This window comes from Pimephales promelas, chromosome 16 (assembly GCF_988280905.1).
Source record: "Pimephales promelas chromosome 16, fPimPro1.hap1.1, whole genome shotgun sequence".
NCBI lineage: Eukaryota > Metazoa > Chordata > Actinopteri > Cypriniformes > Leuciscidae > Pimephales > Pimephales promelas.
The window spans coordinates 4,312,151-4,384,239 of NC_142784.1; the positions used below are offsets into that span (position 1 = coordinate 4,312,151).

General features: G+C 40.0%; 2 protein-coding genes across 4 annotated transcripts; both read right to left on the reverse strand.

Annotated features, from left to right (window-relative positions):
- Positions 1–14,560: 14,560 nt before the first annotated feature.
- On the reverse strand, positions 14,561–45,253 carry LOC148971942 (uncharacterized). 2 transcript variants are annotated; one of them, XM_089120915.1, is made up of 4 exons: positions 43,216–45,253; positions 42,847–43,002; positions 18,807–19,039; positions 14,561–18,553 (listed from the first exon to the last, which is right to left on the reverse strand). In XM_089120915.1, the coding sequence occupies exons 3-4, from the start codon at positions 18,889–18,891 to the stop codon at positions 17,760–17,762; spliced, it is 879 nt and encodes a 292-aa protein (XP_088977041.1). In that variant the 5' UTR covers positions 18,892–19,039; positions 42,847–43,002; positions 43,216–45,253; the 3' UTR covers positions 14,561–17,759. The 2 variants fall into 2 exon arrangements, with proteins under 2 accessions (XP_088977041.1, XP_088977040.1); XM_089120914.1 differs by lacking the exons at positions 42,847–43,002; positions 43,216–45,253 and adding an exon at positions 38,507–38,756.
- Positions 45,254–57,244: 11,991 nt separating this feature from the next.
- Positions 57,245–67,342, reverse strand: LOC148971943 (uncharacterized). Of its 2 annotated transcripts, none has more exons than XM_089120909.1 (4): positions 60,005–67,342; positions 59,609–59,739; positions 58,948–59,163; positions 57,245–58,479 (listed from the first exon to the last, which is right to left on the reverse strand). In XM_089120909.1, exon 1 carries the CDS (start codon positions 66,841–66,843, stop codon positions 64,474–64,476), a length of 2,370 nt encoding a protein of 789 aa, XP_088977035.1. In that variant the 5' UTR covers positions 66,844–67,342; the 3' UTR covers positions 57,245–58,479; positions 58,948–59,163; positions 59,609–59,739; positions 60,005–64,473. The 2 variants fall into 2 exon arrangements, with proteins under 2 accessions (XP_088977035.1, XP_088977036.1); XM_089120910.1 differs by having other exon boundaries at positions 60,005–64,466.
- Between the last annotated feature and the right edge of the window lie 4,747 nt (positions 67,343–72,089).

The following is a 72,089-nucleotide window of genomic DNA, read 5'->3' on the forward strand; positions in this document are numbered from 1 at the left end:
AGGCTCTAGACCCTTCCAGTGCTGAGATATCGAAACTCAAACTTTCGACCCGAAAAAAAAACCGACAGTGTTACCCCTTACGTTTTTTTTTTGGGGCGAAAAATTAAGTATCCCTAATCTTCTCAAAACTCTGGATTCTGATAGAGGGCCATGAGACATAGACCTGAGTGCAACAATGGAGGCTCTAGATCCTTCCAGAGCTGAGATATCGAAAATCAAAATTTCGACCAGAAAAAAAAACGACAGTGTTACCCCTTACGTTTTTTTTTTGGGCGAAAAATTAAGTATCCCCAATCTTCTCAAAACTCTGGATTCTGATAGAGGGCCATGAGACATTGACCTGAGTGCAACAATGGAGGCTCTAGACCCTTCCAGAGCTGAGATATTGAAAATCAAAATTTCGACCAGAAAAAAAAAAAAACGACAGTGTCACCCCTTACGTTTTTTTTTTTGGGCGAAAAATTAAGTATCCCTAATCTTCTCAAAACTCTGGATTCTGATAAAGGGCCATGAGACATAGACCTGAGTGCAACAATGGAGGCTCTAGATCCTTCCAGAGCTGAGATATCGAAAATCAAAATTTCGACCAGAAAAAAAAACGACAGTGTTACCCCTTACGTTTTTTTTTTTTGGGCGAAAAATTAAGTATCCCCAATCTTCTCAAAACTCTGGATTCTGATAGAGGGCCATGAGACTTAGACCTGAGTGCAACAATGGAGGCTCTAGACCCTTCCAGAGCTGAGATATCGAAAATCAAAATTTTGACCAGAAAAAAAAACGACAGTGTTACTCCTTACGTTTTTTTTTTTTTTTTGGGCGAAAAATTAAGTATCCCCAATCTTCTCAAAACTCTGGATTCTGATAGAGGGCCATGAGACTTAGACCTGAGTGCAACAATGGAGGCTCTAGACCCTTCCAGAGCTGAGATATCGAAAATCAAAATTTCGACCAGAAAAAAAAAACGACAGTGTTACGCCTTACGTTTTTTTTTTTGGGCGAAAAATTAAGTATCCCTAATCTTCTCAAAACTCTGGATTCTGATAGAGGGCCATGAGACATAGAACTGAGTGCAACAATGGAGGCTCTAGACCCTTCCAGTGCTGAGATATCGAAACTCAAACTTTCGACCCGAAAAAAAAACGACAGTGTTACCCCTTACGTTTTTTTTTTTTGGGCGAAAAATTAAGTATCCCTAATCTTCTCAAAACTCTGGATTCTGATAAAGGGCCATGAGACATAGACCTGAGTGCAACAATGGAGGCTCTAGATCCTTCCAGAGCTGAGATATCGAAAATCAAAATTTCGACCAGAAAAAAAAACGACAGTGTTACCCCTTACGTTTTTTTTTTTTTGGGCGAAAAATTAAGTATCCCCAATCTTCTCAAAACTCTGGATTCTGATAGAGGGCCATGAGACTTAGACCTGAGTGCAACAATGGAGGCTCTAGACCCTTCCAGAGCTGAGATATCGAAAATCAAAATTTTGACCAGAAAAAAAAACGACAGTGTTACTCCTTACGTTTTTTTTTTTTTGGGCGAAAAATTAAGTATCCCCAATCTTCTCAAAACTCTGGATTCTGATAGAGGGCCATGAGACTTAGACCTGAGTGCAACAATGGAGGCTCTAGACCCTTCCAGAGCTGAGATATCGAAAATCAAAATTTCGACCAGAAAAAAAAAACGACAGTGTTACGCCTTACGTTTTTTTTTTTGGGCGAAAAATTAAGTATCCCTAATCTTCTCAAAACTCTGGATTCTGATAGAGGGCCATGAGACTTAGACCTGAGTGCAACAATGGAGGCTCTAGACCCTTCCAGAGCTGAGATATCGAAATTCAAAATTTCGACCAGAAAAAAAACGACAGTGTTACCCCTTACGTTTTTTTTTTTGGGCGAAAAATTAAGTATCCCCAATCGTCTCAAAAATCTGGATTCTGATAGAGGGCCATGAGACTTAGACCTGAGTGCAACAATGGAGGCTCTAGACCCTTCCAGAGCTGAGATATCGAAATTCAAAATTTCGACCAGAAAAAAAACCGACAGTGTTACCCCTTACGTTTTTTTTTTTTGGGCGAAAAATTAAGTATCCCTAATCTTCTCAAAACTCTGGATTCTGATAGAGGGCCATGAGACTTAGACCTGAGTGCAACAATGGAGGCTCTAGACCCTTCCAGAGCTGAGATATCGAAATTCAAAATTTCGACCAGAAAAAAAACGACAGTGTTACCCCTTACGTTTTTTTTTTTGGGCGAAAAATTAAGTATCCCCAATCGTCTCAAAACTCTGGATTCTGATAGAGGGCCATGAGACTTAGACCTGAGTGCAACAATGGAGGCTCTAGACCCTTCCAGAGCTGAGATATCGAAATTCAAAATTTCGACCAGAAAAAAAACCGACAGTGTTACCCCTTACGTTTTTTTTTTGGGGCGAAAAATTAAGTATCCCCAATCTTCTCAAAACTCTGGATTCTGATAGAGGGCCATGAGACATAGACCTGAGTGCAACAATGGAGGCTCTAGACCCTTCCAGAGCTGAGATATCGAAAATCAAAATTTCGACCAGAAAAAAAAACGACAGTGTCACCCCTTACGTTTTTTTTTTGGGGTGAAAAATTAAGTATCCCCAATCTTCTCAAAACTCTGGATTCTGATAGAGGGCCATGAGACTTAGACCTGAGTGCAACAATGGAGGCTCTAGACCCTTCCAGAGCTGAGATATCGAAAATCAAAATTTCGACCAGAAAAAAAAAACGACAGTGTTGCCCCTTACGTTTTTTTTTTTTGGGGCGAAAAATTAAGTATCCCCAATCTTCTCAAAATTCTGGATTCTGATAGAGGGCCATGAGACATAGACCTGAGTGCAACAATGGAGGCTCTAGACCCTTCCAGTGCTGAGATATCGAAACTCAAACTTTCGACCCGAAAAAAAAACCGACAGTGTTACCCCTTACGTTTTTTTTTTGGGGCGAAAAATTAAGTATCCCTAATCTTCTCAAAACTCTGGATTCTGATAGAGGGCCATGAGACATAGACCTGAGTGCAACAATGGAGGCTCTAGATCCTTCCAGAGCTGAGATATCGAAAATCAAAATTTCGACCAGAAAAAAAAACGACAGTGTTACCCCTTACGTTTTTTTTTTGGGCGAAAAATTAAGTATCCCCAATCTTCTCAAAACTCTGGATTCTGATAGAGGGCCATGAGACATTGACCTGAGTGCAACAATGGAGGCTCTAGACCCTTCCAGAGCTGAGATATTGAAAATCAAAATTTCGACCAGAAAAAAAAAAAACGACAGTGTCACCCCTTACGTTTTTTTTTTTGGGCGAAAAATTAAGTATCCCTAATCTTCTCAAAACTCTGGATTCTGATAGAGGGCCATGAGACATAGACCTGAGTGCAACAATGGAGGCTCTAGACCCTTCCAGAGCTGAGATATCGAAAATCAAAATTTCGACCAGAAAAAAAAAACGACAGTGTTACCCCTTACGTTTTTTTTTGGGGGGCGAAAAATTAAGTATCCCCAATCTACTCAAAATTCTGGATTCTGATAGAGGGCCATGAGACATAGACCTGATTGCAACAATGGAGGCTCTAGACCCTTCCAGTGCTGAGATATCGAAACTCAAACTTTCGACCCGAAAAAAAAACGACAGTGTTACCCCTTACGTTTTTTTTTTTGGGCGAAAAATTAAGTATCCCTAATCTTCTCAAAACTCTGGATTCTGATAAAGGGCCATGAGACATAGACCTGAGTCCAACAATGGAGGCTCTAGATCCTTCCAGAGCTGAGATATCGAAAATCAAAATTTCGACCAGAAAAAAAAACGACAGTGTTACCCCTTAGGTTTTTTTTTTTTTGGGCGAAAAATTAAGTATCCCCAATCTTCTCAAAACTCTGGATTCTGATAGAGGGCCATGAGACTTAGACCTGAGTGCAACAATGGAGGCTCTAGACCCTTCCAGAGCTGAGATATCGAAAATCAAAATTTCGACCAGAAAAAAAAAACGACAGTGTTACCCCTTACGTTTTTTTTTTTTGGCGAAAAATTAAGTATCCCTAATCTTCTCAAAACTCTGGATTCTGATAGAGGGCCATGAGACTTAGACCTGAGTGCAACAATGGAGGCTCTAGACCCTTCCAGAGCTGAGATATCGAAATTCAAAATTTCGACCAGAAAAAAAAACGACAGTGTTACCCCTTACGTTTTTTTTTTTTTGGGCGAAAAATTAAGTATCCCCAATCGTCTCAAAACTCTGGATTCTGATAGAGGGCCATGAGACTTAGACCTGAGTGCAACAATGGAGGCTCTAGACCCTTCCAGAGCTGAGACATCGAAATTCAAAATTTCGACCAGAAAAAAAAACGACAGTGTTACCCCTTACGTTTTTTTTTTGGGGCGAAAAATTAAGTATCCCCAATCTTCTCAAAACTCTGGATTCTGATAGAGGGCCATGAGACTTAGACTTGAGTGCAACAATGGAGGCTCTAGACCCTTCCAGAGCTGAGATATCGAAAATCAAAATTTCGACCAGAAAAAAAAATGACAGTGTTACCCCTTATGTTTTTTTTTTTGGGGTGAAAAATTAAGTATCCCCAATCTTCTCAAAACTCTGGATTCTGATAGAGGGCCATGAGACATAGACCTGAGTGCAACAATGGAGGCTCTAGACCCTTCCAGAGCTGAGATATTGAAAATCAAAATTTCGACCAGAAAAAAAAAAAAAAAAACGACAGTGTCACCCCTTACGTTTTTTTTTTGGGCTAAAAATTTAGTATCCCTAATCTTCTCAAAACTCTGGATTCTGATAGAGGGCCATGAGACATAGACCTGAGTGCAACAATGGAGGCTCTAGACCCTTCCAGTGCTGAGATATCGAAACTCAAACTTTCGACCCGAAAAAAAAACGACAGTGTTACCCCTTACGTTTTTTTTTTTTGGGCGAAAAATTAAGTATCCCTAATCTTCTCAAAACTCTGGATTCTGATAAAGGGCCATGAGACATAGACCTGAGTGTAACAATGGAGGCTCTAGATCCTTCCAGAGCTGAGATATCGAAAATCAAAATTTCGACCAGAAAAAAAAACGACAGTGTTACCCCTTACATTTTTTTTTTTTGGGCGAAAAATTAAGTATCCCCAATCTTCTCAAAACTCTGGATTCTGATAGAGGGCCATGAGACTTAGACCTGAGTGCAACAATGGAGGCTCTAGACCCTTCCAGAGCTGAGATATCGAAAATCAAAATTTCGACCAGAAAAAAAAACGACAGTGTTACCCCTTACGGTTTTTTTTTTGGGCGAAAAATTAAGTATCCCCAATCTTCTCAAAACTCTGGATTCTGATAGAGGGCCATGAGACTTAGACCTGAGTGCAACAATGGAGGCTCTAGACCCTTCCCGAGCTGAGATATCGAAATTCAAAATTTCGACCAGAAAAAAAAACGACAGTGTTACCCCTTACGTTTTTTTTTGGGGGGCGAAAAATTAAGTATCCCCAATCTTCTCAAAACTCTGGATTCTGATAGAGGGCCATGAGACATAGACCTGAGTGCAACAATGGAGGCTCTAGACCCTTCCAGAGCTGAGATATCGAAAATCAAAATTTCGACCAGAAAAAAAAACGACAGTGTTACCCCTTACGTTTTTTTTTTGGGGTGAAAAATTAAGTATCCCCAATCTTCTCAAAACTCTGGATTCTGATAGAGGGCCATGAGACTTAGACCTGAGTGCAAAAATGGAGGCTCTAGACCCTTCCAGAGCTGAGATATCGAAAATCAAAATTTCGACCAGAAAAAAAAAAACAACAGTGTTACCCCTTAAGTTTTTTTTTTGTGCGAAAAATTAAGTATCCCCAATCTTCTCAAAACTCTGGATTCTGATAAAGGGCCATGAGACTTAGACCTGAGTGCAACAATGGAGGCTCTAGATCCTTCCAGAGCTGAGATATCGAAACTCAAAAATTCGACCAGAAAAAAAAACGACAGTGTTACCCCTTACGTTTTTTTTTTGGGCGAAAAATTAAGTATCCCCAATCTTCTCAAAACTCTGGATTCTGATAGAGGGCCATGAGACATAGACCTGTGTGCAACAATGGAGGCTCTAGACCCTTCCAGAGCTGAGATATCGAAATTCAAAATTTTGACCCAAAAAAAAAACCGACAGTGTTACCCCTTACGTTTTTTTTTTTTTTGGGCGAAAAATTAATTATCCCCAATCTTCTCAAAACTCTGGATTCTGATAGAGGGCCGTGAGCCTTAGACCTGAGTGCAAAAATGGAGGCTCTAGACCCTTCCAGAGCTGAGATATCGAAACTCAAAATTTCGACCCGAAAAAAAAAACGACAGTGGTACCCCTTTCGGGTTTTTTTTGGGCGAAAAATGAAGTTTCTCCAATCTTCTCAAAACTCTGGATTCTGATAGAGGGCCATGAGACTTAAACCTGGGTGCAAAAATGGAGGCTCTAGACCCTTCCAGAGCTGAGATATCGAAAATCAAAATTTCGTCCCGTAAAAAAAACGACAGTGTTACCCCTTACGGTTTTTTTTTTTTGGGGGGCGAAAAATTAAGTATCCCTAATCTTCTCAAAACTCTGGATTCTGATAGAGGGCCATGAGACTTAGACCTGAGTGCAACAATGGAGGCTCTAGACCCTTCCAGAGCTGAGATATCGAAATTCAAAATTTCGACCAGAAAAAAAAACAAGTATCAGAAAAATTAAGTATCCCCAATCTTCTCAAAACTCTGGATTCTGATAGAGTCACTGGCAATTCTAGGGGGTGGCCTGGGGTGGCCAGGGCCACCCCTGAAAGCTCATTGGCCACCCCTGTGGCCACCCCAGATCTGATAGGTAGTTGGTCAAGTTCGTCAACACAAGAAACAAGAGAAATGCTGTCAATCAATGGTGACAACTGATCAACCGATTTAGGTCCAGTTTTACCTTTTTTAATAACACAGTAATAGTCATACTGAGGCTCTGAGAGCTGATTTCTGCTCAGCGGACGTTTGGCCATGCAGGTCAGGTTACTAATGAGATGCGCGCGCTGGCTGCTGCTCCGTGAAACAGGTGGACAGTCTTACAACAGCAACAAATACAACGATAAAAACGCGGGAATCCGTAGATTGAGAGGTATGGTAATTTAATGTTTAGTTATATCGTAGTTCCCTGTGAATGTGTAGGAAAACTGAAAAAGTCGAACTACACTGTACTAGGTAGATTAGCATCCTGAGAGAGTGCAGAAGGTAAACAGGACGCGTGCAGCTCTTAAAGGGGCCACACCTTATTTCCACTCATACATCACCATGAAATATAAAATGCTATTTTCTGGAAGACAGATGGTGGTTTTTGCAGATGTGTGTGTTCAATTATAGCTAATGTTATATTTTTCGCCAACCAGTGTGTGAAACGCCAACGTTTCAATTTATACTTTCATCAAGGCCTTGGACACAATACTGTCTGGGCTGAAAAACACTTTTTGTACATTTTCATACATCACAAGGCATCCTAATGAAATTATTCAGTCAGGCCATTCTCTGTGTTACCTGTGTTTGCTTTACTTATTTAAGTCCCCTCTTGTGGTTAAATAAAAACACTCCTGGCAAAGAACAAACTAAGAAATTCAAATTCCAGTATCTCTAACAAATTATATCTAAGCTAAATAATAACATAAACTAAACATGTAAAGAACAACAAATATTTTGTTTTTTTCCTCACAAACTTAGTTTTTTCTTTTGCTTTTACAGATACACTTTTGAATAAAGTCCTATCTTTAAGCATGTTGGTTTGTCCTGTTGGATTTCTGTGTTTTCATGTAACCACAAGATGGTGCCTCAATTAGTAAAGCAAACTCAGGTAACAATACAGGTGACACAGATGATGAGCTGACGACTGATACATGTTATTGTATAGGATTAGTTAAAAGCAGTTCAATTTTGCTAATCTAATCTAACTTGTGAAGTGACAAGGACTTAAATCCACTACAAGAAAATAGTTCTTAGAAAATATTTACCCTATCCTGACCATAATTACTGATTAAAAATAGACATGTTAAAATAACTAGAGATACTTGAGAACTGTCTGTGATTGGTGGTTACGACTGTTTTTAACAGGATAGACACTTTTATTTGACAGTTATGAGAAAGGAAATCATGGGAGAGAGAGAGGATGTGACATGCAGCAAAGGACCGGGATTTGATCCATGGTCGGCTGCGTACAAATACGCATTTAACTTCGCTATGCCATGGCCACCCCACTCTAGCTTTGTGTCCCATCTTGGCCATCCCCCAAAAAATGTCCTGGATGAGCCACTGCTCTCCACTGGAGTGTGTTAACGCAAACGTGTAAGTTTCACGTTTGAGGGGGTTAAACTAAACCGTGACATCTACACATTTTCCAAAGTGGACCAACATGATTATTTCACGTCTTGTCGTGATACAGGTTGGGCACTGAAGTTACAGGAGTTTCTTCCCGCAACTGAACTAGGTTGAGTATTTAAAAGGTTATGGTTAACACGGTTAAAGTGGTTTAACATCGATGTAATACGTTGTTTTAGCGTACCTTTTGCTTAAACGAGGAGCTGCGGGACGCCCAAAAAAATAGACATTTTACTCATTAGGCTGCTTCATTAAAAATGTGACATTTAGACATTTTCTTCGGCGTGGATCCAGGCAAAAGAATCCTTTTCACCTTGAAAATAATAATTTATTTATTTATTATTATTTATTTTTTTTTTTTTTTTTGCATTTTAAATAATTGAACATTTATGATGGACAGATGCACTTTTATGATGGACAGATGCACTTTTATGATGGATAGATGCACTTTTATGATGGACAGATGCACTTTTATGATGGACAGATGCACTTGATGGACAGATGAACATTTATGATGGACAGATGCACTTTTATGATGGACAGATGCACTTTTATGATGGATAGATGCACTTTTATGATGGACAGATGCACTTTTATGATGGATAGATGCACTTTTATGATGGACAGATGCACTTTTATGATGGATAGATGCACTTTTATGATGGACAGATGAACATTTATGATGGACAGATGAACATTTATGATGGACAGATGCACTTTTATGATGGATAGATGCACTTTTATGATGGACAGATGCACTTTTATGATTGACAGATGCACTTTTACGATGGACAGATGCACTTTTATGATGGATAGATGCACTTTTATGATGGACAGATGCACTTTTATGATGGACAGATGCACTTGATGGACAGATGAACATTTATGATGGACAGATGCACTTTTATGATGGACAGATGCACTTTTATGATGGATAGATGCACTTTTATGATGGACAGATGGACTTTTATGATGGATAGATGCACTTTTATGATGGACAGATGCACTTTTATGATGGACAGGTGCACTTTTATGATGGATAGATGCACTTTTGTGATGGATAGATGCACTTTTATGATGGATAGATGCACTTTTATGATGGACAGATGGACTTTTATGATGGACAGATGGACTTTTATGATGGATAGATGCACTTTTATGATGGACAGGTGCACTTTTATAATGGATAGATGCACTTTTGTGATGGATAGATGCACTTTTATGATGGATAGAGGCACTTTTATGATGGACAGATGGACTTTTATGATGGACAGATGGACTTTTATGGTGGACAGATGCACTTTTATGATGGATAGATGCACTTTTATGATGGATAGATGCACTTTTATGATGGACAGATGCACTTTTATGATGGATAGATGCACTTTTATGATGGACAGATGCACTTTTATGATGGACAGATCATCTGTCCAAAATATTACGCTCTCTTCCTGCTTGGAAAGTCTTCTGAGGAAAATGTGAACTCACCGTCACTGTCCAGGACGAACTGAAGAGCCTCCGCGCCAGTGTTGCGTGCCATCTTCCAAAAGCGCAAAAAAGTGAATGAAAATATTGATGAAACTTGCTGCTTTTAACGCATTTGCGTGGGGGCGTTTACCTATGTAGAATATGGCCTCCAACACATTATCTTATGAATAGCGCGCTCTGCGAGAGGGTGTAAACTCACTAATGATAATAAGCTGAGACAGGAGAAACTGTACTCCTCTTTAGTTTCATACAGATTACATTGCAGGAGAATGTTTGTTTTAAATGTGAATTGTTTTATTTAAAAGTAGACATTTAAAGCATTATTTAGATGTATGTTTCATGTTTGTGAGAAGTATTAGCTGGCTGACATGTGGCATTACTATGGCCTGCTTGTGGCCCAGATCTGGCAAACAGGAGTTGGCCACCCAAGGGCCGTCATTCATTGCTGCATGTGGGCCAGATCCGCATCCCTCAAGTGCCAGATGTGGGCCGGATCTGGGCCGAAACAATGTTGCTATGTGGGCAAGACACCAGGATTGCAATTCCCATGATTTAGTAATGTACTGCAGAGTTACAGACATGACAGTGTCTGCTGTTCTACTTGTCCAAAATCTGTTGTGCAGCTGTAAAATGGTTTCTCTCCGAGATGCTGCATTATAAGGTCTCTGTTGTTGTCATTGTAGATTCGTGGAATCTCAGTGTACATGAAAAAGTTTCGATTTGGAAGCTGGTATTTTGGGTTGAAGTGATGAAGCAGCTGCTGGAATCCACATTTTTGAACAGTATAAATGGGGACTTAATCCATGCATATGAATTTCAGCAACAGGTCGGTTTAGCTTTGTTGCCTCAGGTGAGTTTTTGTCATATTTCTGCTGTAGCTGAAAAGCTTCTGTAACTGTTGGCTGTTTTAGAGTTTGCTGGGATTTCATGATCTTCCTCAGCCTGCAGCTGTAAAAGGAACATATGATATAAGTCTGTCTGACCAAATGCAACATTAGGTCATTGACACCAGCTAAAATATAACGTTTCTGTAAATAACAAACCTCAGATTTTATAATAAATCTAGATAAGATTACAAAATGTTCTAATACATTTAAAATTAAAAGTTTTATCTGTTAACAATTTAATGCACAATGAATAAACATGAAAGATCAAGTGTTTGTATTAAATAACATTCAAAAACATTAATGTTGATACATAAATAGTTCATGTAAGTTGATGTTAGATAATGCATTATATTAGCATGATGTTAGCTTAATGTCATTGAATGGTACTATATTGTAAAGCGTTGCCTAACTATACAGGAGAAGATAAAACCTTTTTTATTTGAATGCACTTTTATTTAATCAAAGTCAAACTGTATTCATATTTATTTCTTTTTTTTATTTTAAACCTGCTGGTTATCCAGCCAAGAATAAGCCTAGAACTGCTTTTTTGACTTTTTTGACAGATGTTTTGCATACAGGTCATTTAAAAAACCTCTGGTGTGTCATTAAAAAAAAACCTTCATGTCCTCCGTTTTTTTTTTTTTACCCTAATAAAATGTATAGGAGTATTAAATAGTTAATAAAGAAGGTTAATTCTAACACTCAGTATTTTTGAGTTAGCTGCACCACGTAGGCTAACATTATGCTAACGATTTACTATACGGCTAACATTGTTTATTTCAATCCGACATTCAAATAAAAAAGGTATATAACTCAAAACAGAGGCTCTAAATTTGAAATTAATTTGAAACGTACCTGCTTGAACTCTTTCATCAGATCCGGGTGTTGGTCTTTAAGGTGTTTAATTAGGTTTGATGTGTTTCCTGCTTTTGAGAGAAAACTTCGATGACATCGTTTGCAAATTGGTTTTTGATGATATATGATGTTCCCCTCGTCATCAGCCGCCAATCCGAAATGTTTCCACACATGACTCTTCCCTCCTTTCTTATCAATAAGCGATTTTTTTTTAGTACCGACTTGGTACCGAAGTACCATTTTGACAACACTATTGTAGACCCAACCAAGTCTTTACTTCAAAACATGAAACAATTTCAGAATTCTGGCCCTCTCTCTGGATATAAAATAAATATTGATAAAACAGAAATACTATTTTATATAATTATAATTCCCCTGTACATATTAAAAATACGTATTTGTTAAAATGGCATACAAAATCATTTAAATATTTAGGTATCCATTTGACGAATTTTGATCCATTAACTGTAAAAATCAGAGAAGATTTAGCCAAATGGAATCGAATTCCCTCTTTTAGTTTTAACTAAAGGATTGAAGCAATTAAAATGTACATATTACCAAAAATATATTTACTTCTTCCAATGTCTACCTGTAGAAATTACCAGAAAACATTTCACAGAATGGGATAAATGCTTTCACGTTTTATTTGACAAGGGAAAAAGTCCAGAGTACGCTTTAAAACATTCCAGCTTCCATAGGATAAAAGGAGGGTGGGCTCTTCCCTCATTAAAAGATTATTATACAGCAGTTCAAATTAGGACAGTGGTATATTGGTGTGATCCACATTATAATGCTCCTTGGAAGGATATGGAAAGTTATACTACAAAGAATATTCCTGTAAAAAACGATATTAGCAGATAATAATTTATGACAACATATAGATAAATTAGCAGATCCATGGACAAAGCTTACTTTAAATGTTTGGGCAACTGTGATAAAAATGTGTTGGAATACACTTCCTTTTTTAAAATGGATTGCTTGACTCAGACTTCACTCCAAATCAGTCTGATAACAGGTTTTAAATTGTGGACAAATAAGGGAAATAACTTCTTTTAGCACAACATCCTTCATTGACCACAAACACAACATTCAACACACAAACATTAAAACATAAAAACACCAGGTGGTAAATACATAAAAAAGGAAGGACCAAGTACAGTACATGACCAGGTTGCTTCTGTATTTTGTACAGATAAATTTACTGTTTGTTTAGCATAGTGATTGCTGCAGGTAAAAAAATGTTTTTAAATCTAGTGGTCCTGTAGCCAGGGACTCTTAGCCTCCATCCAGAGGTAAGATACAAAAATTCCCCATTCAAAGGATGTAGGCTATCTTTTTTAATAGCCATGGCTAACCGCTGCAGCTGTTTAGCATACAGGGATGTGGGGTGCAGCTGGAGCTCCCCTATCAACTTACTTGCACATTTTACTATTTGGTTTAGGCTGTTCTTGTGCTTGACCGAGACACAAACAAACCCTACCACTAGGAAAAAAGATATGATAGTTTCTATAAAAGCACGATAAAATAGTGTCATCATAGTCTTATCTATGTTAAAATGGTACAATTTTCTTAAACAGTATAAACGCTGTTGTCCTTTTTTACAAACAGCCTCATAGTTCTCCTGGAAATTTAAATTGTCTCTAGATATCTATAGGATTGTACTTGATCCACTAACTGACCATTTATAGTGGTGGCCTCATATCCTTGAGTTTTTCCAAAATGGATATACATATCCTTTGTTTTGGATATGGTCAGTTGAAGGTGCGACACCTCGCACCATTGGACAAAGTCTTCAATTATTGGTCCATGACCTCTATCATTTTCATGGAGTATGACTTACTATGACAGAGTCGTCCGCATATTTGATTATGGTCCTATTTACATATTTACTCTGATACGTGTTTGTATATAAAATGAACAAAAGGGGTGAAAGTACACACCCCTGTGGTACACCTGTGGAAGAGCAAAGCTGACCAGTCAGAGCTCCATTCACCTTTACTCTTTCTGTCCTGTTCGTTAAAAAATCAAAAATCCAACCCATGAGACTAGGACCAAAATCAAATTGTTCAATGAGACAGTTGCCTAAAATATGCGGTTGAATTGTGTTAAAAGCAGATGAAAAATCAATGAAAAGAATTTGTGCATGTGACCCACTTCCTTCAAGATGTTTGAGGAGCAAATGTAGCAGAGTGAGAATGGCATCTTCTATACCCCCCGCGTTTTCCCCGCTTCCTCTTTTTTCTCTGCCATGTCAAGGATCCGGACCTGTAATCCATTCGTACACAGTCTGGCAAGTGTAAGATTATATCTGATAAACTAGGCGGGTTCCCAGTGTTAAGATAAAGCACATTGGTCTCTGCTGTACTGTGTTCTTCCTCGGGTATCTGCCTGCTTTGAATCCCGGGCAAGCAGCAGACATGATAGAATCCCAATCACAACCAGGTAGAAAAGTTCCATTTTTAGGTTAAAGACCTTCAGTTGGAGGCTAGCCGCTCAATAGGAAATCTCAGACAGACTTTATACAAAACTTTAGACAAACAGAACTTGACACGCTTAATGACGCTTAAAACAAACAAATCGGATGCCAACTCTCTCACTGCCAGTCGCACGCCGACGCATGCGCCAATCTTTCGTTCTTCCCGTCAGTCTTGTTTAAGTTCTGGCTTGAAAACCAATCGCAAGACTCCCTAGACACATTTACTTAATATGTTTCACTATGAAGGTAAAATGATGACAAAAAAAAAAAATCGCATGCGCAGGGTAAGATTTGTGAAAGAGTACATAAGATAGCAAGCGTAAAATAAATTTGCATGCGCAAAGGAAGATTTGTAAAGGTGTAAATCGCCCTTCAAGTTTTAGAAAAAAATATTTGCAGCATTTAACTGTTATTAGTAAGTGCAATTCATGTATTTTGAAGCTGCAGCTTCATGCTGATGCAAAATGAATAAGATCTGTTTTCTTCAGATTTTCATTTTTCCGCGCTTACACTTTTGGCACGGTTTTTGCACACAACTGCGGCCAACAGTATTGCAAGCCTGTGAACAGCAATCTGCAAGTGAAAACACCAGAGGCAGGAACTGCAAAACAGATGAATTGCGTAAAATCAATCTTTTGTGTAAAACAATTAACTGTTGCAAATGTCTGAATGACTTGTGCATGGTGCAAAAAAGTTCCAGAAATTTCATTTTCATTTATTTTCTATTCTCTCTTTTCATGGTAATGCAACACGAAATACCACAAGAACAATTTAACAAATCAAACCAACACAAAGTACATTCCATGACAAAGAAAAGAACAGGAGTAGGATGAAGAAAAAAATCTTATAAGCTCCTACCCCATTCCTATAAACAAGATTCACAAATTAGATGACCTCACCAACATAAAATGACAAACAACAGAAAACTTAAAGAAAAATATATATATATATACACATGCACATACATATACGACAAGCCCAAACCAGATATAATCTACCTTCAATTATAACACATTTTTCTCTCTTTGTCTATTATTATTATAATTAATATTATTATTATTATCTATTAATACTAATTCTGCTTACATGATACTAGATAAACAAAAACCAACAAGGATAAAATAATGACAGATCCAACAGCCAAAATAGCAACGAAAGCATAATTATTGTAATAATTCTATTAGTTTTCACATTCTTCTTTATAGACTTTAAGTATCTTTTGATTATAATTATTTTTAAATTGTAAGATATTTGAACAACATTTTAGATCATTTTCTAGAAGATTCCATCTTTTCACACCGGAGACTGAAACACACATTTGTTTGAGGGTATTTCCAGCAAAAGGTTGTTTGAAATCATTATTTCGTCTGCTTGTCTCACTGTTTAAAGTGAAAAGGGTTTGCAGTCCACATGGTAACAGGCAGTGTTTAGCTTTGTGAACAACTAACAAAGTTTGTAAAGAAACCAAGTCCTTCAATTTAAGTAGCCCTGACTCTAGAAACAGTCCTGTAGTGTGTTCTCTGGGAGCAACTCCATGAATTATTCTCAAAGCCCTTTTTTGCAAAATAAACAAGGGCGCTAAATTTGTAAAATAAGAATTCCCCCAAATCTCCAAACAATACATTAAATATGGCAAAATAAAAGAACAATACAGAATTCTCATTGCCTTACAATTTAACATAAACTTTACTTTACTCATAACGGCAATGTTTCTACAAATTTTATTTCTTACATAAGCTATGTGTGACTTCCATTTAAGTTTTTCATCAATGAGTACTCCTAAAAACCTAAATTCTGACACTCTCAGACTCTCAATAATTATTCCATTAAAACTCAGACTAACATTGTCAAAACATTTTTTAATATGTTAATAGCATAAATTTTGTTTTACTTAAATTTAATGACAGTCTATTTTTATTAAACCATTTCTGAAGTAGGACCAATTCTTGTTCAATAGTTTTCACTAATACGTTTAAGTTTTTCCCTGATGCAAAAAAATTTGTATCGTCTGCAAAAAGAACAAAACGTAAAATCTTTGATTCCTCACAGAGATCATTAATATATAAAGAAAATAATTTAGGCCCCAGCACAGAGCCTTGAGTATAACCCGATTAATAAATAACCCGATCTGTACAGTTGCGTCTCTCTTTTTCCTGCGCTTCCAGTTTTGGCACGATTCTCTCACTAACTGAGTTTCGTAAGTGCGAAGAGGAGGGTGGGTCCATCATGTAGCAAATCAGATTAGCGTCTCGCTGAAACTCGATTTACTCTGATCTGATTGGTTCAATAAACACGCCAGAACACATCTTTATCTTTATTTGGCTCATGAATTCTCATTTTTGAAATGGTTCTTTTAATGCACACATGTTAAATAAATAAATAAATCATGATTGCTTATTAGGCTGTGCAGCATTACTGATTATGTAAGCCAATACTGAATTTAGAGCTGGTGTGTTAAGAAAGAAAAAGCATGCATCCTGCTCATCATTCTCCTGTTCTTCATTAATCTTGATGCTGCTGAATGAACTGATCAGGGGGATTCCCGAATTATTATTAATATTTTACTAAAATGAATTTATAGTAATATTTTCCCTTTCACATGTATTTTAAGAGCATCTCTAAATTATGCACCATTTATCACCTGCAGTTCCATCGTATAACCCCTAGATTGCTGTATAGCCCTACATAAATATATGGATAGGATAAGATAAGATATACTTTAATAAACCGATGTCTCTCACGTATGCTGTGTATTCCCTGGTGGCTGGGTTTTGATTCAGGCATAATTAATTACTTTTTGTCAAAGTTATTTTAGTATCAGTTTTTCATTACAGTCAAATCTGGACACAGAGAGAACATTTGGTTATTCATACTAGCTACATATAATAGCTTGAGTCACATGGAAGTAATCAGAATATATGTTGACAGTGCAAGACAATATTTCAAAATATATAATTGAATATTAAATACCATGAACAGAGACATTATGTGAAAATACTGCATCGGAATGGTATTATCAAATAAAGAATGGCTATCAAATGTTTTGATTTTAAAGATTAGCATCAGCTCAGTGGTGTAACAGATAATATAATGTATAAAATTTAAATCCATTTACACCAAGCTCAAAATTCAATATCAATGTCAGTCAGTCTAATGGTGCACAGCTTATTAAGCAATCATGATTTATTTATTTACTTATTTATTTAACATGTGTGCATTAAAAAAGTACCATTTCGGCAATGAGAATTTCTGAGCCAAATAAAGATAAAGATGTGTTCTGGTGACTGGCGTGTTTATTGAACCGATCAGATCAGAGTAAATCGAGTTTCAGCGAGAAGCTAATCTGATTTGCTACATGATGGTGGACCCGCCCTCCTCTTCACGCTTGCGAAACTCAGTCAGTGAGAGAATGGTGCCAAAACCGGAAGCGCCGAAAAATGAAAGTCTGAAGAACACAGATCTTATTCATTTTGTGTCAGCATGAAGCTGCAGCTTCAAAATACATGAATTGCACTTACGAATAACAGTTAAATAATGCAAATATTTCTGTCTTACACTTGAAGGGCGATTCACACCTTAACAAATCTTCCTTTGCGCATGCAAATTAAGTTTACGCTTGCAAACTTATGTACTTTTTCCACAAATCTTACCCTGCCCATGTGATTCTTTTTGTCATCATTTTACCTTCATATCAAACTCTTGTCACACTGAGTAGAGTCGTACGGCTTCTCTCCAGTGTGAACTCGCTCGTGTGATTTCAGGTTTCCAGACCGAGTGAAACTCTTGTCACAATATGAGCACTTGTAAGGTTTTTCTCCAGTATGAATTCTTTGGTGCTGTCTCAGATTCGCAGCTCTAGTAAAGCTCTTCCCACAGTCAAAGCACACAAAATCTCTCACTTCATTGTGTGTTTTCTGGTGCTGTTTAAAACTGAACAGCCTTGAAAAACTCTTTCCACAGAGAGAACACACATAAGGCTTCTCATCTGAATGAACTTTTAGGTGTGATTTTAGATATGCTGATGAAATAAAATCTTTACCACACTGATCACAGTTAAATGGCTTTTCTCCAGAGTGAATGGGCAGATGATCACTGAGAGTTGATGCTTGAGAAAAACTCTTTCCACACTGAGTGCATGTATACGGTTTCTCTCCAGTGTGAATTCTCATATGTGTGTTAAGGTTTCCTTTGTCTGTGAAACTCTTTCCACACTGAGTGCATGTATACGGTTTCTCTCCAGCGTGAATTCTCATGTGTTTGTTAAAGTTTCCTTTATGTGTGAAACTCTTTCCACACTGAGTGCATGTATACGGTTTCTCTCCAGTGTGAATTCTCAAGTGTCTGTTAAGGTATACTTTCCATGAGAAACTCTTTCCACAGTGACTGCAGGTGTACGTCTTTTTGGCTTTTGTTCTTTGAATTGTAAAGTTATGATGTTCCTCCTCCACTTCATTCAGTTCTTGTCTCACTCTCACCTGATCTAAAATACACAGAAATAAAGTCATAATCAGTTCAAGTGAACCCTTCTTTAATAGCAGACAACAACAGAGATCAGATCTTTCACTTTCTGTTCTGTCATTCACTCGTTAAAATAGGAAAATATGTTTGTCAACTGCTATATACAAGGTTATGACCATTTAGATGCATTTTTCTATCAATTTTCATCCACATACTGCTTATTAGTTTACATCTACCAAAACATCAACAATGAAGAATCAAGAATGAACACCAACCTATTTGTTCCTCAGTATCTTCATGTTTTATTCTGGATGGTTCTGGATCACTTATGTCTTCAATCTCTTCTTTAATAAACTCCATCTTTAACAGTCACACAGATTTCAGCTGCTACTCCTGGAGTTTGTCCTTCTCTTGTAGGATGATGGGAATATTCCCAGTGTTTATTGGTGAATTGTTGTGGGAGGGGCTTCACTGCAGGTGTGAACTGTGGTCACTGTTTTTATCCAATCTGCATTTAAAAAGTACAGGGTAATCATGTTAAACTGAGCAGCTGAAAAACCTCTTTGTCTCCAAAAGTTCCCTGTTTTCAGCTCATTCATTATGGTGATGTCTGAGATCTTCAATAAAGTGGCACATTAAATTGTTGTATTGGTGTGAACAGGCTGAAACAAACTACAGCATCATCATCTTTTACTTCAGTTATTGTCTTTGCTCTTTCACTTCCATCGAGTCTGAAAAATTAAAACATATTTAGTTGTTAGAATGAGTTCTGGAGGATAAATGTGAAATTTCAAGTGAACCCTAATTTATTAACAGAAAACAAGTGACATATGTTTATCAAATATCAGATCCTCTTGTTAATAGTAAAAATGTGAATGACAACTGCTGCAGGATTATGATGTAAGTGCATTTATGTAATTTATTCCTAGATTATTTGATTGTTTTTCACTGCTCTTGTGATTGGTATCCAACTCTCTCTCTCTCTCTCTCTCTCTCTCTTTCTCAGTGCATGCTGGGAAGTGGTAGGGTGTGGGAGGGTGATCATGGTGAGAGGGAAATTTGAAAACGTTTTTCTGAACTATTCTTCTGGGAGCTTATAGGATTTCTATGTATTTACTTTCGCAAAACTAGTTTGTTTTTAGTCTGTTATTATCTCAGATATTTTTTGTTCGTGAAATAGTCTAGTTTTGTCGTGTCGGGGACGGAGATGGCGTCGCACGGGAGTGTGCAGGCGTCGTCTCTGTCACTCCGTCGTGGTATCAGGTGTGTCATGAGCGCTGGAGAGTCTGTGGAAGACGTGCTGTTGGATGTAGCTGAGCGCGTCAGTTACAACAACATCGTTTCTGCTTCCTGAATGAACAAAGCGGTGGTGGTTTTTCTCAAGGATGAACTAGGGAATCATTTGATCCAAAGCGGTGCTTTTATTCCTGTTCAACCGTTATTAACACCAACGAGTAAAGTGACTATTTCCAACGTTCCGCCTTTTATACCTAATGCTGATATTGAGCGTGAGCTTTCGCGTTTTGGTAAAATTGCTAGTGGGATCAAAATGGTTCCACTTGGCTGCAAAAATGTGGCTTTGAAACATGTGCTGTTGTTTAGGCGACATGTATTTATGTTTTTAAACTCGCAGACTCTTAATTTGTTATTTCGGTGTATGTATGAAGGCAAATCGTAAATGTTGTATGCGAGCGCAGGTGAGATGCGATGTTTTGGATGTGGTGGTGTCGGACACGTAAGGTTATCATGACCTAATAGTGCCGACTCCTAGGCAGGCCCGAGTGGAATTGAAACGAGAGCAAAAAAAATAGATCCACTTCAAGAGCAGGTTGTTGTGAATATTATGCGGAGAATGTAAGGAATGATGAGGAAATTCATACTGAGAGAGACAAAAATGATGAGGAGATCTCTACTGAGAGTTTGAGGAAGGATGTGGAGTTGTCTGTTGAAAATGAACAAATGGATGAAGGTGATGTTGAAGGGCAGATGTCTGAAATAAAAAATGATGTGGGGATGGAAGGCCAAAATGGGGATGGGGATGGGGATGGCGCGGCTGCCCATGGGTATGCTGGGATTCCCCCGGTGGAGCGCTCTGTTGTGATGCAACTGTGTCCGCAGAGCGCATCCTCTCGGGGCATTCCTAAGCACCCTTCCAAAGCCTGTAGGTTCTCGTCGTCTATGGCAGCGCGATCCTATAGAGCAGCGGGACAGGCGGCCTCCGCCCTGCATGCGATGAGCACCTTGCAGGTTTTTCAAGCAAAGCTGCTCAGAGACATGCACGAGGGTGGGACTGACCAAGGGGCTTTCAACGAACTGCGAGCTGCCACTGACCTCGCTCTCCGGGCGACTAAAGTGGCCGCTCGCTCCCTTGGTCAGTTGCTGGCCACCAGTGTGGTCCAGGAGCGTCATCTGTGGCTTAACCTGGCAGACTCGTCTGCTCAATGCCCCCCTCTCCCAGGCTGGCCTCTTCGGCGGTGTGGTCGAGGACTTTGCCCAGCAGTTCTCGACCGCCCAGAAGCAGACTGAGGCGATACAACACATCCTGCCCCGACGGCCAGCTGCTGCCTCCACCCAGCCGTCAGTTCAGCCCCCTAGCACGACCACAGCAGCAGCCTTCATCCGGGTCGCGTCGTGGAGGAGGCCGCAGGAGAGCGTCACAGCCCCCTCAGGCTCCGCACCCTGCTAAACGCCAGGCGAAGCGGCATCCCTGAGATGGGCTGCTCAGTGTTGGAGTCAAGTTTTTCCCGGGAGGTGGTAGCAGGCCCCCTACTTCCCCCGGTGGAGGGTCGGGGGAGAGTCTTTTGTTCTCAGCTCCCCGCTGCTCACCCACGGGTGGGCAGCACCCTGAGTTGGTAAAAGAAAGACTTGACACCATCACTGAGCATACAGACTGGAGTGAGTGTGCACAACGCCCGTGCGCATGCCGGTCTCCCCGTCTCGCTGCCCCTCCGGGGGGACGTCTGTGGTTCGCATGACCCCGCTGGATCGGTTTCTGGGAGCTTGGTTAGAGCTCCCCAGCCTATTCCGCTGGGTCGCCAGAACGATCAGACTCAGCTATGCGATTCAGTTCGCACGGTCTCCTCCCCGCTTCCGGGGAGTTCGCTTCACGGTGGTCGGTGGCAACGCCCCGGTCATGAGAGCGGACATTGCAACCCTGCTGGTGAAGGGTGCAATCGAGACAGTCCCTCCAGCCGAGATGAGGTCAGGGTTCTACAGTCCCTACTTCATTGTCCCCAAGAAGACCGGTGGGTTACGACCGATCCTAGACCTCCACATTTTGAACCGTACTCTTCATCGATTGCCGTTCAAAATGCTCACAGCCAAACGCATTTTCGAGTCCGTCCGGCCTCAGGATTGGTTTGCAGCGATAGACCTGAAGGACGCATACTTTCATGTCTCCATCTTGCCTTGACACAGACCGTTTCTTTGGTTTGCTTTCGAGGGACAGGCATATCAGTACACGGTTCTCCCATTCGGGTTAGCTCTGTCGCCTCGCATCTTTACGAAGATCGTCGAGGCAGCCCTTGTTACCCTTCGCAAACACGGGATTCGCATCCTGAATTATCTCGGCCCTTCTTCCCGTGGTTGAACCTCAGCTTTTTACGGGCCGGGGTCCCTCTTTTGCGAGGTTCCAGGCATGTTGTTTTCTCCACGGATGCCTCTACATCCGTGCAGCCGTGGGTTCCTGGACAGGACCCCAGCGCCTCATGCACATCAATTGCCTCGAGCTGCTGGCAGTACGCCTGGCCCTGCACCGCTTTCGGGCACTGCTCCGGGGTCAACACGTACTTGTCTGTTCCAACAATACCGCTACGGTAGCGTATATCAACCACCAGGGTGGTCTACGCTCACGTCGGATGTCGCTGCTCGCACGCCACCTCCTATTATGGAGTCAGAAGCACCTGAGGTCCCTTCGTGCTGTTTACATTCCAGGAGACCGGAACCTGCCAGCCGAGCTGTCACGGATCCGTCCAATCTCCGGCGAATGGCGACTCTATCCCCAGTCGGTCCAGCTGATTTGGGACCAGTTCGGGGAGGCACAGATAGACCTGTTCGCCTCCCGGGACTCATCCCATGGCGCCCTGTTTTACTCCCTGTCCGAGGGCACGCTCGGCAAAGACGCCCTGGCGCACAACTGGCCGCGGGGCCCATGCAAGTATGTGTTTCCCCCAGTGAGCCATCTTGCACGGACTTTGTGCAAGATCAAGGAGGACGAGGAGCAGGTCTTGTTGGTAGCCCCCTATTGGCCCACCAAGACATGGTTCTCCGGACTGATGCTCCTCGCGACAGCACCTCCTTGGCCTATTCCTCTGAGGAAAGACCTACTCTCTCAGAGACGGGGCACCCTCTGACACCCTCTTCCCGAGCTCTGGAGGCTACACGTGTGGCTCCTGGATGGGACGAGGCAGGTTTGAGTAGGTGCCAGCGACCATCACTTCCGCTAGAGCGTCGTCCACTAGACACCTCTATGCGTTGAAGTGGAACCTCTTCGTCAACTGGTGCTCTTCTTGTGGAGAAGACCCCTGGAGATGCCCGATCAGTGTCATGCTTTCCTTCCTGCAGGAAGGGCTGGAGCGTAGGCTGTCGCCCTCCACCCTTAAAGTTTACATCGCGGTCATTGCCGCGTCTCATGAAGCAGTTGAAGGTAAGTCTTTGGGGAAGCACGACCTGATCATCAAGTTCCTGAGGGGAGCGAGGAGACTGAATCCTCCTCGCCCTCCCCTCGTGCCCTCTTGGGACCTCTCAGTAGTTAAGTGCTCTGCAGAGGCCTCCCTTTGAGCCTTTGCAATCGGTAGAGATTAAGTTTCTGTCCATGAAGACAGCACTCCTGGTTGCATTGGCCTCCATCAAGAGGGTAGGGGACCTGCACGCATTCTCCGTTAACGAAGCGTGCCTGGAATTCGGACCGGCTTACTCTCACGTGATCTTGAGACCCCAGCCTGGATATGTGCCCAAGATTCCTACCACTCCCTTCCGGGATCAGGTGGTGAACCTGCAAGCGCTGCCCCTGGAGGAGGCAGACCCAGCCTTGGCACTGCTCTGTCTGGTACGTGCGCTCTGCGCCTACGTCGACAGAACGCGGTGTTTTAGGACCTCAGACCAGCTCTTTGTCTGTTATGGGGGGAGCCAGAAGGGAAGGGCTCTCTCAAAGCAGTGGCTGTCTCACTGGATGGTGGACACCATTGCTTTGGCTTACCAGCAGCAAGGTCGACCGTGCCCCCTTGGTGTGACGGCCCACTCTACTCGGAGTGTGGCTTCCTCTTGGGCTTTAGCGCATGGCGCCTCGCTAACAGACATATGCAGAGCTGCAGGCTGGGTGTCACTGAACACATTCGCAAGATTCTATAATCTTCGAGTGGAGCCTGTATCCTCTCGTGTACTCTCTTCCGGCAGTACTGGACCCGCTCAGGTGTCTTCGCTTGCTTGCCATTCCACTCCTCGGACTGGATAAGTGCAATATTCCTCAGTTGAGTCTTCCGTTGAAGCCCTGAGTCCTCCAGCACTTCTGATGCTGGCACCACTGCATTGCTCTGGACGCCGGCTAGGTGCCTCCGTGTGTACGGTTTCCCCAGGTAACTGTCACATGTGTATTCTCCACTGTAAGCCTCTCTGAGCATGTGTCTTCCCTTGGCTAGCCATCTGCCATTCCTGGAGTTAAGCTTCTAGCCACCCTTAGGTTGGTACTCCAGTGTTTCCCCACATGAAGTCCCCTTGGGCCATATGTGTATTCTTAAGTCCTCCCTATGGTAGGCGTACTGCGGCATATTCCTCCTGGGATATGCTCCCCAGTGTACCTTGGTAATCCTGTGTTAAAGTAGGACACCTGTTTCATAAGCTAAGTTGTTAGGAGTCCAGACTTTCGCAGGGCACTGGAAGACAACTGTGAGGGTGGCGTGATGGCACGGACCCCCATTCTCCGTCATTCCGACGTAACTCGGAGTGACTACGAAAGGGAACGTCTCGGTTACGGATATAACCCTCGTTCCCTGAGTAGGGAACGGAGACATTACGTCTTCCTGCCACTTCCGCTGTACCGCTGGGTAGACGCCTGAGTTCAGTCTCGGCTCCTCAGCAAAGACATACTGCGGTTGCATCCGCTTCCTCCTTTTATACCCATGAGGTGGGGCGGAGATACGCTATGCAAATTCCGCAGACCCAAGGCATTTTCATGCCATTGGCTCGTTTTTAAATACTCGAAGAGGATTGGCTTTCTATGCGAAACCCCCAATTCTCCGTAATTCCGACGTAACGTCTCCGTTCCCTACTCAGGGAACGAGGGTTACATCAGTAACTGAGACGTTCTTTATTCGCAAAAGAGGGTAGGAGAAGAAAAACTGAGTACGCGAAAGAGATTTCGTTTAAAAAAGATTCTCACTAAACTAAGAAAGGGGAAAGCATCAGTTAAATGTAAACCAGATTGATTTTGCGAAATGAGATACAAATCAAGGGTGTCTTTGCGGTGCTTTATGTTTTTTCTGTTAATCTTTTCATGGATATTTTGAGAATAGGATCTTTAAACATTAATGGAGGGAGAGACAGGAATAAGAGAGCAATGATTTCAGAATATGTTCATCTGAAAAATATCAATGTTATGTTTTTACAGGAAACACATTCAGATAATCAAAATGAAATTGAATTATATAGGTGGCAGGAAGGTGAATGTATTCTGAGTCATGGAACTTATCTGAGCGCAGGGGTAGCAATTATTTTTTCTGAACAGTTGGATCTAAAGATCCTATCCACTATTGAATTAGAAAAAGGTAGAGTTTTAATGGCTATAGTAAAAATTAAAGAGTTGACGTTTATTTTTATTAATATATAGGTCCACAAAGAATGGAATTATTTGAAAATTTAAACTGTGCAATTAGAAAATATGATGATGGAAAAATGTGCATTATAATGGGAGGAAATTGGAATTGTACCACTAATTTTGTATTAGATAGGAATGGGCAAGTACCTCATTTACAGTCTAGTAATATGCTTCTTAAGATAACTCAAGAACTAAAACTGAATGATGTATGGAGAAATAAGAATCAATTAACTAAACAATACACATGGGTTAAAATTGTAGATTCTACTGTGACAGGAGCACGGCTGGATAGAATATATGTACATAAATCAGACAATAATAGAGTCATGAATGTTGGTATATCTCCCTGTGGGTTTTCTGATCATTATACAGTGACTATTGATTTTAATATTAAAAGTGCATCACATCCAAAATCTTATTGGCATTTTAATGTCAAACTGGTACAAGATAAGTTATTCTGTGAAACATTTAAATGTTTTTGGGAGAATTGGAAACTAGAAAAAGAACGCTTTGAAAATGTAATTCAATGGTGGGAGGTAGGAAAAGTCCAAATCAAGATTTTCTGTCAGCAATTTTCTTATAATAATACTGTGATTGTACAGAGAAATATCGAAACTTTGGAGAAAGATATTAATGAAATGGAAAATGTTATTGATTTGAATGTTTCGGGTATGACTAAGGATTTAAAGAAAAAGATTGGAGTTGAAAACACTCTAAGAGGAAAGAGCAAAAGGTGCCTTAATCCGAGCCAGGAAATCTTCCATTAAGGAAATGGATGCTCCAACGAAGTTATTTTTTAACTTGGAGCATAAAGCAGTAAAACAAAAAATATGCTATACCTTCGGAAAGACAATGGCACAGTAACTTCAAATCCTATCGAAATGAGGAAAATCGCGGTTGACTTTTATGCGGAACTTTTTGGGCCCAAAGATTGTGATCCTGAGAGTATGGATCAGTTATTAAGAGGACTGCCTAGTTTAAAACCTGAGGACAGAAAAACACTGGACAAATTGATCTCACATGAGGAACTTTCAGAGGCTGTAAAGCAGCTCTCCACAGGACGTGCCCCGGGAGTAGATGGTCTGCCTGCTGAGTTTTACAAATCATTTTGGAACATTTTAGGAGAGGATTTTTATCATGTAATTGGTGAATGTTTTGAAAAAGGTATTTTACCCAGCAGCTGTCAAAGAGCAGTACTATCACTTCTGCCCAAAACGGGTGATTTAGAGCTGTTGAAAAATTGGCGTCCTGTTTCTTTAATGTGCCAAGATAATAGATTAAATATGATCTTGAGTATTATTGTGAGAAATGAGCAAACATACTGGCCCTCATTTATCAATCTTGCGTAGAAACGGGTGTATATTTTGGTGTAAGATTATACTTACACTCCTCTCACCGCCTGATTTATGAAGATGTGCGTACCTTTGAAATCCAGGTGTACGCAATGCCTGCCCTTGATAAATCTCGCGGCCGAAAACGATCGTCATTAGAATAACACGCCCCTAAATATTCAAGTCTCCGCTCCCCCCACGCCCTTATTTTACGCCATGGACACACAGAAGACGGCAAAGAAGAGAAACTTCTCCGACGTGGAGACGAAATGACCTATCACAATGCATTATTTTACAGCACGTCTTTTGAAATTAGCATTCAATTTCGAATCACGTCACATGTATAATAGTGATGATGATGATGTGATGTGAAGTACCATTCATTCACATTAATAATTGCATGACAATTTGTAATAGTATTCTTCTTATTATTATGATTTGCATTAATGATGCTTATTGTTATTTAGAAGAAGGATGTCGTCATTATTATTTCTATTATTATCATCATTTAAAAGAAGAAGAATGTATTTTTATTTTGTCAGTCTGAATTATTTTTTGGTCATTGAAAGCCTTTCATTAGGCTACCGAACCCAGTCCGTGCGCGCCGGGGATAATCCTGAAACGTCAGGGTAAAGTGGGCTCGCAACTGAAAATGCTTTGGTAAAGTCACACAAATTAAACATTGAAGTCCACGTTACACAAAAATAAATACTGAAGTTTATAATTTCTATGTTGTTGTTTTTTTGTTTGTTTGTTTTACAGTGGGTCATAATATCATATCTTTTAGTTTGTTTTGTGGTGTTAGGAATTTTTCTGCGTATTTCCTCACTAACTCAAAACGTGCGTACACCACCTCCCGAGCTGGTGTAGGATTCGAGCGTGCCGTACGCCCACGTCCATATTGATAAATCTCAAACTCACCGTGGTTTTGAGTGTACGCAAGGCGTACGCTGGAAATGTGGTGTACGCACTTTTGATAAATGAGGGCCACTGTGTTCCAAGACGTACAATATGGACAATTTATTTCTAATAAGAGATGTAATGGACCTGTCTATGAATGATGATTTTAATATTGGTTTCTTATCGATTGATCAGGAAAAAGCGTTTGATCGTGTGGGTCATGAATACCTTTTAAATGTTTTGAAAGCATTTGGGTTTGGGGAAAATTTCATTTCTTGGATCCAGTTATTGTATAGAGGAGTCTCGGTAATACTAAAGGTTGGAGGGGGACTGAGTTGTCCTATACCTGTTAGGAGGGGAATTAGGCAGGGTTGTCCAATCTCTGGACAACTCTACAGCTTGGTCATTGAGCCTTTATTAATTAAGCTGAGAAATAATTTGAATGGTTTTCACATACCAGGGGATTTTAATGGGTCAAGTGTCTCTGTTTCAGCTTACGCTGATGATGTGACTGTGTTTATCACTGGACAAGGGGATATTCAGATACTGTCTAAAAGTTAAGCTTTATATTAGAGAGCCTCTTCATCGAAGGTAAATTGGGCAAAGAGTGAAGGTTTTCTTGTGGGTCCCTGGAGAAATGGAGGGCCACCTAAGCTTCCAGGGGGGGTACAGTGGAATACAGAGGGAATCAAAATTCTTGGAGTATTTCTGGGTAAAGAAAATTATAGACAAAAAGACTGGGAGGGTATGTTGGAGAAGGTGTCAGCCAAGTTGTCTAAATGGAAATGGCTATTACCTGAACTATCCTACAGGGGTAGAGTCTTGGCCACCTCCCTTAAGTGATTTATCCCTGTTTTATCAGTCAATGCTGAGGGCTTGGATCGATAACTTCATTGTCAACAGAGATCTTTCTGAACCAAAAGAGTGGATTATGGGAGAGCCATTGTTTCACAATCCACTGATACAAACAAGAACTCTGTCTTAGGGAAGCTTGATGAACTGTCTGGTGGGAGCTGGACTCAGGAGGATAGGAGATCTGAGAGACCTGGACGGGTGGAAAACGGCTGCAGCACTGCAGTGTGAGACGGGGATTCGATCTTTGCGTCTTCTGCAGCAGGTGTTGAAGGAAGTACAGAGAGCACTGCCTATAGGCTATGTGCACAACCGTAGTTTCGAACTTCCGCTTTTGTCAGAAGTCGGCGTATCAGTTTCCGGTCTACGACTGGTCATCCGCATCCACTAATAAAAAAACAAGATGAGTGCTGCTGTTGTACGAAAAAAAGAGTTCTTAAACACATCCAAGTTTCTTGATGACTCGGACTCGACTCTCTCTGGTCTCTGTCTCGACTCGGACTCAAGTGAGGTGGTCTCGACTACAACACTGACTCATAGTAATGAATTGAAAACGCTTGGTTTGCTCCGCTCGGGCCGCGCCAGTGTGTGCCATAGACTGTGTGCATGCGCTGTCAAACACATAGCGATGGCAAGCGTAGATGTTGACTCATTCAAATTGGAGCTTTGGCGGCATTTTGACTCTTCGCAGACTAATAATAATCACAACAGTGAGAAGCACATCACCTCCGTTTTCACGTAAAAGTCATTAATATGACAAGTGTGAGAGCTACGTAGATCACAAGGAGCGTCAGTGTTTCCATGGCAACCATGTGTTGCATTTATTTCACTATCTCTTTTTCTAAATGTGTTGGATGGATTTATTTAGTTTTTAAATAATGTGTTGATGGTTATAGCATATTTTGCTAAATGTGTTTTGTTTTTAACTCTTTCTAATTTTATGATACAAATTATGACAAAATTAAAATCTTTCCTTTATTACAATGTAAAACGCCTGTCAGTGTGGTACTAATTTTACAATCTTTGAAGGGAATTTTTCAATGTAGTTTCATTATTTGACAAATATATTTCAAAATGAAAAAGAAATGTGCAGCATTTTGTCTGAGAAATAATAAAAGACACACTTTTTCATTTATAATTTGTCTTAAATCTTATTTGTTAAAAAAATTGTGAGAAAATCGTATTGTGAAACCGGTATCATGAATCGTATTGCATCATGAGTTGAGTGAATCGTTACATCCCTACCGCAAATAAGTTAAAATCTCCCGGAATCTAGAGCAAGTGAGCAAGAACGCTCATGCGAGACAGAACAGACTGCTCCAAAAAGTATAGTGCACGCAGGGCGGAGAGAGAGATAGCGAGAGACTTTGCGTGTACGCCTGAGACACTGAGACTCAGGCACCGAAATTTGATTGATTGATTGAACTTTATTTTCCATTCTGTTTTCACAGAGCGGAAATTTTTCTTTGACACTGTAACACATCAAGAACACAAATACAAAAAAAAAATAATAGTATTTAAACACTGTAAGAAAGAATTTTTTAAAAAAAATACTAACAGTCGTTCTATTATTTCAATTAAAACACTGTATGATTTAAGATAATCAGTGCCATTGGAATAAAAGATCTTTTATATAAATTTTTCCTGGCCAAGGGAATTTTTACGTCCAAATGGGAGCAATTCAGAAGCAGAGTGAAGAGGTTGTGTATTATCTTTATAAATTAGAATTGCCATTTTCCCCATAAAATGATCGAACAAGCTTTGAAATGGTTGTTTTTGTCCAGTAATCTTATTTGCTTGATTAATTATTTGTGAGAGTTTGTTCTTTTGTTTTAATGTTAGATTGCTTTACCATAAAACAATATTGTATGTGAGAATACTCTCAATCATTGACGATATAACATAGTTAGGGTCTGCTGACTAATATTAAAGCTTCTCAGTTTCCTAAGGAGACCCAAGCGTTGTTGTGCTTTTTTATGAATGTACTCCACATTACTTTCAAAATTAAGTTTCTCATCTATAATTGTACCCAAATATTTGAAATTCGAGACCTGCTCTACAGCTTTTCCCTTTATGACAACTGGTTTATATTCAGATGCTGTATCTACTCTTCTTGATTGATTTCTCAAACATAACTCTTTTTTCTTGAATTGCATCGCCTGCTACAAGCCTGGTGCCGACATCACTATGGATGAGCAGCTATTCCCTACAACAATCAAGGTGCAGTTTCATACAGTATATTGCAAACAAACCGGACAAATTCGGAATCAAATTCTGGCTTGCTGCGGATGTCGACACCAAATATATGGTAAACGGCGCGCCTTATCTGGGAAAGACGAGACGAGGATGCCAGGTCAACAACTTGCAGACAGTGTGGTGCTGAAAATGGTCGAGCCATACCTGGGGAAGGGAAGAAACGTCACCACTGACAATTTTTTTTACTTCTTTTGAATTGGCAAAGGCACTTCAGGCCAAGAAAACCAGCTTGGTTGGCACGGTACACAAGAGCAGACAAGAGCTCCCCCTGTGCATAAAGGCGCAAATGCCACTGTTCAGCACAGAGGTGCTGAAAAGTGGCGATGCAACACTGACCGTGTATCAGGGCAAAAAAAAAAAAGAATGTCTGCATCCTCGGCACTGTCCACACAGCTGTTGGCATCACAAGTGGCCAGAAAAGAAAGCCAGAGACGGTAACATACTACAACAAGACCAAGGTAGGAGTAGATGTTCTAGATCAAATGGCTAGAAAATATTCAGTAAAAGCACCCTCCCGTAGATGGCCAGTAGCTGTTTTCTATAACATCCTTGACCTGGCTGCAATCAACGCACACATATTGTTCAAGAAGTGCACGAATGAGCAAGTTTCACGGAGGGACTTCATCACTCGACTGGCGAGCGAACTTCGCTCCGACCACATGCGATCAAAAACCTCACAGCTGGTGGTGCGAGAGCCAGGACCCGGGCAGGACCAGCAGAAGATGGAGAGAAGGCGGCAGTGCCAAGTAAGGAGGAACTGCAAACAAAATAAAACCAAGGAGACATGTTCTTAGGGTGTACTTACACTAGTCAGTCTGAACCGTGCCCGAGCGCGTTTGACCACCAAAGCGCGGTTCGTTTGACTAGTGTGAGTGCTCCGAACCGTGCCCGGGCGCGGCTCGATTAGCCGGCCTGGCCCGCTTGGAAGAGGTGGGCCAGAGCATGGTTCAGTTGGACTCGGGGGCGGTTTGCATGCAGTGTGAGCGCCAACCGTGCTGGAGCACGGAACAGGACGCGTGAAGTCATGGTTTTAGGAACAGTAGTCCGTAATGAAAGCTGCAAAAGTCCTTGCTGCACTTCAGCTGGTACCTTGCAAACCTCCTCATACGAGCAGCACGATTATGTGAAAATTTTCGCGCCACTAAGGCGACACATCTGTTTAACAACAGGCTGTGAGAGGGCTGTGGACCACCGTGGACCAAACGACACAAAATTATCCACAAATAAAACAGAGCGATGGACTCCATAGTGTTCAGAGAGCGCCGCTCTTCTTGTTTATCCCGAAACCATAATGATGACGTAAGCGTGCTCCGGCACGAATGCTGAAACCCTATGTGAGTGCAGGCCAGAGGGGGAGTGGGGAGGTGGGACAATTGTACTCGGGCCAGGTTCATGGCAACCGTGCCTAGTGTGAGTACACCCTTAATGTCGTAAAGTGGTGTGTGGGAGCTGCACACGAAAGGCGGTGTTTACCTGTGTGGACTGTGCATAAGCGTCAGTGAATGATGCGGGGTGTTTGCGCCGTTCATGAGCTTTGGGGAAAACTTTTCAACCTGATTTTGTTCGTTAAGATTTTTATTTTATTTTTGATTAATTTTTTGTTTGTTTACTGAAACTAATAGTTCTAAAGCAGTTTGTTTTCTTTTTTTAGCCAATGTTCATGTTTTTTTTCTGTGTTTTTACTAGGGCTGGGCATTGAGACAAATTTCACAATTCGATTCGATTTCGATTCACAAGCTTGCAATTCGATTCAATTTCGATTACGATTCGATTCGATTCAATATCGATTATTTTGGATATCAGTTACAATAAATGGCATTTTTTCTCAAGGGAATCAAATCTCTTAACTAATGCTGTAAACTATGGGAGACTAGTTGTAGCCTACTAGGCTTCATTAGCCTAATATGAAGGTAATAATGAATGAATCACTTAAATTACACTTTTATTTATTTTTATAATAAGAAGATTATATGAAATATAAACATTTAAATGGTGGCTATATATTTAGCAAAATGCTCCTCTCTGTAGTTATTTTTTCCTAGCTGACTAACGAGTTGATGTGGGTTTTCTGAGGTAAATATGATTGATACATTGATTACAAGCAGTTTAACTGACGTTTTTCCACGGTTGAAACGCTGATTGAGCGAATCAAAGTGACATGATACAAATTTCGATAAGTTGTACTCTATCTTTTAACACACTTTCAGACGCTCATGTTTATTCTGTGACTGGTATTATTAAGCCGGAAGAGAGATCAGCACTGCTGCTTCTCATCAGCTGCGCCAGAGTGATCTCACGCCACAGCGGCAAAACTCTATTTATGTTTTTGAATTTCTAAAGAAAATGGACGTAATTTGAAAATTGAGACTTTGCTTCATATCAATAGTAACAAAGGACAAAGAAAATTTTGCGATTTATTTTGATGCGCGCAGCCGCGATACAATATCCCATTCATTCAAATGAAACAGGATGAATAATCGATTTTTGAGACTTAAGAATCGATATCGGTTCGTAAAAATGAGAATCGATTAATATCGAGAAATCGATATTTATTACCCAGCCCTAGTTTTTACAGTGTATTCAAATGTAGGCCTAGGAAGTGTTTTTGTTATTGTATGTTTTAAGTTATTGTATCATAAGATTTGTTTTTATTGTACAAAGAAAATAAGAAAATATTTATCAATTAGGCTGGAAAATAAATGTTCGCATTCATTTGAATTTAAATGCTGTGTCCAGGTCTTTATTATTATCGTAACATTGTCAATTCATTTATTTTTAGATTTTGTTTTGATTATTGAACTTATTTACAAACAGGGCTGTACTAAACAGTATGAAGCTTTGTTGTTTCCTAACCTTTTGTGTGTCTGTTCACGTGGTAAGAGCGGTGAAAAACAAAATTTTTTGACGCAAAACTTTCCTCACATAGAGAGGCAGCACGTGTCGGGACAATCTTTCTTTTGTGTTTGTTATAAGCGGTTTTAATGGCAATGATGTCATAGCATGACGACAGGAATTAAAAGTTTAATCGGAAAACTTAAAGGGCATATTGCAGGTTAGAGGCCCAACGAGTCAATGCATAGAAAAACAATGTAGGAACTAGATTTTCTTTAAAATATATGTATAAACACGCTACAGAAGCTTCTGCAGTCGTTTTTGTGAGAAAATTTTACTTCCGCGTCTGAAAATGGGCGTGGCGGGCGTGACGCAATGAGCGGGAGAGCGGTCGATTCACACAACAGGAAAACAATGGATCGCATGACATTTCGGACGCTGAGGAAATACTCGTATGACGGATCAAGCCATAAAGTTATGAGCCTGCTATGCTAAAGAGATCAGGGACAGGCCAGGATAATGTCAGACAGAATGGTCAGAGAAAAATTGAGCTGTGTTGTGAGGAGAACCAGTGGAGAACAGGACAGGTGCCTTTTAGGTGAGAGACGTGATAGGCTATACACGTTCGCTAACGATACACTGTGCTCACAATATTGTACAGATTCTATAACAGGCCAGCAGACATTAGTATGTTTAGGGTAGATTTATATACTATTAAATGTATAAAAACTTTACTTGAGTATATTTCTATAGCCTACTAAAAGCATAGGCTATACTCGGGTAAATTTTTAATAGATATTTTTCACCTTGGTTATAACATAAACAGAACATTAAAGGTTTGAGTATTTAAACAACCAATTTTGTTTTTCAATTACAAGTTTTATTTAGGGCATGACATGACTAGTTACCTATATAACACTATTTGATGCCATTGGTAGTATACCACGATCAATATTCTTGCTTCGGCATACCATGTTGAACTCCATCATATCGCCGGGATGCTAATCATTTGATCTGAAGTGAACGCTACACACGACCGCGTTTCCCGAGCCGATGCAGAAGAGAAATCCCGTCTCTTCACCTGCTCAACCCGCACCAGGAACGAAAGATAGGCTATATAGCACCGTCACTTTTATTGTAATGGAAACTTGTGGACTCAATCTTGAAGTCCTGACAGGCTGGAGTTTTTGCAATCTCCACAAACACAATAATTTACCATGACGATGATAAATTAAAATGCAAAAACTAACGCTAGCACACTGACTGACGAGCGCTCTCACTGAACACCAGCCTGCTCTCACTGAGCCGAGGCTGCGGCTCCCTGCTATGACGTCAAATGACGCGATGTTGAAAAAAAAGCCGTTTTTACTAGCAGTCCAAGAAACGCTCACTTTATCTTCTAAATTAGTGTCCTTATGTTGTTTTAAAACATTTTAAATCCTGCATTAACTTTTCATATGGTATTTTCATTCAAGGTTATCTATAAATTTCGATTTTTTTTTTACCTGCAATATGCTCTTTAAAGGGAAGGTTCAAATGAAGTTGTGGCATGACGAAAATGACGTTTAGTACGGCAATATGAACATCAAAGTATGAGCGGTCAGAATGACCGCAATGGTCGTTCTAGTAGTTGTGGAATTCCGGTAGTTATAGTGTTAAAACGTGTATCGCGATTCGTGTAACAGTTCAACCGACTTGAATCATCACACATTTTTATCGATTTTCAACCGATTGCAAGTGAATCGTTACATCCCTAATTTGCGGGCATCAGGCCAATAGCCACAAAATAATAAAATAAAATACAATTCTTTCATAAAGATTATAACATCCTTAATTATAGATTGTGCCAGGCAAACTCATATGTTTTTTTTCTGTTGCCTTCTCTAGTTCTTTTCTTTTTTCAGAGTACTTTCTACTCATCAAGAGTATATGTTTTACATTCCCACTTTTCCACAATGAATGCATAATCCTGTCTGGTGTTTTCCTATTAACTTCAGGCAGTTTATTAATCTTGTGTGCCCTATTCTCAACCTAAGCATGTATGTATACAGTGTAACTTCCTCTAATCCACTGCAATGCTAAAATAATGGCCATTATATCTACTGAGAAAACGTCTTGGGTTACGACTGTAACCCCTGTTGCCTGAGAAGGGAACGAGACACTGCGTCGTTGAAAAAACAACCTTTTGGGGACGCTCCCTTAACGTGCACCTCTGAAGTATAACTACCCACAGGTTTAAAGTTAAAACAATTTAAACGGCAGCATTCTACATTGTACATTGTAAATACCAGTCCAGTTTTTTTTAATCAAGTAGAATTTCTATATTGTGTGTTGAACTGATTATCACTCTTGTGTGTGTTAAACAATCTACTTAATACAGACAGCTTCATTATAAAGATAAACAACAAATCCAAAAAATATATGATCATAATCTATGACAAAAATGCTAAAAATGTTCGAATGTTTTTAAATATATTATTTTATACAGAAATCAATTATTTATAATTCAGATGAGAATAATGTTACATTGTTAATTAATAATGTTAATTAAAATTAAGGAAAACAAATATATTGATCTGAAATATAGCAAAATAATTTTAAATTAATTCAGGTACAATTACCAAACATATCGCTAGATCTTTTTATTCATTTAATTAATAAACTAATTATATAAAACTATTGTCAGTGTACTACAAATAAACGGGTTCTATGGCTTTATTAATAAAACTTATTTAAAAAATGCAATGCCTTCTTTATTCTTGTTTTGCTTTTCCCTCCATTGTACCGAAATCGTACCGAACCATGATGTCTGAACCAAGGTATGAACCGAACCGTGACTTCTGTGTACCGTTCCACCCCTAGTTATTGTGGTGCTAAACACGAGTGCTTATTCCTTAGAAGACTTGACTTTAGATCATGGAAATTTTTTAGAATTAATACTGCTGCTGAGCAAATATGATCCCTGTCTGCAAGGACATGTCAGTGAATGCATTGAAAAGAGTAAAAAGCTGCATGAAGGTGGACAAAGGAAGGGGATTCCTTGTTACTTTGCCGTCAAAGACAACAGTAAACAAAGTCATTAGTGTTATCAGTCTCTTAATCCAACAAAGCATTGCTGAAGAAGTTAAGGAAGCTGGAATGTATTCAGTTCAATTGGACACAACACAAGATTTGACATCGAAGAATCAATGTGCCATTATAGTAAGATATTTGACTGATGTCATCAATGAGAAACTAATTGCAGTGATCGACTGTCAGTCCTCTACTGGAGAAAATCTTGTTTTGCTGAAAAAAGTTTTGGAAAAAAATGGCATTGACATCAAGAAATGCATTGGCAACTCAACAGATGGGGCTGCAAACATGCAAGGGCAAGTACAAGGGATTTTCTCCATTTCTCAAACATGAGGCACCAGCACAAGTCCATGTTTGGTGTTATGCATATTCTCAACCTTGTGTTGGCAGACATAACTGGAATTGTAGTATCAAGTGCATCACTTTTCTCCCTGCTAAATTACATAGCCACATTCATACATGAGTCCTACAAACGCATGAAAGTGTGCGAGGAGGTCAGTGACGACATGAGACAGACGTATTTCTCAAATAAGGTGAAACACGGTGGTGGTCCAAAGACCAAGCGCTATGCATTTGGAAATCCTGAGGGGGTGCTTTTCATTGACCTTGTTGCCACCATGGCGAAGATAGAGAAAGACAATACAATGCAGCCAACTGTGAGAGTGAAAGCCAGAGGTTACATGGACGCATAACTCAGATATTTCCTCCGAATATTTGCTCACACTACACCACTGTCAAAGTACCTTCAGACGAGTGGCATGGACTTGCTGACTAAGCAACGCATGGTAATGGGAACTGAAGACAACTTGAAAAGGTTCAGCCACAATGTCATCATGGACACTGTCCAAGAAAGCATCTACCACTGAAACACAGCAAGTGCAGGTGTGTTTTCAGATTTTGCCTGCATGGATCCTAAAAATTTTTCTGAAATACAACAAAATGGGCTCTCTAGTGGAGCAAATTTAGCAAATTTTTGATCAACTTTCATGATCGTGCCACAGTGGAGACACTGCAGGCAGAGCTGACAAATTTAGCAACACATTTGAAAAAGCTGAAGATGTCTACTTTGTATAGCTATAGAGTAAAGACAGTGAAGGAGCTCTCAGGAGAAGACGCCAACCTTTCAGGTGCTGATGAGAGCTTGCGGTTGGTGAGCACAGTTTATTCAACTTGCAAAAACTGTGCAATATATCCTTCTGTCTAAGTACAACCTTCTCATGGAAGCCTATCATGTTATTGGACAGGGCTAAAAAAAATTTGTTGACATTGTCTGTGACACAAGTAGCCTGTGAAAGAAGCTTCTTCATACTGAAGCTTGTGAAGAACAGACTTAGGACCTCTATTAAACAGGAACACCTTGAGGCTTTCATGTCAACAGAGAGGGAGATACTTGTTGGATTTGACATTGACAACATTATTGATAAAGTTGCTGAGAGCAGCAAAGTCTTACGCAACCTGCTGACCTTCTAAGCTAACATTTTTATTTAACCTCTTTTCTGCCGTTTATATATGAAGAGAAAACGGCCAGGAGGAGCAGAGAGGGAAAGGACAAAAAAAAAAGAAGAAGAAGAAGAAAGAAAGCACTCCAAGAAAAAGCAGAAAATGTTGCAAAATTACTGACACGTTCAGGGCTTCAAGTGCAGGTCAGTTTAATCTATAAATACTGCACTTTTTTCTTCATTAACTAGGTATTGAACTGCCAGCAAATGTACGCGGTAGCGCCCGTCTAACCTTACATTCGTGGAGAAATCAAAACCTGCACACAGAAAACTCACAGAAGAAATATACTGAGGTAAAAAATCTAATTGTTGTTTTTTTTATATAACAAAATACTTACATAACATAACATAACACAACTACGGGAGCTGTTTTGCTGAATATCTAGGTGTAGAATATGATGTAGAAGTGTGATGTAAATTACCGCTGCGCTTGTTTAACAGAGAAAGTCCCGGTCTCGCGCACTCTCACCGTCTTCAAACTGGCTTGCTCTCTTCCTCCCCAGCTCATATTAATGAATTAAGTTGACTTTTACCATCGTGTCAATTCTCATAGATATGCAGTGTCCACAAGCAGGAAGCAAAGAATCCCGAAGAGAATAAACAGTCCAAGAGTAATCCACAGGAAGAAACGTTCAGAGATGTTCACCAGGAGCAACACAAAACAAAACTTTTTCTTCTTTTATCTTTTTGGCGGTTGTTGTCAAACAGCTCTTAGGTGCATTACCGCCACCTTCTGAATAGGAGTGGATCTGAACTCCATATTTCTACACTCGTCTATGGAATAAAAAATACTGTTCCCAAGATTTTCTTTGCAGTAATTTACACCCAGTTTTATCTTTATTTCCGCTAACTGTTCTGTAAGTGTTTGTCTTTCCTGATTGTATTTAGGACAATGTTCTACAACATGTTCTATAGTTTCTTGATTACTACTCTTAGTTACCATCAGCATTTTCCCTCATAATAACTAATGTGCTGTTAAATGCTGTATGTCCACATCTCATTCTAGAGATAATATCTTCCTCCTGCTTGTTTCTGCTGGTATTTCTGCTCCCATTTATTTCTTTTATTTCATATGTCTGCCTGTGCTTTCATTTTCCCAGAAATATTTTAATCATAGGCCTACTTTTAATTTGTACTTGAATATTAATTCTGTCTTGCTTTATTGCCCGTTTAGCATATTTATCTGCATTTTCATTCATCATTACTCCTACATGGGCTGGGACCCAACACAATATGGACTGCTGACATTATCTATCTACTCACTAAATGCATTATATCATAAACAAAGCATATTCATTATACTTGTAAATTATACTTGTATAGTAAAAATTTAATCAGACCATATTACTACACCTTTCAATCCATATTCCTCCACCTATAATAAAGCCAACCATATAGCAATGGGCTCTATGCACGGCAGTATTACCGGTGAAGGTGTAAGGATGCTCGATAACTTCCACCGATCGTAGAGTCCAATGCAATACCGAGAATTTATATTGAATTTTATACTCCATGGTTATACTAAAGAAACTTTAGTCACAAAAACAGATAAAACAGACACCCCTCGTTGTGTGTATGCTTCTTTTTAAAATTATATTAAATAAACATAACTATATATAAAATTACATCTAAACGTATGGACGTTTCGTTTCAAAGACGGGAGGACAGTAAATTTTGAAGACTGCCATAATCCCGTTTTCCTCGGTTTTCCCTCCGCTTTAATCTCCCCAACCGGAAATGGACGAGCATCCTTGCGTCAAATGCGGAACTTATGCGTACATATAGCCCATTAATTCAGATACACAGCAAGATCATTAGCCTAATCAGTTTTAATTCATGGATTGCAAATGCCACTCCCACTCTCTTGTTTTTTTATGCATGTAGCTTAATATTATTTCCATATCCCCCCACATACATTTCAAATGTACAGTTATCTTCAGTATGGTAATCCCATTCTCTATCTTCCAGTAATGTTAGTTATATTGCTACCTCTACAAGCATCCAAGGAGGAACACACACATATAGATACACACACACAGGCTACTGTAGGACTCAACTTATTAACTTCAATTTCTCTAGCAATAGCTGTTTTTTCTCCTTCTCTTGACAGGGCAACAGAAATGAGGCTCTTCTTCATCTGTGGTTTTTATTGGCAGTTTGCAAACGAAGTGCATTACCGCCATCTTCTGGATTGAGGTGTGAACTCATTGGGATGTCATTTTATATGTTACTAAACTAAAAATTAATAAAAGTAAAATAATAAAATCAAAATCCTGAGTTCCTGAGACTTTCATAAAAATCAATTATAGATTGTGTGCCAGGCAAACTTAATACGTTTTTAGAAACTCAGTCCATTATTTCAACTGAGAAGTCAAGTCACCTTTATATATATTGCTTTTTACAATACAGATTGTATCAAAACAGCTTCACAGTGATAACATGATACAACACAGATCAATAATATTATAAGCAAGCCAAAAGCAAGGCAAGAGTGGCAAGGAACCAACGCCGATCCAAGTGCGCTGGTGAGATGTGAATAAGGTGATAAGGTGAGCGCAAACAGTAGTTTACATGTACATATTAATGAGAAGAAAACGGTTTGTGTTTGTTTCTTCCGGAAACAACGGACCATATGAGATTCTGCACAGTTCAGTGCACTTGGATCAGCGTTCGTAGATCGACTGGTAGAGACTATTTTTCAAAGATGGCTTCTTCCTGTATTCGCGAAGTTGACTGTGTGTATAAAATATCTTCTTATTAAACTGTATGGACACTGACAAAGTTCTCAATGCTTCGGTTTGAATGTAGGGACCCTTATTATGCTACCGTGTTACTGTGGGGCTATTTTGAGCCTTGTTAGTGGTAATAACAAGCGATTTTTATTTGTCATTACTCTATGCCCTATATACTAGCATTATACTAGCGTTATAGGCTAAACTGTTTTTAGAGCTAAAACAATTTACAGTCGGCAATCATGAAAACAAATCTCAGATAACGGTTGACTAGGTAGCAATATGTAATTAGACCAAAGGTTCATTTTGCGCTGGAGTTGTCCTTTAAGTGACTCTCCACAAAAGCAAGTGACTTGATTTGGAGTGATAATCATAAAAGAATCAGAGGTTGAGATTTTAACAACTCACAAGTATCTGGGTGTATATCTGAACAACAAGCTCAACTGGTCGGATAATACGATGTATCATATGTCTATAAGTAGGGTCAGAGTCGTATTCATTTGTTACGACGGCTGAGATCCTTTGGGGTACATCAGGTACTACTTAAGACATTCTATGATTCTGTAGTCTCATCTGTTATTTTGTTCTCCATTACATGTTGGGGAGGGGTATTGTTGGAAAAGGAGAAGAATAAGTTAAACAAACTTATAAAGAAGGCAGGCTCTGTCGTGGGGAGTGTGTTACCCACTGTAGATGAGATAATGCAGGATAGAATGATTGGAAAACTTTCTCTTATGATTAATCATGACCATCATCCTCTTAATGAAATATCTCAAGCTTATGCGAGTACCCACAGCTCAAGATGAATTCATCCACGCTGTTACAAAGAGCGTTTTAGAAAATATTTTTTTCCAACTGCAATTAGATTTTACAATCAGTGCTATATAAGAGGATGCAGATGATGGTCATATATATAATCATGGTCATAATGCTTTGAAAAATTGATATTTGAGTACAAGACCTGTTGTTGTAGTGTATGTTGTTGTTATGTTTTTATTTTATTTTTATTGTATTTATGTGCTGCTGTGACATATAAATTTCCCCCCTGGGATTAATAAAGTAAATAAAAAAAAATAAAAAATCTAATTGGTAGTAAAGTTGTAGCAGGTATGGGGCAGTTTGGGATTGCAGTACAGTAAAGTGCGTGTCACTAAGTGAGTGAGAGAAGAAGATCGTTTTAATGGCCTTATCTTAACCTAATTTTAAATCTAATGGGAACACACAGGAAACCCCATCCACTCACACTCTGATAATCTCTACAGTGAACACATAAATTAACATACAAGGTATTGCTTCACCAGCTTCTCTGGATCTTCATTAAGGTACATGCAGAGACCTTTAAGGATGCATTCTCTTCTCACTTCAATAGTATTAGTCTTCATATAAAGATCAGAGAAAAAAACAAAACACTATGAACACCATTTAATCAACCAGCAGTGTAGGTTTACACACTTAAGAATATTAAACTAAATTCACAGGAAATCACAACATGTTTGCTAGTATTGTATACAGCTTGGATGTATGTTAATCCCTTTGGGATAGTCTGTTTAAAAGTTATTTAAGACAAATCTTTGTTATTTTACTATCATTTACTACTTTGTGTTTTCCTTTAATCATGTCAAGATTCAAATTAATCTATCTTAACCTAGGTAACCTACCTGAAGATGTAGATTTTACACCTAAGACATATTTTTGCCTGAAATATGTGAAAAACAGACCATTTCACTTTATTTCCTTCAAGTTTTATGATAATCACAGTGGCAATGTAATACCTGCCATCTCCATTTAAGACAAGACGATAAAAGGGACAGATTTTGAGTGCTTTATGTCATACGTGTATAATAGTATACAGTGCCAATGCTTTATCTGTGCTTCAAAACTGCTTTCAAAAACATAGAGTTTTATGATTTCAGAGCAGATTTTTCAGGATTAAATGATGCCCCTCTCTCTTAAACAATTACCCCTTATGGGGGAACAGATGTGGTGCTCAGTCATTTCTACAATGACCAAGTTTTACATTGGTATCATACCTAGGTTATGGGTGCCATGATGGTCTTGATTTTTCTCCCTTGAACTCCACCTTTCTTGGCATACACCTTCATCAGGTTTGCAGAGTGAACATCAAGCTCGGAGAAGAACTTTGACTGCAAATGGACCGTTGTGATTCTCTTGAACTCTGCACTCACCTACAAAAAACATAACAAAAAAGGTAGACAAAACTCACGTTAACTTTTTGGTACACATTTGAAATAGCAGTTCTATCTGTTCAAGAATAGTTCCTTTGTCAGAAGGCCAGCAAAGGCTGCTATTGCTGGTCTTCAGTAAATCCTCATCACTTTGAGTACCCTCAGATTCTGTCAACATGTATTGCGACACATCCAGTGCAGTTATTCACTTACCTCACGCACATTGAAGAGAGCTGGCCACCTCGTTTTGAAATCAGCTATCATGGGGGCATCTGCAACTACCTCTTGCCTCCTGAGTGGAAAGGTCTTGTCCATCATTGCCACCAACTTGTGCTCATTGTTTCTCTTCTTTACTTCAGAGAGGAGTGCCACTCTTATCTCTTCTAGTGTCTCAGCTGTTTCACCGGCCGAATAGGTGGGGCAGTAATTCACTTCAGCTTTTTCCGGCTTCTTTAAATCATATGCAGGACTGCATTTGCTCTCAGGTTTGTGTGTTAAGGCATTCACAGTAACTTCAGGGTATCCAAGCTGTCTGAGTTTTGTTCGGTAGTTAGCAAGTTTATACTTAAGGCTTGTCTTCCATCCGCCATACCCAGTCACTGAACCTGGCTCTTTTAAACATGGATGTAGTTACCAGAGCTTCTGCTACCTCATCAAACTCCCTGTCAGAGAGGTACACTTTGTACTTGACAATCGTTTCAGCTAAGCCATCAAGAATAGCAGATTTAAGTTTAGTATTAGGATTCAACAAAGCTCCAGTTTCTTTAAAAGCAGCATTGGCCCTGTCCAGCTGTGGCTGAGTATCATAAGCAAACCTGGGCAAGGGGAAGGCAATGGGCCAAGCAGTGGATCTCGAGGAGGTGGAATCAGGAGAAGATAATATACATACATACATCTTCTTCCGCTTCATCCGGGGCCGGGTCACGGGGGCAGCAGTCTAAGCAGAGATGCCCAGACTTACCTCTCCCTAGACACTTCCTCTAGCTCTTCTGGGGGGACACCGAGGCGTTCCCAGGCCAGCCGGGAGACATAGTCTTTCCAGCGTGTCCTAGGTCTTCCCCAGGGCCTCCGCCCAGTGGGATGTGCCCGGAACACCTCCCCAGGGAGGCATCCAGGAGGCATCCGGAACAGATGTCCGAGCCACCTCAGCTGACCCCTCTCGATGTGGAGGAGCAGTGGCTCTACTCTGAGCTCCTCCAGAGTAACCGAGCTTTTCACCCTATCTCTAAGGGATCACCCAGCCACCCTGCGGAGAAAGCTCATTTCAGCCGCCTTTATCCGGGATCTTGTTCTTTCGGTCATGACCCAAAGCTCATGACCATAGGTGAGAGTAGGAACGTAGATTGACCGGTAAATCGAGAGCTTTGCCTTACAGCTCAGCTCCTTCTTCACCACAACAGACCGGCACATCGACCGCATTGCTGCAGAAGCTGCACCGATCCGTCTGTCAATCTCCCGTTCCATCCTTCCCTCACTCGTGAACAAAACCCCAAGATACTTAAACTCCTCCACTTGAGGAAGGATTTCTCCACCAACCTGAAGTGAGCAAGCCACCCTTTTCCGACTGAGGACCATGGCCTCGGATTTGGAGGTGCTGATTCTCATCCCAGCCGCTTCACACTCGGCTGCAAACCTCCCCAGTGCATGCTGAAGGTCCAGGTGTGAAGGGGCCAACACGACAAGATAATATGTCTGTATCAAATGAGCTACTAGCAGATACAAGGGATGAGGAGTCATTCAGAGTGCAAGAGGTGGCAGCAGCTGAGTAGGGAGGGGCAGGGTGCCACCAGGCTGGGCAGGTGCAACCGAGTTAAAGATGACCTTGATGTCTGAAATTGAGACCAAGTGAATTCATTCCCAAACTCCACATCCATGAATTGAAGCCAGAAATCCCCATCTACTCCACATTGTCTCATAATTTCCTGTATGAGTTTGATGACAGTCTCTGGCATTCCATCTGGAAGGGTCAGTCTCTGGAAATTGTTTTCTCCAAGAATGATTCTGAATTTCACTGGAGCAGCCATTTCACGACCTACTGAATGAGGATAGAGAAAAGTAAGTTTAAACAATGATCTGATTTTAAAACACTAATGAGTACAAAATAGACCCCGAAGCCGCCACCAGGCACCGCCATTTGCGCCATTTAGAATATCAGCCGCCGCCAGCCAATAATCTCGTAAGCCAAATTGAGCCGCCAGCTGATAAAGTTTGGCTGAGCCGGCTAAAATTTTTTGCATCAAATAATATTTTTATCACATAGACGCACGAAATATATAAACAATACAATACACAAGATCTATTTTCCCACTGGATTCACAACAGCACAGTCTTGTGCTCGTTGCTACGATATGCAGACAGACTCAGTGAATTGACGACCAATTAAAATTGCTAATTTTCAATACAGAATGGAGCACGAAAGGTAATTTAGATCGCACTTTCCACATACTTTCCGGTTGCACAAACACCTGATTCAAAGATTGATGTTATGAATTAAATATTCTGGAACGAAGAGATTTATAGCACTGAACGTGATATTACTGCAGTAACAACCCCGTTTCCACATTTCTAATTCACGACGCATGCTTAAGTGTACATTTAAGTGTGCAAAACTTTGTCCAAAATAATACTGATAACACTATTGTCACAGTGCTGGTGGAGTGTAGGCAGAAGAAGGAGACTGAAGAGGCAAATACTCCAATACAAACACTTAAACTCAAAACATCAAATAGGTACGGGTACAGGCAGGAATACAGGCGGAAACACTCTCAGACGCAAAGGTAACATAGACAACGATCAACAAAGACTGAATGGAACAGAGGGAACTAAATACACAGATGAATCAAACATAATGATGTGAAGACAGGTGATACTGATGAACAAGACGAGGAACAGGTGGCTGATGAGGGAGTGAGTTCGGGAGTAGAGACAAGAGGATCCTGGGAAGTGTAGTGCTGATGACAAGACAGACTGGTGAAGACGACGGACTGTGACATCACTCCCCCCTCCCGGTAGGCGTGACCTCACGCCGTAACATCAATGGGGAGGGGGGTGGGTGCCCTGGAGGCTGTGGATGGCGTGGTCTGGAGGAGGAAGCCCCCATGGCGGAGCAGGATGAGGGTGTGGCCAGGGCGGAGCAGGACATGGTGGAGCAGGCTGAAGGCGTGGCCAGGGCAGAGCAGGCTGGGGGCGAGGTGTAGCAGGCTGAAGGCGTGGCCAGGGCGGAGCAGGCGGTGAGGACCCTAGACAGTGTGTATATGAGGATACTGTACACATTGTAAAAACATTTGTATTTTGACCAAATAAATTGTCAAAACTTTGATGCTTGAAGTCATTTTTCTTAGATGATAAAATTACACATTCTGAAAGTAAATACATTTCTTTATATTACATTATTATTTCAAATTTTATTTGTTTGGAACTTTGGTTAGATGTAAAGTAAAATAATTAAGTTAATACAAAGACTAAACATTGTGATAAAGTATAATTTGAGACTTAATTAAACTTAAAAACTTCATTTGATTCAAAGACACTTTTTGCTTTGGCTGAGTAATGGATATTTAATTTAGCCTGACTACGTCAGACTTCCTACTTCCGCTAATTTCATTTCGCTCCTGTAGTCAGTCTGAGATAGCGGCCTATCTTTCAGTTTTCCACCGGCCTGAAAACAGCCGGCCAATCAACGAACAGAGGGCGGGCTGAGAGCCGTGACATAGCCGCTAAGCGCCGAGGACTACATTGTAGGTTAGAGAAATCGAAAACCGAATACCGAAACAACCGCAGAAATGGGAAACAAGACACGGGATGCAATTCGCTCTGTTATGGAGAACATTCCGGGGTTTTTCAAACTGAAGCAAAAGTCGTTTACAGCCATGTTCACTCCGGTATTTCGCTCGCATCATCAGTGTTTACAGCTAGGACCGGCGCGTGCAGATGTTTTTATTTTTGCAAATCATTATAACAAGGACAAATATTAACACTTCAAGCTTAGGCATTTAGGCTACCCAATTTTTTCAGGCTAATTGTAGTAATGACGGATCAGACCTGTTTGGCCATAACTATATGCATAACTATATAAGGACTTAATAACTTACCCCCATTCAACATCAGTTCTCTGTCTTTTACGGCCATGACAATAACGTCGGTTTCCTCGGCTGTGAACGCTCCTGGCTCGCTCTTATTATCATATTATTATTATCATAATAATAATCCACCATATTTCGTTTTGACATCCTGCTGCATTAGTCCCAGATATGTGATTCATGAACAATCTGTTCATTGTGTATGTCACGTGACAAATGAACGTAAGACTCGGAAGCAAGGTAAAGTGATTATTTATGTTCCCTGTAAATCATTTTTTACTGCATTATGATTTCTTAATTCAGAATATGATCAACATTGTGTAGGTTGATGTGATCGGGGAATTTGGCTGTTATAATTATAACATTAAGCCACTTAAATAAACAAAATGATTCGAATGACTCAGAAAATCAGTAAAATTAACTTCCTATTCATCCCTCGCGAGAGCAGGGGCTCGGTCTCGCCCTCGCGGCGCTGCGAGGCGGCGGAAGCTAAATTAGTCATGACTCGTGAGAGCGGGGCAAGCCGATGCTGCGGGGTGGCCACAACTCAGTAATTCATATAAATAAGCTAGTTTGTGAATTGTTCTTTCCCAGTTGGCACACATTTTGCAGTCCTTACAAAAGCACCGCTCTTCTCTTCAAAGTAAAAATTTTAAGTTGATAAGTAAATCAATTAGTTGACGTATTTTTTTTACTTTGATCTAATGAGACACTTTTTTTCAGTGTATTTAATGCTGCTATGTTCATTGGCTGACATAGGAATTTTATTTAAAAAACATAAAGAAAGCATAGTTTACATGAAAATATTAATAGACATTACATACAAAAAAACTATATAGAATGGTATATATTCATATGTAAAAAGTATATGATTTTACATGGACATGTTACTTGGCTGACATAAAACAAACTTATAAAGAAAAACGTATAAAGAAAGCATATTTTACGTTTAAAGGGTAACTAAACCCCTGGTCAGAGCCTGACTCCACCCACTGGCAATATTTGAAAAATGCTGGAAAAGTGGGCAGAGCCCAGCGGAGGGGGGCGTGCACCTGAGACGCATTTTGTTTGTATGGAACTTGCCTACGTCACCAACAACCGCTGTGTCACGTACTACCACAAACATCCAATAGGAAAATTCAACTGCAGTAACCACCGTTCAGGCTGAAGAGGGCAGCACTAAGACGTTTTTACACCATATATTGTAGAAATAGAACACTTTATAAACAAATGCCAAAAAAGTTACTTGAATCAATGACTGGTATTAATAAAGATCCATTCTTACAGATCAATAACTAAAAAAAGTTGATTAAGTGTTTAGTTACTCTTTAAAGGTGCCCTATACTGTGAAATTGAATTTATGTTTGCATAGTTAAATAACAAGAGTTCAGTACATGGACATGACATACAGTGAGTCTCAAACATCATTGTTTTCTCCTTCTTACTTAAATCTCGTTTTTGAAAAACACCCCTGAAAAACAGGCGAATCTCCACATAATACCGACTCTGACGTAAAAGTCGGGATCATTAATATGTATGACTCCGAACATCTGCATATGCCAGCCCATGTTCAGTGAAAGACGAAACGGAGCTGCGCAGCCGAAGCATGGCAGTTGATCAGTGTTCGGATCTACACATGAATACAAAAGTATATTTTAGTTCCTTCGTCCGAGCCTCTGAAGAAACAATGGATTAATATTTTCTCTGGAAATTTTCAAACATTTAACCGATGACTTGTTTCCTCAACTTGCCAAGAGCTGACCTCGGATCAAGCTGATATGTTGTTGTTCAAGTTCAGACAGGTAATCTTTCACTTTAAAATCGTTCAATTCTGTTTTTGCATCAGTAAGTCAGGCCAGTGATTAAAAATCAACTTCACATCGTTTATTTTAGTTGGATGGAAAAAAATCGTATTTAAATTGTGAATTATATACAGAAAGAAAGCGATCAAAGAACAATCACAGCGCGAGTTTATCTGGACACTTGCCAAACTCATTATAAATTCAATGACGCACGTTACACTGCACAACAAAACTCTAACGTTAACTGTATTTACATCATCGTGTCTGCTGCATTAGAGAGTAGAGAGACTGCATTGCAATCTTCATTCTCGCGATCGACACACTCACTGTCCTTTGCTTGCTCAATCACAGCAACACTTTATGTGATGGGAATAGATCTGAATACTTCAAAAACATCTCACGATTCGTTAATCTCGATAGCTGTAATAGTAAAAACCTATAATAGCTGTAGTAAAATTATTCGAGAGAGTTTCACATGTAATAGGCTACATAGCTATTTCATATGCAAGCATGTCAGCCAATCACAGCAGAGGCTGGTTACACACAGCAGACACGCCCCTTCAAACAGAGTGTTCAAAGCAGAGGCTAAAATCAGGCTAGGAAAATGCCTTTTTTTCTAAATTATTACTATTTTTGATCTAAAAAACATAGGGGCAACCCAGGAAACATTATAAAATAATTTAAAAAACCATTATAGGGCACCTTTAAATTAGATATACTTTACGCACAAGAAAGATATATGTAATTGTAAATATTAATATATAAAATGTATCTGTCTTTATAACTAAAACATGTTTTACATAGTAATTAAAAATGCAAAAATTATATGGAACATATACGAAAAACATACTTTGCCATGTACTTTCCTCATAAACAGCATATATATTGTTTGTTTGATTCATACTTAATTCATATAATTACATTGAAAGAGAAAATGCGAAAGTGGCCACTTACATGAGTAAATCATAATATGAGACATATAACTCTCATAAGATAAAACATAAACATTTACTATTGTAGGCAATAGGAAATTCTTACAAGTTTTTTCTGTTTCTTTTCGAACCCATTGGACAATATAACACTTACGTCAGGGCAACAACCTGTGTTCAGAAAGGTATGGCCAGTTGTAAAAAAAAAAAAAAAAAAAAAAGTTACAGCATCCTATGTAAAATATAGAAATAAGAGAGAATTTATGTTTAGAGTGAGTTTTTTTTTTTTTTTCCCCCGTACACATAATTGCTGCAGTTATTCAATGAGTGCTGATCTCGATACCACTTTAACGTTTACACCAGATTGACCAGAGATTTTAGTTCTCTATTCTTTAACTAATCTGTCACATTTGTCACTTATCTCGTTTAATGTTAGGGGGTTACGAAATATAGTTAAAAGTAAAGATCTATTTCTCTTTGCCAAACAGTTTAGGGCGGATTTTTGTTTTGTACAAGAAGCTCACTCTATTAAAGAAGATACAACATTTTGGACTTCACAATGGGGTAACTCAGTATGGTTTGCACATGGTTCTGTACACTCCGCTGGTGTAACTACTTTAAAGAATAGATTTAATGGAGATGATCTTCATACAGAATGTGATCCTGCAGGATATTTTTTGTGCCAAGTAATTATGTATGATGATAAAATACTAATATTAGGAAATGTATATGGGTATAATAACTCTTTGGAAAATAACAATCTTATCGAATACATAGAAAATATATTTATTGGTTGGTTAAATAAATATCCAAATGCAATTTTGATAGTTGGAGGGGATTTTAATATTATACTTAATGGAACTATGGATAAATGGCCACCGGGTCGACCTAACATAAAAAAAAAAAACAATCTTAAAAACTTCATGGATAAATTCAACCTTATAGATATTTGGAGAGTCAAATTTTCATGGAGTAATAAATCAGGATCTAGTCAATCTAGAATTGACTTCTGGTTATTGTCTGAGAGTTTTAATAAAGATAATGTAGAAGTTGACATTATTTCTACTCCGCTCACAGATCACAAAGCTATCAGCATTAAAATTAAATTCTCTGATACAAGTTCTTTTATGAATGGATCATATTGGAAGCTTAACAATTCTCTGCTACTATATGACGAAGTTAAAAAAGAAATCACTGGGTTGATAAATAGCTTTTATAATAAAGCAAATAAGGAGGATGCATTTTGTTCAAATTGGGAACTTCTGAAATTTGAAGTCACTAAATATTTAAGGAAAATTGGCAGCCAGAAAGCCAAACATAAAAGAGCTAAAGAAACCGACATAGTTGTTGAAATAACAAAACTAGCAAATAAATGTCCAGACGATTTGATGGATAAAGAAAAATTACAATTATCAGATCTGCGAATCAAACTAGATGATCTATATAGAAAGAAAGCTGAAGGTGCGTTTTGTCCGTTCAAGGAGACGTTGGCTCGAGGAAGGTGAACAAAAATTCACAATACTTCTTTAACTTAGAGAAACTCCATATTAATAACAACATTGGTAAATTAAATGTGAATGGGGTTGTAACAAAGGACCGTAAACTAATGTCTAATTACTGTGAATTTTGTAAGAAAATATATACATCCAATTATTCTCCAGCTGTATCTGATGCCTTTCTGAGTTCTATAGAGGTGAAAACTATTGACAAAAATGAAAATGAACTTTGTGATATGCCTATATCTGTTGAGGAAGTGATAAAGCAAATTAATCACTTGAAAAATAATAAATCGCCATGTACGGACAGTTTGACCGCCGAATTTTATAGGCTATTCATTAAAGATTTGGCCCCTTTTTTGCTCAAGATGTTTATATAAAGTATCAATAATCAATGCCTTCCAACCACCTTGACTCAAGGATTAATCACTTTAATCCCCAAACCAAAAAAGGATTTACTCTGTCTTGATAATTGCCATCCAATCAGATTACTGAAAATTGATTATAAAATATTTGACCTGATATTCGCTAAAACTCAAAGTTGTTTTAGATTCAATTATATTGAGTTTCATTGATAATTGAATCTAAAACAACTTTGAGTTTTAGCGAATATCAGGTCAAATATTTTATAATCAATTTTCAGTAAATTTTCAGTTCCACTGTTGGGCCAGGGCCGGGCCAGGGCTAACAGCGATCCGAGCCGGGCCGCCTCGGGCCTCAAGCACCGGGCTTGCGTTTCCACTGTCGGGCCAGTAGCCCCACAGCACTGCCATAAACCCTGCCCTTAACACGCCTTCCTGGATCCAACGTCATACAACCCCACCCATTTCAGCGGGGAATTAAGTTCACTCAGGCAGGACACTAGCTTGCTAAAATCACACGACGATCGCGATGGAGAGGATCGAAGCGTCTGTTTGTTTGCTCTTTTTGGTATTTGCTTGGTGGAAGATGAGGCAGCAAAGCCAAGATAAGAAGATGGAGTTTCAGCGGCGACAACGGCGAAAGCTTATGTTGGCTGCAAGGCGAAAGAGAGCGATCCAACGTCGTGCGATTCGGTTACAGCGAATGCAGAGTCGCCAGCAATGGATGCAAATGGTAAATGTCTTATTTTATAGTGTAGTTAATTTGTATCTTGTAGTCGATGTCGGCAAAACTTCAAATCATATTGCACAGAGTTGTTTTTATGAGATTTTCACTAACTTTACTATCTGTTGAAAAGACAAATATTTTGCTAGCTTATCATATCTTGCTTGCTAATATCATTAAGGTTAGGTGTTAATGTTAAACTGTCATTGTATTATTGGTTTAAGATTTTTTTATTGCTGTTAAGTAAGTTGAACTGTTTTGTAAATGATGTTTTGAAATTACAATATGACCTAGAAGAGTCAAGAAATTAAAGAAAACAAACAAAACAAAAAACAATAATTCATACCCATGATTATGAATATATGCATTTACATTTCACATAATTAGGGAAGTAATGTTTACAGTACCACTTTGTTAGAAAATAAAGTAAGTTTTTGTTAGTTTGTTCACAGTGCGTTAACTGATTGTAACAATTAAAACATTTGAGTGTAATGTATTAATAAATGGGTTAGCAAATATATTTATAAATGCTGTAGAAGTGCCTTTCATGTATGTACATGTACAGATCTGTGACATAATTATGTAATTCATGTTTACACTCCATTCTATTATTTTTCAGATGATGCATCACTACTACACCAATATAATGCAGACAGCTGAGGTGTAGGCCTATCAGTGAACAAGTGACTGGTGGGAGAACACTGCTCAAAGATTCACAGAAGAGCAGTGGCTGGGCGACTTCAGAATTTCCAGAGAAACATCCACATACATTTGTACAACTCTAAAGCCTGCGCTACAGCGACAGCATACAAATTATCGATTATGCATTCCTCTGGAGAAACGGTTAGCCATTGCATTGTATAAACTGGCATCAACAACAGAGTACAGGACAGTAGCCAACCTGTTTGCTGTCAGTCGGACTTCTGTTTGCCGCTGTATGCATGACTTTTGTAAGGCTGATTGCAATACTTCGGCACAAGTTCATCAAAACACCAGACCAGGACAAACTATCTGAGATGGCAGATTACTTCAAAGAGAGGTATGGAATTCCACAGTGCGTGGGTGCTATTGATGGTTCTTACATCCCTATATTGAAACCTCCACAATACCAATCAGATTTCCACAACAGAAAAGGTTGGCACTCCATAATTTTAAAAGCAACTGTGGATGGCAAAGGGATGTTCTGGGACCTGAATGTTGGAAAGCCAGGGAGAGAGCACGACACTAGTGTGCTCAGAAAGTCACGCCTATGGGCTTGGGCCACAGTCAATAATGGTTTTTCTGGCAGAGTGAAAAACATACGTGGAACTGATCTTGGATACTTCATTCTTGATGATTCTGCTTACCCGTTGCAGAAATGGTTGATAAAACTATATCCTGATACTGGCAGGTTTACAGAGGCCCAAGAACTATACAACATACAAACAAGTCGAGCCCGTTGTGGGGTTGAACATGGGTTTGGGAGGTTGAAAGGAAGGTGGAAGCATCTCAGTAAGCGAAATTTTGTTGTTGGTGTGGTTGAGACGTGCTGTACACTGCACAACTTGTGTGAATTGTACATGGACAGATTTATACCAGAGTGGTGTGAGCATGAGAAAGATGCTGAACATTCACGTTGCAATGTTGGTGATGAGCGTACAGACGCAAGAAGTGCTCTGCAACAGTTTTTCATGCAGCAGCAATAATTGTAAGTTGTTGTTATATTATGTTTTTTACAAATTAAATATGTGAAATGAAGATTTGGCATAACCCTGTTTTGTGACTTGAATACAATTCAATACTGCAAAAGTGTTTTAATAACATACAATTTAACAATCTTCTCAATATTTTTAAATAAAAGCAAACATACTCATAACAGCAATTAAAAAAACTGTAGAGCAAAGTATGTCTGTTGAAATTTATTTAGATATGGTCACTTCTGTTAATGGTACTTTAAAATGCTAAACTGCTTACACTGTTTACAGTATTAGAGAATACAAAGGGTGCCCATCAGACAGCCGTTTAAATAATGTGCCCATCAGTATGCATAGTAGTCTATACCAATAAATGTCTTTGCTTAATTATCATTCTACTGACTAGGACCATATTTGCATTACAGAATACAAAAGGTGCCCATCAGACAGCCGTTGAGATAATGTTTCCCATCAGTATGGATAGTAGTTTATACCAATAACTGTCTTCGCTTAATTATCGTTCTACTGACTATGACTGTATTTGCATTACAAATGGTGTCCATCAGACAGCCATTTAAATAATGTGTCCATCAGTATGCATAGAAGTCTGTACGAATACCTGCAGTAATGGCTTACCCGAGTCACAAAGTCTTTATATTTTAGTAAATTATCATGTAGGTAAAAATTATCATGTAGGTAACATTTACATTAGGTTTTCATAAGTTAGCATTAGTTAAATACTTTATATGATAGTAATATTTGGCATTTACTTTAAGATGAATACATACTGTGTAGTAAATGCTCACTATTAGTTTCTAAGTATTTAAATCTAAAGTTGTTTTTGGTAACATATATGCAGTGTGAACTAACTTCAGGGTTCTCAAGTTTGAGCAAAAGCTTGGAGTGAGATCACACGCGGTTAGGGGAGGAGCCATAATGAAGCCCCGCCCCACCCATCACCACCCCCAATTTTACCCATTGTTCATAATTAACCAGAACAAATTAAAATTATAACAATTAGTAAATCTGATAAATGACAGAGCAATTCATCACATCAAATACTCTTTAATGCAGTATTACAAATATAGCTTACCAAAAATATAACAAATTGCTCCAAACAGTTTCAAACAAATCTTTAAAAATTGCATTTTGATTTTTGAATGCATCTTCTATCTAGACGAATGATTTATTGTGTGGTGGGACATTGAGAACAAATGGACAGATTAGAGTGCACCACCTCTTCCACTGTCTCCTCCTCTAATCTGGCAACCTTTTTAGGGGGCTTACCCTTTGGTGCCCAAAATGACAAAATATCTTTCTGCTTTTTTCCTGACATCTTTGAAAAATACAAATGCAACATTATGACAATGATTAAATATTACCCAGAGCAATCTGCTGTAATACATCCTTAATGTAACTAGAAAGACTATTAATATTACAGTATAATATAATTTAAAATAAAATCAGTAAATCTTCATTCCTTTCCATACCCACTAACATTTCTCTTAGTTTCAGATAACGTAAGATAGCCAAACTGAGCCTGGTTGCAAAGTAGTTGTAGAGTTTTTGACAGCATCAATAATAATGTACGATGGGCTACATATTAAATGTTCTAGCCCAAAAATGTTAGACGAGCTTCTTCCAACTTACCTTCTTCTCCATCACGACACATGTGTTCGCGCGATATTTTTGGTTACCTAGTAACGAACGTAAGGTGGCCGAGGATGTTCCGTCCATTTCCGTGTGTTCGCGCTACTGAATGACATGTCATGTATAGATCAGTGGTGCACGCAGCGCGCATATATGTTGCCTAGTAACGAACGCAATCTGGCGGAGATACGCGCTGGCGGCAGGAAACTTCACTTTGTTTGCCTGCGCCTCGTATACAACGTTAGAAAGCTTTCAGCCAGGACAACTTGGTTGGCATTGCCTTTTCAGCGTGAGAAATACACCGTGTGGCGTGTGAGCGTGTGAACCGGTCGAAATGAGTGTGTCTCACGGCCAATGCGTGAGACTTGAGAACCCTGTTAACTTGAACCAACAATTAATTACTAAAAAAAATGTATTTAAGTAAATATATGCCTTATATGTGTATAATTTTTACTATATTAATGTGTATTTTGCTTTTGATAATGTACCCCTTAATAAGCATGATCTCCATTTGCCATTGCCTCGGTTGGTCTAAATGGAGCATAGCCTATTTTGCACTAAAGCCACCTTTAGTGCCTGTCTTTAAATCAAAAACAGTTCCACCCGTCACAGAACAGCTACAGTGGCGTAGATTGTAGAGCGTGTAGTTCATAAAGAAATTGATGCGCTCGGACCCAAGTTCAAATCTGCCTTTTGCCGAACATATGAGATGTAAAATGTATAAACTGACATGAAGGTCTCTAGTGTTATATTTCGCCAATGAACTAAAAAACGAAACCATGATATTGCTTTTTGCCTTCATAAAACAGCACAAGACTTTAAAAATAGGCATTCTATTTGTGCTGGGTGTTTTTAGAGAAACGTGTGCACTTTGTTCACGCGAACATGGAGCGGTTTTTCCTGTGAGTGAGACTGGAAAACCCGTAGTGGATGTAATCGGAGGGTTAACAGAACGCTTAGAGTGCAGAGTGGAATTGGCTTTGACTCCAGTCCTGGTTTTTCGGTCCTTGCCGTTAGGAGCTCAACATATGGACAATCGCTCTAGCCTAGATTAGAAGATATTTTAACTAATTTGCGGTAAAACTAGTCGATCACGAGTTACTCAACTGGTGGATTTAGAGATAAACTTATCTTTCAGGTTTTGTCGACTGGTTTAACACTTTAGTGTGAGAAATCGGGGGTGTGGCGTGAGAGCGTGAGAATTAGCTCAATTGCGTGAGTCTCACACTCAATGCGCGAGAGTTGGCAGCCCATTTTAGCCACAAAAACAGACACAAACACAGGAACAAACACTGGTTCTGGCGCTAGCGCTGGAACTGGCATTGGCTCTGCCTCCAGCTCCGAAACAGACACTGGCTCTGCCTCCAGCTCTGGAACAGGCACTGGCTCGGTCTCCAGCTCTGTAACAGGCACTGGCTCTGCTCTGCCTCCAGCTCTGAAATAGCAGCCACCGGCTCAGGAACTTCCAAAACCGGCTCAGGAACAGCCACTAAAACAGAAATAGTCACAAGGACAGAAACAAACAGAGACCCCGTTTACACCTGGTATTAAAATGGGATCTGTATCCAGATAAGTTATCCGGATAATAAAAAACGCATGTTAATGCAAGGTGTAAACGCGTTGTGATCGGATCTGCCTGACCACATCTGGAGGTAGTCTGGCTCGCATTGTGTCCGGATCTTTACTAGGTGTAAACGCAATCTGGTTGTTGAAACCACATATGTATATTTTACTCCTCCCAAAAATGCTAAAAAATAAACGAGTGAGAGCGTGTTATATAGGCTATGTCATGTTATAGCCTAGTCAGATGCGACACGCGACACGCATCACCGCAGATGAGCGTCTATTCAACGTGCAAACATCGCAAATAAAAGTGAAAGTAAGTCACAGACGCAGTTAAAACATCTTCAAGTAAAGAAACGAAATTATCTTACCAGGCCTGTTGCCACTCACTCTTATTGATGTCTCGGATTTGGAAATTAGCTGATGATCAATAAAATGCCGCTCAGATCTGTTGCTTTTGGTGGCGTGCTATCCAATAAATCTGCATATAACGCAGGAGGTGAAGATCGGATTTATATCCGTTTTGCAAAAACACATTTATGTGGCCAGGTGTAAACGGAATCAGTACTTATTATCCGGATAACTTATCTGGATACAGATCGCATTTTAATACCAGGTGTAAACGGGGTCATAGGGTCTGGAACAGGCACTGGCTCTGCCTCCGGCTCTGGAGCAGGCATTGGCTCCGGCTCCAGATAGTCCCAGCTCAGAAAGGCAGACGGAATGTGAACAGTCTCTCGCTGGGCAGACGGGACGCGAGCAGTCTCTCGCTGGGCAGACGGGCATTTCCTCCTCCTTCTCCGTCCGTGACGGTGAGAAGTAGGTCCTGAGCTGTCCCTCAATGGCCCAGGATCAAAGGGGGGCCAGGATGGAGCGTGGTGTTGAACCACTTCTCGACCCTCTCGTCCTCCCTTACAACCTCCCCGGGTCCCACGAAAAATGACCAGGCGAGTCCCCCGAAATTCTCTCCTCTCCTGCTCCGTGGCTGAGAAAGAGAACCTTGAAAACCCCCCGCTGGACCGAGGTTTTGGCGGAGTCCTTCTGTCACCATAGATGGACGAAAATTGGGTTGACCCAAATGTGGCGATTGTGTAGTCTGGGCAATCCAAGTAATCGTTGTCCATATAATTGTCATCCATATTCCCCCAGTCAAACTCCTCGTCATCCATTCTGCTGAGTCTTCAAGTGGTTGAATCTTTCTGTCACGATACAATTTACAAAAGTGGAGAGGAGAACTCAAGTGCAGTGAAGGGATGATTTATTAACAAAAAACAAAACAAAAACCCACAAGGGGGAAAACATAATAACTGAAACATAAAACACCACTGAACTAGGCAAACAAATACTGACTATGAACATGCCTACCATCACAGGGAAACTGGGGGTAACAAAAGACAAAGATCCAACAAAGACAGCAAACAAGAGGAGACTTAAATAGGGAACAAATCAAGTGGGAACAGGTGGAAGAACTCAAACACTAATCAGGTAACAAGTGGGAGGGATCAAACAATGACTGGGGCACATGGCCCAACATAACAAAACCCCCATGTGCAACACAAGACAGGACAGACACGTGACGGAAAATGGTTTTTGACGTTTCCAAAAGTTTTGTAGAAACAATACTTTGATGTGGACACAACATGTTTTCCACTAACTGCATTGATTACCTTAAACATGTCCTCAATGACTGCATCAGTTAATAGTTTATGCTGCTTTCTCCTTTGGTCACCATCATCTGGACCATTCTGTTGTAGACCAGTACATGTGATCAGATCTACCACCCCTGGCTCAGCAGGATTCACCATCCTCAGTTTGTTGTCCTCCTCCATTGGTTCCCTGACTGACCCTTCTTCTGCTATGTAAATTGATTCATCTCCATAGTCCTGTTAGAGATGAACAAGGCTATATGGTTATTTATGGTCATAATTAAAAAGAAAACGGTTGAAAAACTGAAATGGTTCTTTGATTTTTTGTTTGCTGAGCATGATTGTTCTTGTTTACTGTTGTGAGGAAAAGTCCCCACAATGATTGTAATACCAGAAACAGGCCTATTTGATCTTGTGGAGACATTTTGGTCATATAAATATGTTGTTGTTGTTTTAATGTCAAAATGCCAAAAAAAAACATTTGTTTTTATTGAGGGTTGTATTTAGAGTTAGCACGTTCCAAAATCATTATGTCTATGGAACAAAAATCATTATGTCTAATATGGAAAGCTTCATATAAAAGACAGAAACCCACTGTGTGAGCACATATGTGTGTCACAGCGTATGTGCGTGTGTGGCACATGTTAATGTGAAAAAGCATCATAAGTGTATACTTTCTAACCTGGTTAACACTGAGACCTCTACAGTCCGAACTGGAGGATTCTTCATGCATAAATGATGCTAACTCCAAATCTGCAGAGAGCCACCTGCTTTGCACCTTGGGCTTGCTGGTTAACCCCTTCTCAGTGTCTCCTATGGAGTCAACATGGTAAAAGCAAAATTACTGATACTTGATAAAGATGATGATGATTTTAGTTGAAATTATAATGCAAAGAAATGTTTACTGTGTGTTATGTATCACACAAATTATCAGCTGCAATACTATATTATATATCCTTTTACACCATTATCCAATCAAAACTTAACACAAGATTTAAATTTCCATTTCTATTGAACTGTTATGTTGTAGACCAGTACATGTGGTCTGATCCACCACTCCTTGCTCAGCAGGATTCACTATCCTCAGTTTGTTGTCCTCCTCCATTGGTTCCCTGACTGACCCTTCTTCTGCAATGTAAATTGATTCATCTCCATAGTCCTGTTAGAGACGAACAAGACATTACCGTTATATATGGTCATAATTAAAAAGTGCTGAATAATTATTTCATGTTTTGTTTGCTAAGCATTTGTAAATAAATCAAGTAGTGTGTGTACAGATTTATATACTATATTTGTTAGGGCCAAATGTCCTCACTAACATAGTGAAATATCATAACAACCCACTAGTGAGGACATTTTACTGGTTACCAAAATTATGTTTTATTAACAAAGTTCGGGAGGAGCACTTTTAGATAATTAACACGGGGCTAAGTTGTTTGAACTCCACAGCCCTGCTAATGAGGAACAACATTTTTAAAGCAACATTATTGTAAAATTTGAAAAAAAATAATAATAATGATAATAATAAGAGTTTACATGAATTGCCAGTTGCTTCTTCCTCCACATGTAGACATTTTTCAGCTAACTTTACCCTAGGAAGTGAAAATTCTTGAATTCAGGCTTACTCATATCATATACTCCCCCAACCAGGAAAATGTCAGTCTTAAAGCATGTCATTACGAAATAATAAAAAAGAAAATGAAAAAGAGAATTTAGAATTATTAAATTATATAAAGAAAATTATTAATTGATATAAAGAAAATATAGCCTAATTGTTAATTTACAATTTTATACATTGGCCTATGTAGCCTAGCCTATGTATAAAACCATGGACATTTTTACAAATTTTGTGCATTCAAAATTTTAACAAATTTTTTGCATTCTTTGTTTTAAGTATAATATATTGAGATTTATTAAATACATTTTAGCTTATTAATTCATTATATAATTTGCTATTTAAAAATAAATAAATAATTCACGTTGACCATGGGTAAAAAGATGAGTTTTCGTCCAGTCAAAAACAACAAAAAAAATACCCAAAACTTCATGTGACTTACCGTTTCTATCTACTCTTTGTGCGTTTGGGGACAACACACTTTTCATTCAAATACTTTTTATATTTTTGCATCTTGACTTTTTATTAATTTTTAATTTACATCATTTGCCATGGCCCTGCACCATGGCAGTAAGAGTCCTGTGATTGGTCAAACTGTCAGCTGTATTGCCATATATGGTCATGCATACGTCTGAGTTCCAACCGACTTTCCACTGTTTCCCGCTCGTCCCACTCGTCCTCGCCAGTCCTCCTTATGTAACGTTAACGTCAGTCAACGTTAGTCAACAGAAATCAAGAAGTTATGTTTGCTTTCGTTGAATGGTTGGATGGTAAGGACACTGGAACATACAGTGTTGTGAAAACGGACTTTATTCGTAATTTCATTTGCGAAGATTACTTGGATCGTCTGGATAAGAGCGATGGCATCTATATTGTGGAGTGGGCCGAGGGGTAAAAAACTCAAAGGTGGCTGGACGGAACCAGCGGTGAGGGGAATTCAGGCTCGGGAGGGCTGGATGGAACCAGCGGTGAAGTGAGTTCAGGCTCGGGAGGGCTGGACGGAACCAGCGGGGAGGAGAGTTCAGGCTCGGGAGAGCTGGACGGAACCAGCGGGGAGGAGAGTTCAGGCTCGGGGGTGCTGGACGGAACCAGCGGTGAGGGGAGTTCAGGCTTGGGAGGGCTGGACGGAACCAGCGGGGAGGAGAGTTCAGGCTCGGGGGAGCTGGACGGAACCAGCGGTGAGGAGAGTTCAGGCTCGGGGGAGCTGGACGGAACCAGCGGTGAGGAGAGTTCAGGCTCGGGGGAGCTGGACGGAACCAGCGGTGAGGAGAGTTCAGGCTCGGGAGGGCTGGACGGAACCAGCGGTGAGGAGAGTTTAGGCTCGGGAGCGCTGGACGGAACCAGCGGTGAGGAGGGTTCAGGCTCGGGAGGGCTGGACGGAACCAGCGGTGAGGAGAGTTCAGGCTCGGGAGCGCTGGACGGAACCAGCGGTGAGGAGGGTTCCGGCAGGAAGGCGGTGAGGGCTGGTGGGGTGAAGATGATGGGTGTGTGTGATTGAGTGGTGCTGTTATCTTCAGCCTCACCAATGGTGAAGGCTGACCCACTCAACCACAACACATGGTCCAGGTAACAGGAGAGGGTTCCTGGAAACGCAGCTGCTGGGGCTTGCTGGTACAGATGATTATCCAAACCCAGCCAAAAGACAGTTTTTAAGACATCATCTGACCAGCTTACCCCAGCAGAGAGTTCCAGGAAACTGGCAATATACTCCTCAATAGGGTGTCCATCTTGGAACACGTTAAACAGATTTTGAGCTGGGGTGAGGAGAATCCCCATGCTGCAGCACTGGGTCGGTCTATCTGTCACGCCCGGGTGCAAGCAGAAGAACAGGAGGAGTCCAGATGAACACGAAGATGAATTTAATTTCAAAAATACATGCAAAGATACAGGGACCAGAAGCAAACACGGGGTAACATCAAACATTGACCGACAAAGACTGACTGAATGAGGGAGAACTAAATACCAGCAGGAATCAAACATAATGAGGTGACACAGATGATCAAGACGAGGAACAGGTGGCTGATGAGGGAGTGAGTTCAGGAGTGGAGACAAGAGGATCCTGGGAAGTGTAGTGCTGATGACAAGACAGACTGGTGCAGACGAAGGACTGTGACACTGTTCAAGTGGTTTGAGGCTTTTTGAAGTTTTTGTCCAAACTAGCCCTACCCTTAAAACAATATAATTAAATTTTTGGTTGCACAATCTGATAGCATTTTTTTGTCAAGACAATGGCATTAGAGCAACACCAGGGTGAGTAAATGATGACTTAAGTGTAATTTTTGGGTAAACTATCCCTTTGAGCTAATACCAGTGGTACCATTCACAGACCTGACTTCTAAACTGGTGACAGAAATGGCTGAAAGTGGTCTAACACAAGTGGCACCTTCTACAAAGAAACACCTACGCCACAAGGTTGAATCTGAATTTGGTGAATTTTTACACATCATACCAAATGACAAAGGAAAGCTGTTGGTATACCCTGACAATTTGTCAATGGATGAACTTGTAAAGGTTTGCCAGAAACAAAAAGATGAACTGAAGAAGCACAAATCAAGCATTAGTGAAGACATTATTGCAAGTGGCACTGAAGATCAGAGGTGATATTCGGAACCAAGATATTACTCAAGCATGGCCACCACATGCGTCAAATTTTGAGATGATGAACAGCATCAAATTGACACAGCCCTTTGCCTTCAGAAGCAAGCAGCAAGTGGAGGTGCCATCCACTACCACAAAACATCAAGCCTGGTCTCTTCACAATATTGGCATGGGACAATATAGACAGACTAGAAGAGAAAATCAGTGGTGAAGGGACATCACATACAGAGTGAATGGAATTGCTGTGCAAACAAAGCCAATTGCTTATCATCCTGCTGAGACCTGGGGCCTCATGTATAAAACTTTGCGTAGATTTCATCCTTAAAGTGTGCGTACGCACATAAGGCAGAATTTGCGTACGCACAAAAGTTTTCAGATTTATAAAACTGTACGTAGGGGAGCACGGGGCACAACCTAACGCGGGGTTAAATGTAACACGGAGGTTTTACATAGTTTGTCAGGATCAAGCCGGCCGTCTTTCCGCTATTTTTGTCTTGCTGCCAGAAGACGATCTCCCGCGAATTTGAGGAAAGTTTTGATTATATTTCGTGAAGATACTGGACAAAGAGTGTTTTGACACCATGAAAGTAATTTTTTTCATCATAGGTTTTTTTCGGTTTCTGAGTTGGGTGTATACGTTTCCAAATCTAACTTTATATTGTCTTAATCCCTGTCTTGTTGGCTCAAACATAGCACCGTTTTGAAACATGTCAGCAATTCCTAGCGACTGTTAGCTAGGTTTAAAATATGTAATACACAGCGGGGTTAATTCTAACACAGTGTTTCAACTAAGACGCCAAGTGTACAATGATAATCAAATGAAAACGGAGCCACACAACTTTTCAGGTTTGAGTATACATTTAACTTTGTTAGACTTTCACAAACAATGTTGGGATTTAAAATGTTTAAAATTTAGTGTACTATGAATGATTACTTGTTTATTTATTAAAAATATGGCCTGTTATTAATGCAATAAACCCTTTAAATTTTTATTTTAAGCTCATTTGTATTATCATTACTGTTTTTATTAATAATAATGTTACGGGCGGACGGACACCACCCTTAACATAGAGGGGAGACGCACACAGGTTAGCTCGTGTCAAAAATAGGGGTGTTTTATTTTGTAGGCTGGTCAACAGATGCCGGATAGCTTTACAAACACAGGCAGGTTACTTTCTAAGACGGAACGCTTCGGATTCCCGGGTGGACAGCAAACTCCAAACAGCACGGCAGTCAACTGCTCTCTCAGGCTCTGTGTGTGCCCACAGGTGTGGTTCCAGAAAGCTTTTGTAGCGCGAGGATGCGGCTGCAGCACAGGTGTAGCTCATCTGCAATTAAGAGCAAGGAAAACTCAGACTCTCAAACACGTGTAAAAATACACAGCGGGCTGGGGAACGCAACACCCCCACCCCGAAATGGTGACTTGTCACCGCCTCTGGGAAGTGAGTAGCAGTACACATTATTGTTAATAGATACTGATATCCACTTTTCGACCGTGGAAGAGGACCAACACAGTCAATGATTATTCTCTCAAAAGGCTCACCCACGGCAGGTATTGGGTACAACGGTGCAGGTGGAATTATCTGATTTGGTTTACCAGTAACCTGGCAGACATGGCACGTTTTGCAATACTGCCGCACATCACGCTTTAGCCCCGGCCAAAAAAAATGACGAAGAATGCGGTTGAATGTTTTAGTCACACCTAAATGACCAGAAACACCATCATGCGCGATACTCAGAATTTCCCGTCTATTTTCAGTCGGCATAACGATTTGCTCAGTGTTATTCCATTCATTACCTTTGTGAGGCACCCACCTCCGCATAAGCAAGCCGTCTCGAACAAAAAACACTGAACTCTCTCCGGCACGGTCTGAAACAGATTTAATTGCATTATAACATGAAACAAGAGTAGGGTCTTTTTGTTGAGCACTAATAAGTTTCTCTAAAGACAACGATATCTCTGGTTCCACTAATTTTCCCTTATTCTTCCTCACATGTACAGGACTACTGCACGACGGGCTGGACGTGAGTTCCAAGAGCCTCTCACACTCCGCTGGGTGAGCAACGAAACTGTCACTTATGTCGACGTCAAGAGGAGGTACCGCATCCCTCATCCCTCGAGTCTGCGACCTAGTGACAACACTGGCGGGAAAAACCTTAGGAAATTTTTGTGCGCACTCATCGGGACACTCTTGACTGAGCGGCACAGACACAACCTCAGGAGGAACATCACCACGGCACCACACATTTCCACCTGCTAAATCGTTGCCAAGGAGAAACGTGACACCGGGGATTGGCAAAAAGTCTTGAACGCCAACAACCACATCACCGGACACCAAATCTGAATCAAGATGCATGTGATGCAAAGGAACATCGAGAAAACCCATCTCGATCCCTCGAACCAGGACACTACTACCTGTTGCAGTCTTCTCAGATAACGGCAACAAACCACGGAGGAGGAGCGACTGCGCAGCGCCCGTATCCCGCAAGATGCGTACAGCGACAGCTCCCTCGCCAGGCACAGATACGGTTCCATTCGTCAGAAAGGGCTCGTACATGGACTGGGCTTTCTCTGATTTTAACTCATTTAACTCATGGAGGACAGGTGACACCTTCGGAGAAGAGTTAACAAGACCCATTGGCCTCGTGGCTTGTTTTTTCTTTAATACTAAACAGTCTGCGATGATATGCCCAGGTTTTTTACAATAAAAACAGTGTCTATCCTCTTGTTTTATTGCACTCTTTTTCATGTCTATTTCAGAGGAGGTCACAGGGGAATTAACTTTTAAGCGAAAACGTTCTCTGCCAACGTTATGCGTCAAAACGTATTCATCAGCAAGGATAGAAGCTTCAGATATCGACTCCGCCTTCTGCTCAGTTAGATAAGTGGCGACTGCGGTTGGCAGGCAGTTCTTAAATTCTTCCAAAAGAATTAATAAAAACTTCTCCCGACTATCAACCTGTTGCGATGAGCACCAACGATCAAAGAGGGCCTCTTTATCTCGACCAAATTCAACAAAAGTTTGACGCTCAGTTTTTTTTAAGTTCCTGAACTTCTGTCGGTATGCTTCAGGGATCAGCTGATAGCACCTCAGAACTGACACTTTCACTACATCGTAGTCACTGCTTTGTTCTACTGTTAACGACGAGTATGCTTCCTGAGCCTTTCCCACGAAAACGCATTGCAGGAGGAATGCCCACGCAGTTCTCAGCCAGTTTAAGTTGGTCGCGACTCGCTCAAAGTGCGGAAAATATTTTTTCACATCTCTTTCCACAAAAGGTGGCACAAGACGGATGTGGCGAGCAATATCAAAAGAATTAGGGTCAGATGGAGCGACACCTTCCCTCTGGGCCTCAAGTTCTAACTTCCTTAATGCTAATCGATTTTCAAGTTCATGCTCACGGACTTGTGCTTGCATGCGCTCACGCTCATACTCAATTTCTTTCTCCTTAATATCCAACTCCCTCAAACGAAGCTGCAGCTGTAACGTTTCCACCACCACGGGAGATGGTTTCTCTGTAGGAAAAATGCCCTTACTTTGCAAAGCAGTTTGTAAAGCGGTTCTAACGGTCTCTTTGCTACGTTTCTCAGCAGAAGTGAGCTCAACTTCATAAGTTGCAGCCAAATTTAGCAACTGCTCTTTAGAAAATTTTAGAAGTAACTCCGTAGAGGGTTCCTTAACAAATGCTTCCTCTGTTGCCATTCTAAACGCAAAAAAAGGCACTTAAATCAAAACAAAATGTAGCAATAAATAAATAAATAACTCACCAAAGCAGGTTAAACTGCGACGAAACTACAGTGTAGTAGTTGTCTAAAGTGGTCAAACAAAAAGCACAATACAGGCTACAAACGACCACAAATTGTAATGTCCACCCCTAAATTTACTACTCAATACGCTAGTACAACCTTAATTGGCTACACCAGCGCTCACTCAAATAGGCGATATGCCAATAGATAACACAAGCTATACAACTTAACTAAAGAGTATTCTGATAAGCAAAAATGTTGTCCAGCTACTCTAACTAACTACAAACAAAACAACAACAAAAAATCCTAAATATCTACGAATCTTCAGTGGCGTACTCAGCTCGAGGCTTCCCACCGAGCCCCCTCCTGAGATATCCACCAAAAAAAACAAAAAACAGCCGACTAATCAAATAAACAGACAATCATAATTGCAGAACACTCACCAAAATGTTGTAGCTTTCAAAAGTTCCGCAAGTCATACTAACTTATACACTAAAGTCCGATTTAATGTATTTATCCCGAACGAGCCTCCAATATGTTACGGGCGGACGGACACCACCCTTAACATAGAGGGGAGACGCACACAGGTTAGCTCGTGTCAAAAATAGGGGTGTTTTATTTTGTAGGCTGGTCAACAGATGCCAGATAGCTTTACAAACACAGGCAGGTTAGTTTCTAAGACGGAACGCTTCGGATTCCCGGGTGGACAGCAAACTCCAAACAGCACGGCAGTCAACTGCTCTCTCAGGCTCTGTGTGCGCCCACAGGTGTGGTTCCAGAAAGCTTTTGTAGCGCGAGGATGCGGCTGCAGCACAGGTGTAGCTCATCTGCAATTAAGAGCAAGGAAAACTCAGACTCTCAAACACGTGTAAAAATACACAGCGGGCTGGGGAACATAACAAATAATAATAATAATAATAATAATAATAATTGTACATCATGCAGCTGCCACACACAAATCTAATTTAATTGCAATTACAATATTTATAATTTTATTTATTATTATTTAATGCAAAACTGTGCAGCCCTTTTCTGTCTCTATCCATGATATTGACCCATAACAGAAGGATGATTGGATGAGGGATATGTATGGATATCTGTCTATACAGATGCACAAACAATATCAAACAATACAAATAAAATAGTACTGAATTATGTGTGTTACACACAAGTGTTACAACTAACCCCTCTGTCTGTTACAATTAACCCCACATATGGGGTAAGCTGTAACATTTGCACTTCTGTCACTTTCAGTGCAACTGTACAAAAATGGTAGGTCCTAGAAAAAAACTTTAAGTGTTCATTTGTAGCAGAGATGTGTATGTTGCTTGTGTAAAAAAAGTATTAATCTAACCTAATTCTTTTTTAATTAATTGAGCCAAAATTAAAAAGCGTTAGGTTGTGCCCCGTTCTCCCTTAAGCCAGAACCTGCGCAAGGTTCACTTTATAAATCACAATTATCTGAATATTGTGCGCAGGTGCACGTGCTTATAGCTTACCCCAATCTCCTCCCGAAATAACCATATTTGGAGGTTAAGACTGCCTATTTTGAATATGTATGATCTCCCTGCATATTAATACTACCGATAATTGTCATTGATCTATTTGGCTAAAAATGGAAGAACAGAAAAGAAAAGCAAAAAAAAAAAGAAACTTCACTGACTGCGAGATGGAGGTACTGCTGTCTGAGGTGGAGGGCCGAAAAAAGGTTTATTTGGTGGGCTCTCTGTGGGCATTTCAAATAAAAGAAAGACATTAGAATGGGAGCAAGTAACAGAAGCAGTCAATGCTGTTACCTCGGTGCCTCGCACAGTCCAAGAGACAAAAAAAATGGTAAAAAGTACTACTTAAAAGTAGTCGTAAAAAAAAGAATATGTGCACACAGGCACAGTGTCGTAACAACTGGTGGTAGTGAAGGAATCACTGACCTCTCAGCCTTTGATGAAATTGTGGGTGCGATTATAGAGGAAACAGGATTAAGTGGAGTTCTTCCAGAAGGTCGAATACAACCAGATATGCAATACAACCTTTATTTAATTAAACGTATTTTAATGATCAAAGGAACAGTTAATCCTGGAATGGATTCAAGCCCAGTGAGTGGTCCAAGTGGGGTAGACAAGGGATGCAGGCTTAGATCCTACGTGCCACCGCCGCCGCCATCCTGTGTGCCTCCACCACCATCCTGTGTGCCTCCACCGCCATCCTGTGTGCTACCACAGGCATCTTGTGTGCCTCCACCAACGTCAAGTGTGGCGCCATCATCAAATGCCCAAGCAACCCCATCCTGTGCGCAATCCAGTGCATCATCATCAGCATCCTTTGTGCCACCACCGAGCGCTGGTAACTCAAGGTGTGTACTGATGGAAGAAGTCATGCAGACCCAACGTCACATGGTTCATGCTGTGCAACACTGTGCAAGCCACCACAATGTGGCAAACTTTTGTAGGGCTTTACATTCATTTCATTTCATTTTATTATTTTAACAGGGACAATGTGCAAAAAACATTAATTAAAGATGCTTTGCACTAGATTTAGCTTAATCTAGTTTCCATCTGCAGTCCCACAATACTGTGCCACCAGACCTATCCAAGCACCTCCAGTGTCCTTTTAGCAGACCAATAGTGCGTTCGACCACTGAACGCATCCGGCAATACTTCTCGTTATAACGCCGTTCTTGTTCGGTTTGGGGTCTAGTTAGTGGAGTTAGCAGCCATGTTCTAAGGGGATAACCACAGTCTCCTGAGAGGTAAAACATTTACAATTTTTTTTTTGAAAGAAAATGCAACAAAACAATGAATGTAAATACAATGGGACAATATAACATTTCAAGTGCTAGGCAGAGGTAACAATTATAAACAATATTATAAGAATACATTAAAGAAAGTACATGCTTGTAAAATAGCCTACAGATAGCTTTCTGTTTTTTTTCCAGGGGCAATATTGATTCAATATAACATTTCACTTAATTTTTAAATGCTATAAAACATGTTTTGTTACCTGAAAATTTGCGTTGATTAATGTGAAATTTTGCTTTAAAAAAGTATTAAAATAAGTGTGGGTTTGTTTATCACTGGAGATTATAATTATACCTAAAAGAAAAAAACATTTTAAAATGTCATGGTCAAAATTGATGGCACGCCTGGTAAATATGATCAAAACTGGCTGTAAAAAATAAATCCTCATTGTTTATCCTTTTGATCTTTCCTTCAAAAAATTGGCAAAATCCTAACCTTTCATTGAAGTAAAAGAATTGAAAGTGGGGTAGAAATCACATTATGAAATAAATGTTTTTCTCCAAAAGACTATTTAAAGCAAGGACATGTTGCTCCTATTGAAGTAATGTAATAGTTGAATGACGGTGGATTATGAACTCGCCAAAATGGAGAAAAAAAAGCCCAACTGTACGCAAGATCAGTTACTGCTGCTGGCCCAGTTGGTGCTAGAAAAATTTAAAATAACATAATAAAAGTGAAATTCGGCACTGGGATTTCAAGCAAAACTAAGCGTGAGACATGGAAGATGATTTTTTTTTGCAGATGAATGCAGCATTCCCGCTTGTTTCGCGGGAAAATAAGGGAATAAACCTTGACCATTCAAAAATATGACTGGGTTTCAAAAGATACGAAGCTTAAAGGATTAGTTCACTTTTGAAAAAACTTTTGCTGATAATTTACTCACCCCCATGTCATCCAAGATGTCCTCAGTCGAAAAGAAATTTAGGTTTTTGATGAAAACATTCCAGGATTTTTCTCCATATAATGGACTTCAATGGGAACCGGATGGTTCAGGTCCAAAAGATAGTGTTAATAACAGTTTCAGATGCAGCTTCAAATGTCTTTAAACGACACCAGACGATGAATAAGGGTCTTATCATGCGAAACGATCGGTTATTTCAATGCTTATTCCAAAAATGTAACTTTTCTAAGGACAAATGCTAGCCTTTCTCCATTCTGTGAGGCGCATTTGCAACGTCACGTAGTACGTAATTACGTTCAAAAGGTCACAGGCGACGTAGCCAGAAGTACAGAGTCAGAGTGTTTACAAGTTGAACGCATAGGTTGAACGTGAAAACTAACTCAAACGCCGTTTACAAAAAAGGAATTAAAAGGTAAAACAACGATGTCGGACGATTTTGATTCTGTACTTCCGGCTACGTCGCCCGTGACCTTTTGAACGTAATTACGTATTACGTAATTGAAGTCCATTATATGGAGAAAAATCATGGAATGTTTTCATCAAAAACCTAAATTTCTTTTCGACTGAGGAAAGAAAGACATGGACATCTTGGATGACATGGGGGTGAGTAAATTATCAGCAAAAGTTTTTTCAAAAGTGAACTAATCCTTTAACATTTTCACCCGAGTACAAACTATGAAGATGCATTGTATTGTAGGTTTTCATTAAGTAAGCTATCTGTTTCAATTTTATTTCTCCTGTTTAGTTTGTTGAAAAATGTGTGGTTTGAATTTTGATGCTGAAGATTTGGAGTTGGAGGAAGAGCTTCAGGATGTAAACAGAGTTCTTGGGGTTTTGGAGGTAAGTTAAGTGTTGCATTATGCCAAAACGTTGAAGAACATTCGCTATAACAACCTCCTCGTTATACATTATCGCTTACATATTAGTTTAGATGTCATTTCTTGACAGTTTTAAGTTTAGGTAGAAATGTATGAGTTGTTGTAAATTTGAAACAACTGAGTTGGTTTATTGGTGAAGTTATTTATTTCATTGTTTTTCTGTTAGGATCTGAAACTGAAGTGCTCGGTCAGGAGCTCCTTGATCTGCTTGAGGATGGAGTAGACGGTACATTAGAAGATACAGCAGTGACTTGTGAGCTGCTACTGACTGGGAGATCAGAAACAAAGTCTGGAAAGAGGCCAGGCCTCTGTAAGGGATCTTCTGTACCTGCTTTACTTTATACCTCTTTACCAACAAAACCTTCTGTATACACCGATAATCAAGTGGTTCTTAACACACTCAAAATCTGGTATCAATTTAGATGACACTTCAAATTTGTAGATGGTTTAAATTTCCTCCTTTGTTCCCATTCATTTCAACCACTTATTTCCTTCATCACTTTCGGATTTGACATTTTCACAGTGGTATGACAAGGGTATTACACAATTAAGAGATTTATATGTAGACGGTCTCTTTGACAGTTTTACCAATTTGTCATCTCACTATGAACTCTCTGTTAGTCATCTG

What these genes read in the sequence shown, in the direction of transcription:
- LOC148971943 (XM_089120909.1), bottom strand. Translation starts at nt 66,843, where the DNA reads ATGGCAACAGAGGAAGCATTTGTTAAGGAACCCTCTACGGAGTTACTT.
- LOC148971942 (XM_089120915.1), bottom strand. Translation starts at nt 18,891, where the DNA reads ATGGAGTTTATTAAAGAAGAGATTGAAGACATAAGTGATCCAGAACCA. An exon ending in AGATACTGAGGAACAAATAG is followed by an intron (nt 18,554 to 18,806) that starts GTTGGTGTTCAT and finishes TGTGTATTTTAG; the next exon opens with ATCAGGTGAGAGTGAGACAA.